This window comes from Salvelinus namaycush, unplaced genomic scaffold, assembly GCF_016432855.1.
Source record: "Salvelinus namaycush isolate Seneca unplaced genomic scaffold, SaNama_1.0 Scaffold325, whole genome shotgun sequence".
In the NCBI taxonomy this organism is placed as follows: Eukaryota; Metazoa; Chordata; class Actinopteri; order Salmoniformes; family Salmonidae; genus Salvelinus; species Salvelinus namaycush.
In genome coordinates this window covers 154,518-226,606 of record NW_024060175.1, presented here as the reverse complement: position 1 = coordinate 226,606, position 72,089 = coordinate 154,518, and the positions used below count along the sequence as shown (strand labels likewise).

Genomic DNA, 72,089 nt, shown 5'->3' with positions numbered 1-72,089 from the left:
TTCTTCTTAGTGATAAAACAGCAAACATTAACAGTGTTTACTTATCAGACCCACATATATAATAAATATACTATAATATACTATATTCATATGTTTTTAGTACTCACACATGAATCATATCATGTATGCAGGTCATGTGTTGTTTTGAGCCAGCAGTAAAAACACACTGACAGGACAGTTCCTCTTATGGCCACTAGGTGGTAATCCCCCCTCTCCTCCTCTCCTCTTCTCCCCCTCACTTCTCTCCTCTTCTCCCCATCTTCTCCTTCTCTCCCTTTCCTCTTCTCTCCTCCCCCTCTCCTCTCCTCCCCCTCTCCTCTTCCACCCCTCTCCTCTCCCCTTCCCCCCTCTCATCTCCTTTTCTCCCGCTTTTCTCTTCTCCCCCCTCTCCTCTTCACCCCCCTTCTAATCTCCTCTTCTCCCCTCTCTCCTATCCCTCTCCTCTTCTCCCCCTCTCTTCTCTCATCTTCTCTCCCTCTCCTCTTCTCCGCTTTCTTCTCCTATTCTCCCTTTTTTTTGGTAGTGTTGCAAACAAGGACAGACGATTTTTATGCGCTAGTCGCTTCACCACTCTGTGGTCCCGTTCTGTGTGACCTACCACTTCACAGATGAGCCATAAGATGAGCCAAGTTAAATAGTTCCTTAATGGATACCTGGACTGTCTGCACTGACACTACAAACACTCACAAGACTACACATACACACTATATAAACACTCACTAGACTACACATACACACTATATAAACACTCACCAGACTACACATACACACTATATAAACACTCACTAGACTACACATACACACTATATAAACACTCACCATAAACACTATATAGCCTCACTTCTGTATATAGCCTCAATACTGTTATAGCCTCGCTAATGTTTTAGCCTCGCTACTGTTATAGCCCCTCTACTGTATATAGCCTCGTTATTGTATATAGTCTCACTTCTGTTTATAGCCTCTCTACTGTATATAACCTCTCTACTGTATATAGCCTCTCTACTGTAAATGGCCATGTGACTGTATATAGCCTATCTACTGTATATTGACTCGCTACTGTATATAGCCTCTCTACTGTATATAACCTCTCTACTGTATATAGTCTCGCTACTGTATATAACCTCTCTACTGTATATAGGCCCTCTACTGCATCTAGCCTCGCTACTGTATATAACCTCGCTACTTTATTTAACCTACCTACCATCTATAGACCCTCTACTGTATATAGCCTCGCTACTGTATATAGCCTCGCTACTGTATATAGCCTCGCTACTGTATATAGCCTCGCTACTGTATATAGCCTTGCAACTGTTTATAGCCTCGCTACTGTATATAGCCTCGCTACTGTTTATAGCCTCGCTACTGTATATAGCCTCGCTACTGTATATAGCCTCGCTACTGTTATAGCCTCGCTACTATATATAGACTATATATAGCCTCGCTACTGTTATAGCCTCGCTACTGTATACAGCCTCTACTGTATATAGCCTCGCTACTGTATATAGCCTCGCTACTATATATAGACTATATATAGCCTCGCTACTGTTTTAGCCCCACTACTGTATATATCCTCAAAACTGTATATAGCCTCTCTACCGTATAAAGACTCACTTCTGTATATAGCCTCACTACCGTATAAAGACTCACTTCTGTATATAGCCTCACTACTGTATAAAGACTCACTTCTGTATATAGCCTCACTACTGTATAAAGCCTCACTTCTGTATATAGCCTCACTACCGTATAAAGACTCACTTCTGTATATAGCCTCTCTACTGCATATAACCTCTCTACTGTATATAGCCTCACTACTGTATATAGCCTCACTACTGTATAAAGACTCACTTCTGTATATAGCCTCACTACTGTATAAAGCCTCACTTCTGTATATAGCCTCACTACTGTATAAAGCCCCTCTACTGTATATAGCCTCACTACTGTATATAGCCCCTCTACTGTATATAGCCTCACTACTGTATATAGCCTCACTACTGTTATAGCCTCGCTACTGTATATAGCATCACTTTTGTATAAAGCCTCACTACTGTATATAGCCTCGAAACTGTATATAGCCTCATTAGTGTTATAGCCTCATTACCGTATATAGCCTCACTACTGTATATAGCCTCACTACTGTATATGGCCATGCTACTGTATATGGCCATGCTACTGTATATAGCCTCGCTACTGTATATAACCTCTCTACCTCATATAGCCTCACTACTGTATATAACCTCACTACTCTATATAGCCTTACTACTTTTATTTTCAATCTTTTAACTGTTGTTTGTTTTTCTTTACATATCTATTGTTCACCTAATATCCTATTTTTTTACCTAAAATTGCACTGTTGGTTAGGGCCTGTAAGTAAGCATTTCACTGTAAGATCTACACCTGTTGTATTCGGTGCACGTGACACATAACCTTTGATTTGATGTAGGTAGAGTTATTAAAGTGACTATGCACAGATAATAAGAGAGTAGCAGCAGCGTGTGGGGGGGGGGGGGGGGGGGGGGGAAGCAAAAAGTCTGGGTAGCCATTTTACTAGATATTCAGGAGTCTTATGGCTTGGGGGTAGAAGCTTTTTAGAAGCCTTTTGGACCTAGACTCTGGTACCGGTTGCCGTGCGGAAGCAGAGAGAACACTCTATGACTACGGTGGCTGGAGTCGGACAATTTTTATGGCCTTCCTCTGACACCGCCTGGTATAGAGGTCCTGGATGGCAGGAAGCTTGGCCCCGGTGATGTACTGGGCCGAACACACTACCCTCTGTAGTGCCTTGCGGTCAGAGGCCGAGCAGTTGCCATACCAGGCAGTGTTGCAACCCGTCGATACCGACAGTGTTGGAGTTGTGCCTGGCCATGCAGTCATGAGTAAACAGGGAGTACAGGAGGGGACTTAGCACGCACCCCTGAGGGGCCCCTGTGTTGAGGATCAGCGTGGCGGATGTGTTGTTACCTAACCTTACCACCTGGGGGCGGCCCGTCAGGAAGTCCAGGATCTAGTTGCAGAGGGAGGTGTTTTGTCCCAAGATCCTTAGTTTAGTGATGAGCTTTGAGGGCACTATGGTGTTGAACGCTGAGCTGTAGTCAATGAACAGCATTCTCACATAGGTGTTCCTTTTGTCCAGGTGGGAAAGGGCCATGTGGAGTGCAGTAGAGATTGCATCATCTGTGGATCTGTTGGGGCGGTATGGAAATTGGAGTGGGTCTAGGGTTTCTGGGATAATGGTGTTGATGTGAGCCATGACCAGCCTTTCAACCAAAGAATTAAGAAAATTATGATATTCAAAAGGAAAATCTACTCATTAAAGTAAAAATCCACTCGCAACCACTCATTGTTTTTAATTTACTGTGTAAAATAACACTAATGTGTGAGAACAATCATTTTTGTTAACAGATCTTTCCTTTCTGCGTTATAATAAGGTTGGTAGAAATATGGAAAATCATTGAGGAAATCTGTTGCAGCTCAAATGGAGTACAAAATCCACAATGCAATGATCTCACCTAAACAAACTGCACTATCAATGTAGGTCTCCAATCTCACCATATTCAACCTGCAGATCGATGTGTCTCACAGAGTGGAGTTTAAATCACAACGGCAGATATACTTTTGAGGAGATGGGAAACGTTGACGATGAAACGTCATTGGCCCACGCGGTGCATTCTGGGCGATTCTGGGACAGGGATCGCTCTTCTTCGCGAAATGAATGGGAGTCTACTGAGCGCTAGCTCAAAAACCCAACATTAACACGAATTTAGTCAACAAGAAGTACAACATTACTAATATTTTCCGAGATGTGAGGTAATTAACTTGCTATCTGTAGTATCGTATAGCTTTGGAATCGTGGCACTACGTACTTTTCGAAGAAAATAGGCACATTTCTCGACACAAAGTATACTGACTATGAGAAGGGATTGCGTGACGATTACCGCGTGACGATATTATTGTGTTGCCTACGCGTGACGCAGCATGACAACCTGAACGTGATTGGTCAACAGTCTGCTGGGAAGGACGTTATACATTGGACCATTAAATTGGATCCCTATCTCCTTTCTATAATATCTCTGGCAAAGGCACCAGGCAATGCATCCTGGACTAAAGAGGCCGACAAATAGGAGAAACGTGTTAGACCCTCCGTTTACCAGTTTCTCAAGGTAGGAATATCACAAAAATATGATCAATGGCTCATTCAAGAGAAGACCTCCCGAATTATATCGTCCAGTATTGAAATCTGACGTGTATGAATAACGTTTTGGCGATCTAAAAGTAATATTCCTATTAACTTCCAGTGTAGTGAGACTTTATCACGGTGCTACGTCATACCAGAAATAAGTCATATTCCTATTAACTTACAGTGTAGTGAGAGACTTTATCACGGTGTCACGTCATACCGGACATATTTCTGCCTGCTTGAAGGCAAATAACTCAGATACACATGGAAACAGGAAATGACGCAGGGAATCGACAGAACATCACTCAGAAATGAACAAAAACGATACAATATTTAACCTGCACCGCTGATTGGACAGCGCCTCCATACAGGAAGGCAATGCATAGTGGGGCTCCGTGGCCTGTGGTTGAATGAACAACTTTTCTGTCCAGTAGCCAGATAGAAATATTCAGTTTGTGGGCAGTTAAACATTTTTTGGGCACAGTTGAGTAGCATGAAATGCTTATATGGAAATAATTACAGTCACGCAGATCTTTAGAAATTGTAGGATCAATTGTAGAGTGGCACTCATGAAAAACGTCGTCGACCCCCTGCTATAATGTATATGAAGTCACCCTTGTGGAGCGGTTCGTATTGTGTACTATGACAGTGTCATTGTCTCATGTGCTTCCGAACAAAATTGTTGCTTTGCATTCAGAGATGTTCCTTATGATGTGTGCACCCAGCTCATTTTGTATTTGCCTGTCTGCATTATTCACCAGGGAAAGGAAACATTCTGTGAATACTGAAGCATTGCATCAACAAGGTGGCTCTGATAATATTGAAACATTGTATAAATGAACGAGGCGGCTCGGAGAAACTGAAACATTTAGTATCAACAAGACAACTCTGAGAATATTCATATTGCAACATAGTAGTCAACACGGAGGCAGCAGGGCCAGTTTGTCTGTCTGATATTATTGTGTTGCCTACGCAGCATCTGGGTGCTCATTATATACTAAAACCAGCCCTACATCCACACTATAGATAAATAACTTAGCAATATTTAATGACGTTATGCAGCAATATTGATCTGTTCATCTTTTAATTCAGGAAGATGGACAAGCAACACTGATGGAGTGAGAGGTGGAAATGCATTATACCAGAGGTAGGTAGACTACAGGTAGGGATTAGGATGCAGACAGAGCAACACTGATGGAGTGAGAGGTGGAAATACATTATACCAGAGGTAGGTAGACTACAGGTAGGGATTAGGATGCAGACAGAGTAACACTGATGGAGTGAGAGGTGGAAATGCATTATACCAGAGGTAGGTAGACTACAGGTAGGGATTAGGATGCAGACAGAGCAACACTGATGGAGTGAGAGGTGGAAATGCATTATACCAGAGGTAGGTAGACTACAGGTAGGGATTAGGATGCAGACAGAGCAACACTGATGGAGTGAGAGGTGGAAATGCATTATACCAGAGGTAGGTAGACTACAGGTAGGGATTAGGATGCAGACAGAGGATGATGATGTAGTCCTATTGTTTTATTTAACTAGGCAAGTCAGTTAAGAACAAATTCATATTTACAATGACGGACTAGGAACAGTGGGTTAACTACCTTATTCATGGGCAGATCAACCGATTTTTACCTTGTCAGCTCAGGGATTCGATCTAGCAACCTTTCAGTTACTGGCCCAACGCTTTAACCACTAGGCTACCTGCCGCCCCTATAAGCAAAAAGGTGTATTTTTGGCTCCCTACAGAAGGCTATATCAAACCACTGATACAGTACTGGACTACTAGGGTGAAAAAATGTTCCTGGAAGTTTACAAAAAATTATAAATTACATATTTTTATTTTTGTGGGGGCGCTGCAGCACCCTTATCATGCCTACTTCCCTCAGCTATACTCTGTGTCCTCCCCTCCTATCTCTCTCTCCTCTGCCCTCCCCACCCCCTCCTTCCCTCAGCTATACTCTCTCTCCTCTGCCCTCCCCACACCCTCCTTCCCTCAGCTATACTCTGTCTCCTCCCCTCCTCTCCTCTGCCCTCCCCACCCCCTACTTCCCTCAGCTATACTCTGTCTCCTCCCCTCCTCTCCCTCCCCACCCTCTCTTTCCTCTCTCTCTCGTTCTCTCTCTCTTCCTGACATGTAGCATCAGGCCTGTTGAGCTTGACTGAGGTTACAGAACTCTGGCGTCGACACGCCCCCTTCTCCTACTCTAACATAAGACCAATATTAATTATAATACATCAAATATACTCTCATTCATTTACGTAGAGAAAGATACAATCAATCATTGACACACTGACTATACAACAGTCTGACACCATCACAACTTAACTGACATTAGTGCCTGTCCCCAGATGGACAGTTAGGCTACAGTAAAGTACATTTGCAGGTGATCACATCAGTGTCCTGCTTTGAGACAGATTTTTACTGTCTGCTTCCAGTTGCATGTTCTTTTACCAGCCCTGAAAATTATGATATATCTTACAATATCAAAACATATCTCAGTAACTGTCACAAGTGTATATTAGTATAACAGCATCCTACCTGTGCTCCAGAATAAGATCATGAATATCATTGCAGGTATCATATCTGTCTCTAACTGGGGCTCCACTGACATATACAGTCTACTGTCATGTAGAGAGGACTGAAGAATGTAAAATACTGCGAGGCTATATGACTTCTCTCTCATTACTTCCTTATTTCAATGGTGTGAAAACTTCTTTTAGATCAGTGGTTGAACTCAGCTAAGTAGAGGAAACTGATCTGTCTGAAAAACCCCACAGGAAACTGCTGACAGAGCAGCAAAGTTACACATACAGTTGAAGTTGGAAGTTTACATACACTTAGGTTGAAGTCATTAAAACACATTTTTCAACCTCTCCACACATTTCTTGTTAACAAACTACAGTTTTGGCAAGTAGGTAAGGACATCTACTTTGTGCATGACACTGGTAATGTTTCCAACAATTGTTTACAGACAGATTATTTCACTTACAATTCATTGTATCACAGTTCCAGTGGGTCAGAAGATTACATACACTAAGTTGACTGTGCCTTTAAACAGCTTGGAAAATTCCAGTAAATTATGTCATGGCTTTAGAAGCTTCTGATAGGCTAATTGACATCATTTGAGTCAATTGGAGGTGTACCTGTGGATGTATTTCAAGGCCTATCTTCAAACGCAGTGCTTCTTTGCTTGACATCATGGGAAAATCAAAAGAAATCAGCCAAGTCTCTGCTTTGCTGCAGGAGTGACTGTTGCACATTCTTGTGTTGAGAATAACTTGTTCTTTTAGCTGCACATGCAGGGTTTGACACCATAAGGTGTGATCTATATAAGATGCTGTCTTTCTTTTGTTCACAACTCAGAGACATCAGTTGTATGTTGATCTTTGACTTCTGTCTACGGCTGTATTCTAATTAAAATATCTTAATTTTATATATTCACATTTTAAGTATTCCTTATTTGTTAAGTAAATAACGGAGACAGAAAAGTGGAACCAACACGTTGTCAACTTAGAGAAAAAGCACACATAATTTCCTCAACTGTAAACAATAAGCCGTAGTCTTTTACAATATTATCAATCACCCTTTGATAGATATGGAGAGTAATTATGTAGATATTGAGAATGGATATGAAGGAGTAGATCTCTCCAATCCTCAAATAAAATGCAGCAAAACATTAAATAAACAATAATTACAACGTATTTACATTGTGGATAATGTGTGTTGTGTTTTATTTTCCCTTGTCAGCCACCCATCTCTGCTTGGTCAGTCTGGATAGGCCCAGTGTCTTCTGGGTGAGGCTGTCAGCCACCCATCTCTGCTTGGTCAGTCTGGATAGGCCCAGTGTCTTCTGGGTGAGGCTGTCAGGCACATCTGAAAGACACACAAAGTGACAGTAAGTATACAGGTCAACAACATGTCTGTGTACATCTGTTGTTGTGACTGAGCATATGCAGTATAATTCTGAATGACCTGTATCCATCTGGGTCTCCTCAAAGTGTCTCCCTTCACGGCCAGTGTAGTAGGAACTGGTGCAGCCGGTAAATGAAATACCACAGCAGAGGACTGCTGTGAATGCAGCTGAACTGCTGGGGCTGGCAGATCTAAAAGAGAGAGGCATAATTTTCTGACCTGACAATAATCCTAAACTAAACAGAGTGAATGAGTGTAAGGCCTAGATCCAATCAGATCAAGTGTTAACCGGTGATATCTGACACCACACAGCTGATGTTTTGGCCGGGTCAGAGGTGTAACTGTGTTGGATCTGTCCAATCAGTGAGCAGCAGCTCTTGATCAAAGTCACAAAACTACAGCCGTCCTACAAACATTACAAGTTCAGAAGGAGAACGTGTCATATAGAAATAATGACGCTCAAATTCTAAATCATGAAACTAAATCATGAGGATGTCTATCAGCCTAATGGAGGTGTAGATTACATCTCACATTCTAAATCATGAGGATTTCTATCAGCCTAACGGAGGTGTAGATTACATCTCACATTCTAAATCATGAGGATTTCTATCAGCCTAACGGAGGTGTAGATTACATCTCACATTCTAAATCATGAGGATTTCTATCAGCCTAACGGAGGTGTAGATTACATCTCACATTCTAAATCATGAGGATTTCTATCAGCCTAACGGAGGTGTAGATTACATCTCACATTCTAAATCATGACACTAAACTGCACCCCATATCAACCAACTACTAGCTGGTCACAAGGCTACGTTGTTATCATTTAGTAATGTTGTACTGTAGTCTACTGCACCCCATATCAACCAACTACTAGCTGGTCACAAGGCTACGTTGTTATAATTTAGTAATGTTGTACTGTAGTCTACTGCACCCCATATCAACCAACTACTAGCTGGTCACAAGGCTACGTTGTTATCATTTAGTAATGTTGTACTGTAGCCTACTGCACCCCATATCAACCAACTACTAGCTGGTCACAAGGCTACGTTGTTATCATTTAGTAATGTTGTACTGTAGTCTACTGCACCCCATATCAACCAACTACTAGCTGGTCACAAGGCTACGTTGTTATCATTTAGTAATGTTGTACTGTAGTCTACTGCACCCCATATCAACTAGTAGTGACAAGGCTATATTGTTGTCATTCGGTAATACTGTAACGTTACTGTACATCACATTATCCACCTAGCTAGCTAGTGATAGCTTAGCTAGCGCCAAAGAAACAAACAATGAATGACAACAGGCTGTTTAACAATATATATCTACCTGATTGCATGTAAAACAACTTTACAGGTGATTAAAGTTTGAAAGCAAAGTTGACTTACCAGTATGCTGCTCTCTGGGGAACTAGAGCGAGGCATCCAGATATGAGGTTAGCTAGCGCCGTTAGCATTAGCTAGCTAGCAGCGCAGGCATGTTAGCTATGAAAGTATCTATCCAGCAACAATGTCGAGGTCACAAACGAAAGGAACTATGTTAAGCCATGCTGACTTCGTAAGACATGTCAACTCGGACTGAAATAATGAACAGGCTGAACTTACATTTCTGTGACTAACTAGATAACTTTAGCTTGTCATTCCTGTTTACAGAGTGTACCGCCCTCCCGCATGGAGAAGCGCCACTGTGTCAACATTATAGAATTATATTACATCCGGGTTGGTTTACAAACCCCACTGACAATGCATGGGACACTGTTTAGGGCCGTTCAGCAAAAGAATCCTCAGCTGCGAAAAATATATATGTAAACTTTCTTGTTAAATAGTGTGGTCTACAGCTTATCATGATACTCTACCTCAAGCGAGCAAAACATTGAGACTTCCTTAGATTTTGTGCACCACCTGTTGTTTACAAATAAGCATCGGCCACCGCCTCTCGTCTTACCAGAGGCAGCTGTTCTATCCTGCCGAAAAAGCTTAAAACCCGCCAGCTGTATGTTAATCATGTCGTCGTTCAGCCACGACTCGGTGAAACATAAGATATTACAGTTTTTAATGTCCCGTTGGTAGGATATACGTGCTCGTAGTTTGTCTATTTTATTATCGATTGATTATAACTTGGCTTATAGGACCGATGGTAAAGGTAGATTACCATCTCTGCGACGGATCCTTACAAGGCACCCGGACTGTTGTCCACGATACCGACGACTTTTCCTCCGGCCACTGACGGGGATGAGGGCTTTGCCGGGTGTCTGGAGTAAATCCTTCCCTTCCGACTCGTTGAAGAAGAAGAATTCCTCCAGTACGGGGTGAGTAATCGCTGCCCTAATATCAAGAAGCTATTTTCGGGTCATAAGACACAGTGGCAGAAACATTATGTACAAAACAAGTTACAAATAACATGAAAAAAACATACAGAATAGCACAATTGGTTACGGGATGGTAAAACGGCGGCCGTCTCCTTCGATGCCTTTAGATAATCATAATTAGACATCCAACCCCTAGGGGGCAGCAGGAGACAGGTGTCTGGAGTACCAGCATGGTTTAACGCTCTGGTGAAGTTTAACCTAAGGACTTGGGTAGTGGTGCGCTTTATAGTGAATAGGGTTCCATTTGGGGCGCAATCTATGGGATAATCACAATTGCATTTCCTTGATTACTCGAGTCCTTGCTCCTCGCCTCCAACTCAAAACCCAAAGGAGGCAAGGAGAGGACACAAGGAATTGAGGAAATGCAATCTAACTAGCTGACAGGATGATGAAATACTGTACTAGGCCTGGGTAATATGATGGTGATGATATTTCATGTTTCATACTCACACCAAACTACAGTGAAGTCTGTAGGCTCCAGGGTGAACTTTCCCTTAGATACATGTAACCCTCTCTTCTGAGGGAACTGAGTTCCTATCAGTGTGGACCTAGTATCTAGGTGTGTGGCAGTACTATTAGACTAGGTGGTCTGTAAGTAGTCAACATGTGAAGGTTAATGTGTGTAAACATAATGTAAACATAATGTCTGACCAATCGGAGTCCAAGTTTCAAGATTGTTTCGGTCACGTGGACTGGGAAATGTTCCGTAAAGCCTCAGACAATAACATCGATTTATATGCTGACTCGGTGAGTGAGTTTATTAGTTAGGGCATTGGAGATGTTGTACCCACTGTGACTATTAAAACCAACCCTAACAGGAAACCATTCGTGCAAAACTGAAAGCGCAAACCACCACATTCAACCATGGAAAGAGGTCAAGGAATATGGATGAATATAAACAGTATAGTAATTCCCTCCACAAGGCAATTAAACAAGCGAAATGTCGGTATAGGGACAAATTAAGTTGCAATTCAACGGCCCAGACACGAGACGTATGTGGCAGGATCTACAGGCCATCACGGATTACAAAAAGAAAACCAGCCACGTCTTGCGACACCGACGTCTTGATCCTAGACAAGCTAAACACCTTCTTTGCCCGCTTTGAGGATATACAATGCCACCGACACGGCTCGCTACCAAGGACTGCGGGCCCCCCCTCTCCTTCACCTTGGCCGACGTGAGTAAGACATTTAAACGTGTTAACCCTCACAAGGCTGCCGGCCCAGACGGCATCCCTAGCCGCGTCCTCAGAGCATGCACAGACCAGCTGGCTGGGGAGTTTATGGACATATTCAATCAATCCCTATCCCAGTCTGCTGTCCCCACATGCTTCAAGATGGCCACCATTGTTCCTGTTCGCAAGAAAGATAAGGTAACGGAACTAAATTACTTCTGTCATCATGAAGTGCTTTGAGAAACTAGTTAAGGATCATATCACCTCCACCTTACCTGCCACCCTAGACCCACTTCAGTTTCGATATCGCCCCAACAGGTACACAGATGATGCAATCGCCATCACACTGCACACTGCCCTATCCCATCTGGACAAGCCGAATACCTATGTAAGAATGCTGTTCATTGACTACAGCTCAGCATTCAACACCATAGTACCCTCCAAGCTCATCATTAAGCTTAAGGCCCTGGGTCTCAACCTCGCCCTGTGCAATTGGGTCCTGGACTTTCTGACGGGCCGCCCCAAGGTGGTGAAGGTAGGAAACAACATCTCCTCTTCGCTGATCCTCAACACTGTGGCTCCACAAGGGTGCGTGCTCAGCCCCCTCCTGTACTCCCTGTTCACTCATGACTGCGTGGCCATGCACGCTTCCAACTCGATCATCAAGTTTGCAGACGATACAACAGTAGTGGGCTTGATTACAAACAACGACAAGACAGCCTACAGAGAGGAGGTGAGATCACTCGGAGTGTGGTGTCAGGAAAACAACCTCACACTCAACGTCAACAAAACAAAAGAGATGATCGTGGACCTCAGGAAACAGCAGAGAGCACCCCACTATCCACATCGATGGGACAGTAGCGGAGAAAGTTCCTCAGCGAACACATCACGGACAAACTGAAATGGTCCACCCACACAGACAGCGTGGTGAAGAAGGCGCAACAGCGCCTCTTCAACCTCAGGAGACTGAAGAAATTTGGCTTGTCACCTAAAACCCTCACAAACTTTTACAGGCGCACAATCGAGAGCATCCTGTCGGGCTGTATCACCGCCTGGTACGGCAACTGCACCACCCTCAACAGCAAGGCTCACCAGAGGGTATTGCGGTCTGCACAACCCATCATCGGGGGAAAACTACCTGCCCTCCAGGACACCTACAGCACCCGATGTCACAGGAAGGCCAAAAAGATCATCAAGGACAACAACCACTCGAGCCACTGCCTGTTCAACCCACTATCATTCAGATGGCGAGGTCAGTACATGTGCATCCAAGCGGGGACCGAGAGACTGAAAAACAGCTTCTATCTCAAGGCCATCAGACTGTTAAACAGCGATCACTAACATAGAGAGGCTGCTGCCAACATACAGGCTCAAATCACAAGGCCATCAGACTGTTAAACAGCGATCACTAACATAGAGAGGCTGCTGCCAACATACAGGCTCAAATCACAAGACCATCAGACTGTTAAACAGCGATCACTAACATAGAGAGGCTGCTGCCAACATACAGGCTCAAATCACTGGCCACTTTAATAAATGGATTCAATAAAGGTATCACTAGTCAATTTAAATAATGTCACTTTAATAATGTTTACATATCCTACATTACTCATCTCATATGTATATACTGTATTTTATACAATCTATTGCATCTTGCCTATGCAGCACGACCACTGCTCATCTATATACTTATATGTACATATTCTTATTCCATCCCTCTACATTTGTATGTTAGGTAGTTGCTGTGAAATTGTTAGATTACTTGTCAGATATTACTGCACTGTCGGAACTAGAAGCACAAGCATTTCGCTACACTCGCATTAACATCTGCTAACCATGTGTATGTGACCATTAACATCTGCTAACCATGTGTATGTGACCATTAACATCTGCTAACCAGGTGTATGTGACCATTAACATCTGCTAACCATGTGTATGTGACCATTAACATCTGCTAACCATGTGTATGTGACCATTAACATCTGCTAACCATGTGTATGTGACCATTAACATCTGCTAACCATGTGTATGTGACCATTAACATCTGCTAACCATGTGTATGTTACCATTAACATCTGCTAACCATGTGTATGTGACCATTAACATCTGCTAACCATGTGTATGTGACCATTAACATCTGCTAACCAGGTGTATGTGACCATTAACATCTGCTAACCAGGTGTATGTGACCATTAACATCTGCTAACCAGGTGTATGTGACCATTAACATGTGATTTGATGTAGTGCAGTGCCTCCACCTAATAAGTAAAGATATGTATTTACTGTAATTTCCAGACTATAAGCCACTACTTTTTTCCGCTATGAACCTCGCGGTTTATACAATGACGCGGCTAATTTATGTTTTGTTTTTTTTCACAAGTAGCACCGTCACAAAATGTGACGTAAATCGAGCGCGCTCAAACTTCCCATCATTCTGATTACGGTAGTCATTTTGTCACCCTCATCATGGCAAAGACACGGAGAAATGCATATGATGCAGCTTTCAAGTTGAAGGCGATCGATCTGGCTGTTGGAAAAGGAAATAGAGCTGCTGCACTGGAGCCTTAATGAGTCGATGATAAGACGTTGGAAACAGCAGCGTGAGGAACTGACTCAGTGCAAAAAGACAACAAAAGCTTTCAGAGGGAAGAAAAGCAGATGGCCCGAACTAGAAAATGAGCTTGAAGACTGGGTCAACACAGAGAGCAGACGGCCGAGGTGTTTCAACAGATCCGACTGAAAGCCAAAACAATCGCCACCGCAATGAAGTTTGACTTTCTTGGTTTACTGCTATTTTTTTAATTTTTGTTACAAGCCGTGTTTCGTTTAAAGGCTGTGTAAGTTCATTTATTTCAATGTACCGGTAGGCACTTGCGGATTATAGACATGTGCGGTTTATTTATGTACAAAATACACATTTTTTTTTAAAATTCAGTGGGTACGGCTTATATTCAGGTGCGCTTAATAGTCCAGAAATTACGGTACTGACTTGGGTCTGTGGTGGCAAAATTGCTGTTATGTTTATCTAGTGTATCTATGTATTTAATTAGTCTGTAATAATGTTTATCTAGTGTATCTCTGTATTTAATTAGTCTGTAATAATGTTTATCTAGTGTATCTCTGTATTTAATTAGTCTGTAATAATGTTTATCTAGTGTATCTCTGTATTTAATTAGTCTGTAATAATGTTTATCTAGTGTATCTATGTATTTAATTAGTCTGTTATAATGTTTATCCAGTGTATCTATGTATTTAATTAGTCTGTAATAATGTTTATCTAGTGTATCTATGTATTTAATTAGTCTGTAATAATGTTTATCTAGTGTATCTATGTATTTAATTAGTCTGTTATTATGTTTATCCAGTGTATCTATGTATTTAATTAGTCTGTAATAATGTTTATCTAGTGTATTTATGTATTTAATTAGTCTGTTCTAATGTTTATCCAGTGTATCTCTGTATTTAACTAAAGTCACATGATGTACTGATGAGACTTGCTCCCTCTCCTAGAACACTTCCCCTTTGTCTACATGACTGACTCATGGTTCTGGACTCACAGCCAAATGCTGTTTCTCCATATCCTGTTATTTAGCAGTAGACTGAACTAAACTGTGAGAGACGAACAGGACAAATGGTTGAGGTTCCTTTGAGAAACAGTGTTGAGACAATGAGCACTGAGAAATGGTGTGACATTTCTCAACAAGACCTCACCACAAAAGTCACAATGTGGAAAGGTGAACATCTCTCTGCAGAGGAGATTATATATAACTTAATACATTTGATTTCATCTGTTTTTGTTTTCTCAATCATTCAGTTCCATAGGTCAGAGGTCAAGCTGAGCTGAGCCAATAGTGGAAGAGCTTACTGGTTGACTATATTCAGTTGACTGTATGTTACTATGTCAGCCCTCTGTCTTTTGACACCTCCCTCCCTTTCTCTCACCCTCCCCACCCCCTCGTCTCTCTCGTTCTCTCTCTCTTCCTGACATATAGCATCAGGCCTGTTGATCTTGACTCAAGTAACAGACCTCTAGCATCTACACCCCTCCCTTGTCTAACATAAGACCAATATTAAATATAATATATACTCTCATTCAGTTCCATAGGTCAGGGTCAAGTTGTGCTGAGCCAATAGTGGAAGAGTGGAAAAGGTTACTGGTTATGATGACATCACTACTGGTTATGATGACATCACTGGTGAGAAGTCTGTAATGAAAATATATTCAGTTGTCTGCATGTTAGTCTGTCAGCCTTATCTCCTTCAAACCTCCCTCCCTCTCCTCCCCTTATCTGTCCCCCCTCCCTCTCTCTGATCTTATCTCCTTCAAACCTCCCTCCCTCTCCTCCCCTTATCCCCCCCCTCTCTCTCTGATCTTATCTCCTTCAAACCTCCCTCCCTCTATCTGTCCCCCCTCCCTCTCTCTGATCTTATCTCTCATTCTCAATTCAATTCAATTGAAGGGCTTTTTTGGCATGGGAAACACAAGTTAACTAGTTAATATACAAAAGTGAACTAAACAATGAAAATGAACAGTAAACATTACACTCACAGAAGTTCCCAAAGAATAAAGACATTTCAAATGTCATATTATGTATATATACAGTGTTGTAATGATGTGCAAATGGTTAAAGTACAAAAGGAAAATAAATAAACAAATATGGGTTATATTTACAATGGTGTTTGTTCTTCACTGGTTGCCCTTTTCTTGTGGCAACAGGTCACAAATCTTGCTGGCTATGCTCACTGTGTCTGTACATAGTCAAAGCTTTCCTTAAGTTTGGGTCAGTCACAGTGGTCAGGTATTCTGCCACTGTGTACTCTCTGTTTAGGGCCAAATAGCATTCTAGTTTGCTCAGTTTTTTTGTTAAATCTTTCCAATGTGTCAAGTAATTATATTTTTGTTTCCTCATGATTTGGTTGTGTCTAATTGTGTTGCTGTCCTGTTCTCTCTCTCTTCCTGACATATAGAATCAGGCCTGTAGAGCTTGACTCAGATGACAGACTTCTAGCTTCTACACCCCCCCTCCTCCTCTCTCACCCCTCCTCTCTCCTCCCCCCCTCCTCCTCTCTCACCCTTCCTCTCTCCTCCCCATCCCCTCCTCTCTCTACTCCTCTCTCTCTCTCTCTTCCTGACATATAGAATCAGGCCTGTTGACCTTGACTCAAGTAACAGAACTCTAGCATCTACACCCCTCCCTTCTCTAACATAAGACCAATATTAAATATAATATATACTCTCATTCATTTCCATAGAGACAGATACAATCAATCATTGACACACTGAATATACAACAGTCAGATGCATGACACCATCACCAATGTTCCTCTAACTTTCTCCGTCACTGAGCAGATTTCAGGTCTGCTGAACGCAAACTTTAATGTTGTGAAAATTCTGTACAACTTCCAGTATGTGTTTACTGTGAACACAGAGGCTGTACCCCCTTTAAGTTACAGTTAACAGTGGCCAAGTAGGCTACTGTGGCTATTTGATCATAATGTGGATCTACCAGAGTGACCTACCATCAAAAACAATGGAGAAAATACATCCCATAACATTTTAACATGGAAACAGCTGTTCTATCATTCAGCCTACAGTAGCAGCCAATGTGTGGTGTTCAACGTAGACCTACATTCCATGAGACTTTTGAAAGAAACATGCAGGGCTTGACATTAACCTGTTTATCCACTTATCCAACTGGGAGAATAACTCACTAACGAGCAGAGGAGATGAACAAAATGTCCAGCAAGCAGGCCAACAGCCCGAGACCCCCCAAAAAATAGGAACACAAGGCTTTATCGTGGGTTTTTACAGAAATGTTTGGCGATCCACTAGGAATGCCATGGAGATCAACCAGTTGATCGCGATCAACCGATTGGTGACCAGCTGCTCTAGAAAACGTAGTGAATTTCAATCTCGTGCTTCTCGCTATTGGCTGATTTATCTGCAGTTTAGGGGGAACATTGTGTCACACCCTGATCTGTTTCACCTGTCTTTGTGATTATCTCCTCCCCCTTCCAGGTGTAGCCCATCTTCCCCATTATCCCCTGTGTATTAATGCCTGTGTTTTATGTTTGTCTGAAGCCAGTTTGTACTGTTTGTTCAAGTCAACCAGTGGTTTGTGTCTGCGCCTGCTTTTTCCCAGTCTCTGTTTTCTTGTCCTCCCGGTTTTGACCCTTGCCTGTCCTGACCCTGAGACGGCCTGCCTGACCACTCTGCCTGTCCTGACTCTGAGCCCGCCTGTCTGACCACTCTGCCTGTCCTGACTCTGAGCCTTCCTGCCTGACCACTCTGCCTGTCCTGACTCTGAGCCTGCCTGACCACTCTGCCTGTCCTGACTCTGAGCCCGCCTGCCTGACCACTCTGCCTGTCCTGACTCTGAGCCTGCCTGACCACTCTGCCTGTCCTGACTCTGAGCCTGCCTGACCACTCTGCCTGTCCTGACTCTGAGCCCGCCTGCCTGACCACTCTGCCTGTCCTGACTGAGCCCACCTGCCTGACCACTCTGCCTGAGCCTGCTTGCTGATCTGTACCTCAGCCCTCCTCTGGATTACCGATCTCTGCCTACCCTGAGCATACCTGCCGTCCTGTACCTTTGCCCCCTTACTCTGGACTATCGACCCCTGCCTGCCTTGACCTGTCTTTGCCTGAACCCTGTTGTCTGCATTTGGGTCTTACCTAGGTTCTAATAACACTGACCATCACACCTTAACTGACATTAGTGCCTGTCCCCAGATGGACATTTATGCTACATTAAAGTACATTTACAGGTGATCACATCATTGTCCTGCTTTGAGACAGATTTTTACTGTCTGCTTCCAGCTGCATGTTCTTTTACTAGCCCTGAAAATGGTAATATATCAAAACATATCTCAGTAACTGTCACAAGTGTATAGCACAGCATCCTACCTGTGCTCCAGAATAGGCTCATCAATATCACTGCAGGTATCATATCTGTCTCTAACTGGGGCTCCACTGAGCGAAACAAGTCTACTGTCATGAAGAGAGGACTGAAGAGTGAGAAATACTGCTGGGCTATATGACTTCTAACTCATTACTTCCTTACTTCAATTATGTGGCAAACTGTTAAGCAAATCAGACCAGTTAAACCCACCTACCTACAGGAAACATTGACATTAGAAAAACTCCACAGGAAACTGCTGACAGAGCAGCAGTTACACATAGTGTGTCCTGTAATATCTTACCTAATTGTCAGTGATTGACCTGGGAAAGTCACCTCTAACTTTCTGTGGTGTAGAAGCTAGAGGTCTGTTACCCAAGTCAACTCAACAGGTGTGGTAGTAAACTACAAATTTGACGCTGTTTTTTCACTTAGAGAATTGTCTTAAATGCTATTGTTTTTTCACTGATACAAACTTGTCTTGTGTAACTTAGTGATAAGCCTGGGCGTACAGCCAAGAGCTGTTTGGGTGTGACCGCAGTGTGTGACATCCTGATTTTCACAATGTGCAGGAACTCCGCTGTGTGGAAACATGCAGAATGGATCAGAGAATAGTGTGAGCTGTGGTAACGCTCGACGGCTGAGCCCTGGTGCTGTCAACGTCAGCTATCTTCATCTGCACAGACAAGTTAGTCACCTTTTACACACTATGTTCCTCACCCTCTCTCTCCCTCCTCCCCTGTCTCCTTCTACCAACCCAGTCTGTCATTAATCTCTATCTCTCTCACCCCTCTCTCTCCCCCATCTGTCTCCCCCATTCACTCATCCTCACCTTATCTCCCCCTCTCCACTCCTCTGTGTGTGAAGTGGGGTTGGTGTCAGGTTTCCCTTTTCAAAAATGAGTCTCCCAATCCTTGGTGTTGGAGAGAAAAGTGTTGAAAGATGAAAAGAGGACTGAACAGGTAACTTGATATGCTGACTTGTATTGATTCCCCCTATTCAGCACCAAGAGTCTCTCTCTCTCTCTGTCTCTGTCTCTGTCTCTCTCTCTCTGTCTCTCTGTCTCTCTGTCTTTCTCTTTCTCCTCTAATTTTCTTTTGAAGTGATGTTTCTTTGTCTTGCTGTGACAAGGTACTCACCACATCCTGGTTCTGTCATCACAACACGCCACATTCACAGAGTTGAACCTATTTCCTGTACATCTCTCTGACACACACACACACATCTTTTCTCTACATACTCTCTCACACACACATTCTCTCTCTCTACACACACTTTCTCCATCTCACACTCTCTACGTACACACTTCCTGTCTGCTAAATAACAGTGTCAGGAATATCATCTATCATGGTGGGCTACTGTCCCATCTGTGGGAAACCCGTCTACTTTGGTGAGTGCAGTGTGTGTGTGTGTGTGTGTGTGTGTGTGTGTGTGTGTTTGCAGTGTCACACAGTGGGTCAGAGATGCCATAGAATTATGGAATAGTTGCTAGATTGTTAGGGCAGGTTTTTTGAGAGGCATCGTTTGCTCGCAAATCTTTTCTAAACTCAGTCGTTATACCTTTCCTAGTGTGTGTGTGTGTGTGTGTGTGTGTCTCCATACTCTGAACAGTCTGTCATGACTCACACACAGACAACAGGAAGTGTCTTCTCTGAGGAAGCAGACTGTTCTCTAACACACCGACTCCTCTCCAATACTCTAACCTGGTGTCCTTTCCTTTCTAACCAGCCTTCTTTTCATCCTGGGATAAGTTCCAACACCCTAAACTGGTCTCTTTTCCTTCACTGGCTGGGTTCCTATAGTCTAACCTGGCTTCCTTTCCTTCAGAGGCTGGGTTCCTATAGTCTAACCTGGCTTCCTTTCCTTCAGAAGCTGGGTTCCAATAGTCTAACCTGGCTTCCTTTCCTTCACATGCTGGGATCCAATAGTCTAACCTGGCTTCCTTTCCTTCAGAGGCTGGGTTCCAATAGTCTAACCTGGCTTCCTTTCCTTCACAGGCTGGGTTCCAATAGTCTAACCTGGCTTCCTTTCCTTCAGAGGCTGGGTTCCTATAGTCTAACCTGGCTTCCTTTCCTTCACAGGCTGGGTTCCAATAGTCTAACCTGGCTTCCTTTTCTTCAGAGGCTGGGTTCCAATAGTCTAACCTGGCTTTCTTTCCTTCAGAGGCTGGGTTCCAATAGTCTAACCTGGCTTCCTTTCCTTCACAGGCTGGGTTCCAATAGTCTAACCTGGCTTCCTTTCCTTAAGAGGCTGGGTTCCAATAGTCTAACCTGGCTTCCTTTCCTTAAGAGGCTGGGTTCCAATAGTCTAACATGGCTTCCTTTCCTTAAGAGGCTGGGTTCCAATAGTCTAACCTGGCTTCCTTTCCTTCAGAGGCTGGGTTCCAATAGTCTAACCTGGCTTCCTTTCCTTCAGAGGCTGGGTTCCAATAGTCTAACCTGGCTTCCTTTCCTTAAGAGGCTGGGTTCCAATAGTCTAACCTGGCTTCCTTTCCTTCACAGGCTGGGTTCCAATAGTCTAACCTGGCTTCCTTTCCTTAAGAGGCTGGGTTCCAATAGTCTAACCTGGCTTCCTTTCCTTAAGAGGCTGGGTTCCTATAGTCTAACCTGGTTTAGTGGCCTTTTTGGGTACTTCAGATTATCACATGAGTCTGTAATTATCTCTGGTCCTCTGTGTGGCCTTATCACATGAGTCTGTAATTATCTCTGGCCCTCTGTGTGGCCTTATCACATGAGTCTGTAATTATCTCTGTCCCTCTGTGTGGTCTTATCACATGAGTCTGTAATTATCTCTGGCCCTCTGTGTGGTCTTATCACATGAGTCTGTAATTATCTCTGGCCCTCTGTGTGGTCTTATCACATGAGTCTGTAATTATCTCTGGCCTTCTGTGTGGTCTTATCACATGAGTCTGTAATTATCTCTGGTCCTCTGTCTGGTCTTATCACATGAGTCTGTAATTATCTCTGGCCCTCTGTGTGGTCTTATCACATGAGTCTGTAATTATCTCTGGTCCTCTGTCTGGTCTTATCACATGAGTCTGTAATTATCTCTGTCCCTCTGTGTGGCCTTATCACATGAGTCTGTAATTATCTCTGGCCCTCTGTGTGGTCTTATCACATGAGTCTGTAATTATCTCTGGTCCTCTGTGTGGTATTATCACATGAGTCTGTAATTATCTCTGGCCCTCTGTGTGGCCTTATCACATGAGTCTGTAATTATCATGTCAAATAGACAATAATTAAATAAGATTGTTTAAAAATATATATAATATAAAGCTGTAAATCATTAACCTTAATATAAACCATGAACTCAGTAAATATCATTGGTGTTTTTACCTCTAACGAGTCACCATCCCGGATCCGGGATCCTCCTCATCAAAAAAGCTGACTAGCATAGCCTAGCCTAACGCGACAGGGATATCATATAATATAATTTCATGAAATCACAAGTCCAATACAGCAAATGAAAGATAAACATCTTGTGAATCCAGCCATCATTTCCGATTTTTTTTAATGTTTTACAGCGAAAACACAATATATATTTCTATTAGCTAACCACAATAGCCAAAGACTCAACCGCATATTTTCACCATGTTTCTACCGCATAGGTAGCTATCACAAAACCGACCAAATAGAGATATAATTAGTCACTAACCAAGAAACAACTTCATCAGATGACAGTCTTATAACATGTTATACAATACATTTATGTTTTGTTCGAAAATGTGCATATTTAAGGTATAAATCATAGTTTTACATTGCAGCTACCATCAAAAATATCACCAAAGCAGCCAGAATAATTACAGAGAGCAACGTGAAATACCTAAATACTCATCATAAAACATTTATGAAAAATACATGGTGTACAGCAAATGAAAGATAAACATCTTGTGAATCCAGCCAATATTTCCGATTTTTTAAGTGTTTTACAGCGAAAACACAATATAGCATTATATTAGCTTACCACAACAGCCAAACACACAACCGCATTTCTCCACCGCAAAGATAGCATTCGCAAAAACCAGCAAAAGATATAAAATGAATCACTAACCTTGACCAACTTCATCAGATGACAGTCTTATAACATCAGGTTATACAATACACTTGTGTTTTGTTCGAAAATGTGCATATTTAGAGCTGCAAACCGTGGTTATACATTGTGAATACGTAGCATCGATTCACCAGAATGTCCGGAGCTATCTTGGACACTCACCTTATCTGACCAAATAACTCATCATAAACTTTACATAAAAATACTTGTGGTATGGCAAATGAAAGATACACTGGTTCTTAATGTAACCGCTGTGTTAGATTTAAAAAAATAACTTTACCATAACAAACAGCTTGCGTTATTGCGAGACAGCGCCCGCCAAAACGGCGGAGAATAGAAATAACATTTTCCACAGAAATACGAAATAACATCATAAATTGTTCTTACTTTTGCTGAGCTTCCATCAGAATCTTGTACAAGGAGTCCTAGGTCCAGAATAAATCGTTGTTTGGTTTTAGAATGTCCTTTTCTCCTGTCGAATTAGCAACCTTAGCTAGCCATGTGGCGCGAACATGCCCATTTTCTCTTGACGCAAAGAACGGAAAATTCCAAAACTCCCAATAAACGTTGAATAAACTGATAAAACTCGGTTGAAAAAAACTACTTTACGACGTTATTATCACATGTATCAAATAAAATCAGAGCCGGAGATATTCGTTGTCTAAGGTTGCTAACGCTTTTCAGAAGACAATGTCGAGGTACTTCGCGCGCCAGAGAAGAGAAAGACATTTCCAGACCAGTCACTCCAAAAGCTCTTGTTCGGCCTCAGATCAAGCTAGACACCCCATTCCACCTTCCACTGCGTGTTGACATCTAGTGGAAGGCGTATGAAGTGCATGCATATCGATAAATATTAGGCAATTGAATAGGCAGACCCTGGAACAGAGCATCGTTTTCAGATTTTTCACTTCCTGTCTGGAAGTTTGCTGCCAAATGAGTTTTGTTTTACTCACAGATATAATTCAAACAGTTTTAGAAACTTGAGAGTGTTTTCTATCCAATAGTAATAATAATATGCATATTGTATGATCTAGAATAGAGTACGAGGCAGTTTAATTTGGGCACGATGTTTTCCAAAGTGGAAACAGCGCCACCCTATTGACAAGAAGTTTTAATATGAGGGTTTCAGCATGAAATATTCTGAATGTTTTTTTAAACACTTGTATTTATTTTACTGTCAAAATGTCTTTGTTGTAAATGTGTTGGAGCCAAACTGATGTCAGTTGTTAAATAAGTCAATAGAGTTCATCAAAATAATGGCGTTGTTGATTAGATGCTTTTTCATTAATTAGTCTGTTGGACAATATGGACACAGACACCCTATAGAGGAATACATTTTTTGAAAGTTATTCAAGTATAAATTCCCAAAGTTACTTTGGTAAATTACCAGTAGCTTAGCAACTCTCAGGTCATAGTGCAGAGCTCTCTCTGAATGGCAGACAACATTTGACCTCTAACCCCTGGTATCTTCCAACCCCACTGGTCCATGACCTGCAATCTCTATTGCACTCAACACTGCCCTTTCCCACCTGGACAAAAGGAACACCTATGTGAGAATGCTATTCATTGACTACAGCTCAGCGTTCAACACCATAGTGCCCTCAAAGCTCATCACTAAGCTAAGGACCCTGGGACTGAACACCTCCCTCTGCAACTGGATCCTGGACTTCCTGACGGGCCGCCCCCAGGAGGTAAGGGTAGGTAACAACACATCCGCCAAGCTGATCCTCAACACGGGGGCCCCTCAGGGGATCGTCCTCAGACCCCTCCTGTACTCCCTGATCACTCATGACTGTCGAGCAAGGCACGACTCCAACACCATCATCAAGTTTGCCGATGACACAACAGTGGTAGACCTGATCACCGTCAACGATGAGACAGCATACAGGGAGGAGGTCAGAGACCTGGCCGTGTGGTGCCAGGACAACAACCTCACCCTCAACGTGAAAAAAACAAAGGAGATGACTGTGGACTACAGGAAAAGGAGGACAAAGAACGCCCCCATTCTCATTGACGGGGCTGTAGTGGAGCAGGTTGAGAGCTTCAAGTTCCTTGGTGTCCACGTCACCAACAAACTAGCATGGTCCAAGCTACCAAGAGAGTCGTGAAGAGGGCATGACAAAGCCTATTCCCCCTCAGGAGACTGAAAAGATTTGGCATGGGTCCTTAGAACCTCAAAAGCTTCTACAGCTGCACCATCGAGAACATCCTGACGGGTTGCATCATTGCCTGGTATGGCAACTGCTCAGCCTTCGACTTCAAGACACTACAGAGGGTAGTGCGTACGGCCCAGTACATCACCGGGGCCAAGCTTCCTGCCATCCAGGGCCTCTATACCAGGCGGTGTCAGAGGAAGGCCCTACAAATTGTGAAAGACACCAGTCACCCTAGTCATAGACTGTTCTCTCTTTTACCGCACGGCAAGTGGTACCGGATCACCAAATCTCGGACCAAAAGGCTCCTTATCAGCTTCTACCCCCAAACCATCAGACTCCTGAACATCTAATCAAAAGGCTCCTTATCAGCTTCTACCCCCAAACCATCAGACTCCTGAACATCTGATCACATGACCACCAGACCCCTCTTTTACACTGCTGCTACTCTCTGTTTACTATCTATACATAGTCACTTTAACTCTACCTACATATTACCTCAATTACCTGGATTAACCGCTGCCCCCTCACATTGACTCTGTAACGGAACCCCAATATAGCCTCGCTATTGTTATTTTACTGCTGCTGTTTAATTATTTATTACTGAAAAAATATATATGTTTACTGAACACATTTTTTCTTAACTTTTTAAAGCAATGTTGGTTAAGAGCTTGTAAGTAAGAATTTCACTGTAAGGTCTACACCTGTTGTATTCAGCATTTCACTGTGAGGTCTACACCTGTTGTATTCAGCATTTCACTGTAAGGTCTACACCTGTTGTATTCAGCATTTCACTGTGAGGTCTACACCTGTTGTATTCAGCATTTCACTGTAAGGTCTACACCTGTTGTATTCAGCATTTCACTGTGAGGACCACACCTGTTGTATTCAGCATTTCACTGTGAGGTCCACACCTGTTGTATTCACCATTTCACTGTGAGGTCCACACCTGTTGTATTCAGCATTTCACTGTGAGGTCTACACCTGTTGTATTCAGCATTTCACTGTTGTATTCAGCATTTCACTGTGAGGTCTACACCTGTTGTATTCAGCATTTCACTGTGAGGTCTACACCTGTTGTATTCAGCATTTCACTGTTGTATTCGGCGCATGTGACAAATACAATTTGAGTATCCTCTAACCAGATTGGTCCATGACAGACATTTGACCTCTAACCCTTGGTATCCTCTCTCCCCATTGGTCCAGGTGAGAAGAAGAGGTCATTGGGGCGGGACTACCACCCTCTGTGTCTGAAGTGTCAACAGTGTCAGAGACAGTTGACCCCGGGACAACATGCTGAGGTATGGAGAGAGAGGGAGGGAGGGAAGAGGAGGAGGGAGAGAAGGGGGAGGGAGGAACAGGAGCTGAGAGGGAGGGAAGAGGAGGTAGATACTGCTTGGTGATGAGTTACCCTACTACACTAACTGTTACATGTAGATGTTTGGTACCAGAGGTAGATACTGCTTGGTGATGAGAAACCCTACTACACTGTTACATGTAGATGTTGGGTACCAGAGGTAGATACTGCTTGGTGATGAGTTACCCTACTACACTAACTGTTACATGTAGATGTTTGGTACCAGAGGTAGATACTGCTTGGTGATGAGAAACCCTACTACACTGTTACATGTAGATGTTGGGTACCAGAGGTAGATACTGCTTGGTGATGAGTAACCCTACTACACTAACTGTTACATGTAGATGTTTGGTACCAGAGGTAGATACTGCTTGGTGATGAGAAACCCTACTACACTAACTGTTACATGTAGATGTTGGGTACCAGAGGTAGATACTGCTTGGTGATGAGTAACCCTACTACACTAACTGTTACATGTAGATGTTGGGTACCAGAGGTAGATACTGCTTGGTGATGAGAAACCCTACTACACTAACTGTTACATGTAGATGTTTGGTACCAGAGGTAGATACTGCTTGGTGATGAGTAACCCTACTACACTAACTGTTACATGTAGATGTTGGGTACCAGAGGTAGATACTGCTTGGTGATGAGTAACCCTACTACACTAACTGTTACATGTAGATGTTTGGTACCAGAGGTAGATACTGCTTGGTGATGAGTAACCCTACTACACTAACTGTTACATGTAGATGTTTGGTACCAGAGGTAGATACTGCTTGGTGATGAGTAACCCTACTACACTAACTGTTACATGTAGATGTTTGGTACCAGAGGTAGATACTGCTTGGTGATGAGAAACCCTACTACACTAACTGTTACATGTAGATGTATGGTACCAGAGGTAGATACTGCTTGGTGATGAGTAACCCTACTACACTCACTGTTACATGTAGATGTTTGGTACCAGAGGTAGATACTGCTTGGTGATGAGTAACCCTACTACACTAACTGTTACATGTAGATGTTTGGTACCAGAGGTAGATACTGCTTGGTGATGAGAAACCCTACTACACTAACTGTTACATGTAGATGTTTGGTACCAGAGGTAGATACTGCTTGGTGATGAGTAACCCTACTACACTAACTGTTACATATAGATGTTTGGTACCAGAGGTAGATACTGCTTGGTGATGAGTAACCCTACTACACTGTTACATGGAGATGTTTGTACCAGAGGTAGATACTGCTTGGTGATGAGTAACCCTACTACACTAACTGTTACATGTAGATGTTTGGTACCAGAGGTAGATACTGCTTGGTGATGAGAAACCCTACTACACTAACTGTTAAATGTAGATGTTTGGTACCAGAGGTAGATACTGCTTGGTGATGAGTAACCCTACTACACTAACTGTTACATGTAGATGTTTGGTACCAGAGGTAGATACTGCTTGGTGATGAGAAACCCTACTACACTAACTGTTACATGTAGATGTTGGGTACCAGAGGTAGATACTGCTTGGTGATGAGTAACCCTACTACACTAACTGTTACATGTAGATGTTTGGTACCAGAGGTAGATACTGCTTGGTGATGAGAAACCCTACTACACTGTTACATGTAGATGTTGGGTACCAGAGGTAGATACTGCTTGGTGATGAGTAACCCTACTACACTAACTGTTACATGTAGATGTTTGGTACCAGAGGTAGATACTGCTTGGTGATGAGAAACCCTACTACACTAACTGTTACATGTAGATGTTTGGTACCAGAGGTAGATACTGCTTGGTGATGAGTAACCCTACTACACTAACTGTTACATGTAGATGTTTGGTACCAGAGGTAGATACTGCTTGGTGATGAGAAACCCTACTACACTAACTGTTACATGTAGATGTTGGGTACCAGAGGTAGATACTGCTTGGTGATGAGTAACCCTACTACACTAACTGTTACATGTAGATGTTTGGTACCAGAGGTAGATACTGCTTGGTGATGAGAAACCCTACTACACTAACTGTTACATGTAGATGTTTGGTACCAGAGGTAGATACTGCTTGGTGATGAGTAACCCTACTACACTGTTACATGTAGATGTGTGGTACCAGAGGTAGATACTGCTTGGTGATGAGAAACCCTACTACACTAACTGTTACATGACTTGGTCAAAAGTAGTACACTAAATAGGGAATAGTGTGTGTCTTAGGATGGTATGTACAGCAAATAACCTCTCTCTCGCTCTCGCTCTCCTCTCTCTCTCAGCAGGTAACAGGAGACTGATGTCAAACTGTTACAGCTCAGCCTCCTCTTCCTCCTCCTAGGAACCAGTCTAACTAACCAAAAACCAACCAAAATACAACCTAATGAGAACTAACAGGCTATCAACAAGGATCTATATTCAACAAAACTGACATTCAGCCATCAAGCCAACGACCAACCAACTAGACCCAACATTCAGCCAACCAACATTTGACCAATCAAGAAATCCTCTGAAAGTCCCCCTCTTTCAGTCAATCATAAAACAACTACCTGGACCACAACGTTGTGTTCAATGGAGACAACGGTTGTTCTTCAATAAAACAGAAGCTGCTACAGTCGTCTGGTTGAAGTGTGTTAAATACAGAGTCCCTTTAGGCACCAACACACATCCTACACTACACATGTACTGGAGTACACAGACACACATCCTACACTACACATGTACTGGAGTACACAGACACACATCCTACACTACACATGTACTGGAGTACACAGACACACATCCTACACTACACATGTACTGGAGTACACAGACACACATCCTACACTACACATGTACTGGAGTACACAGACACACATCCTACACTACACATGTACTGGAGTACACAGACACACATCCTACACTACACATGTACTGGAGTACACAGCCTCACATCCTACACTACACATGTACTGGAGTACACATACACACATCCTACACTACACATGTACTCGAGTACACAGACACACATCCTACACTACACATGTACTGGAGTACACAGACACACATCCTACACTACACATGTACTGGAGTACACAGACACACATCCTACACTACACATGTACTGGAGTACACAGACACACATCCTACACTACACATGTACTGGAGTGGACACACATCCTACACTACACATGTACTGGAGTACACAGACACACATCCTACACTACACATGTACTGGAGTACACAGACACACATCCTACACTACACATGTACTGGAGTACACAGACACACATCCTACACTACACATGTACTGGAGTACACAGACACACATCCTACACTACACATGTACTGGAGTACACAGACACACATCCTACACTACACATGTACTGGAGTACACAGACACACATCCTACACTACACATGTACTGGAGTACACAGCCTCACATCCTACACTACACATGTACTGGAGTACACATACACACATCCTACACTACACATGTACTCGAGTACACAGACACACATCCTACACTACACATGTACTGGAGTACACAGACACACATCCTACACTACACATGTACTGGAGTACACAGACACACATCCTACACTACACATGTACTGGAGTACACAGACACACATCCTACACTACACATGTACTGGAGTGGACACACATCCTACACTACACATGTACTGGAGTACACAGACACACATCCTACACTACACATGTACTGGAGTACACAGACACACATCCTACACTACACATGTACTGGAGTACACAGACACACATCCTACACTACACATGTACTGGAGTACACAGACACACATCCTACACTACACATGTACTGGAGTACACAGACACACATCCTACACTACACATGTACTGGAGTACACAGACACACATCCTACACTACACATGTACTGGAGTACACAGACACACATCCTACACTACACATGTACTGGAGTACACAGACACACATCCTACACTACACATGTACTGGAGTACACAGACACACATCCTCCACTACACATGTACTGGAGTACACAGACACACATCCTCCACTACACATGTACTGGAGTACACAGACACACATCCTCCACTACACATGTACTGGAGTACACAGACACACATCCTACACTACACATGTACTGGAGTACACAGACACACATCCTACACTACACATGTACTGGAGTACACAGACACACATCCTACACTACACATGTACTGGAGTACACAGACACACATCCTACACTACACATGTACTGGAGTACACAGACACACATCCTACACTACACATGTACTGGAGTACACAGACACACATCCTACACTACACATGTACTGGAGTACACAGACACACATCCTACACTACACATGTACTGGAGTACACAGACACACATCCTACACTACACATGTACTGGAGTACACAGACACACATCCTACACTACACATGTACTGGAGTACACAGACACACATCCTACACTACACATGTACTGGAGTACACAGACACACATCCTACACTACACATGTACTGGAGTACACAGACACACATCCTACACTACACATGTACTGGAGTACACAGACACACATCCTACACTACACATGTACTGGAGTACACAGACACACATCCTACACTACACATGTACTGGAGTACACAGACACACATCCTACACTACACATGTACTGGAGTACACAGACACACACCCTACACTACACATGTACTGGAGTACACAGACACACATCCTACACTACACATGTACTGGAGTACACAGACACACATGTACTGGAGTACACAGCCTCACATCCTACACTACACATGTACTGGAGTACACAGACACACATGTACTGGAGTACACAGCCTCACATCCTACACTACACATGTACTGGAGTACACAGACACACATCCTACACTACACATGTACTGGAGTACACAGACACACATCCTACACTACACATGTACTGGAGTACACAGACACACATCCTACACTACACATGTACTGGAGTACACAGACACACATCCTACACTACACATGTACTGGAGTACACAGACACACATCCTACACTACACATGTACTGGAGTACACAGACACACATCCTACACTACACATGTACTGGAGTACACAGACACACATCCTACACTACACATGTACTGGAGTACACAGACACACATCCTACACTACACATGTACTGGAGTACACAGACACACATCCTACACTACACATGTACTGGAGTACATAGCCTCAAATCCTACACTACACATGTACTGGAGTACACAGACACACATCCTACACTACACATGTACTGGAGTACACATACACACATCCTACACTACACATGTACTCGAGTACACAGACACACATCCTACACTACACATGTACTGGAGTACACAGACACACATCCTACACTACACATGTACTGGAGTACACAGACACACATCCTACACTACACATGTACTGGAGTACACAGACACACATCCTACACTACACATGTACTGGAGTGGACACACATCCTACACTACACATGTACTGGAGTACACAGACACACATCCTACACTACACATGTACTGTAGTACACAGACACACATCCTATACTACACATGTACTGGAGTACACAGACACACATCCTACACTACACATGTACTGGAGTACACAGACACACATCCTACACTACACATGTACTGGAGTACACAGACACACATCCTACACTACACATGTACTGGAGTGGACACACATCCTACACTACACATGTACTGGAGTACACAGACACACATCCTACACTACACATGTACTGGAGTACACAGACACACATCCTACACTACACATGTACTGGAGTACACAGACACACATCCTACACTACACATGTACTGGAGTACACAGACACACATCCTACACTACACATGTACTGGAGTACACAGACACACATCCTACACTACACATGTACTGGAGTACACAGACACACATCCTACACTACACATGTACTGGAGTACACAGACACACATCCTATACTACACATGTACTGGAGTACACAGACACACATCCTACACTACACATGTACTGGAGTACACAGACACACATCCTACACTACACATGTACTGGAGTACACAGACACACATCCTACACTACACATGTACTGGAGTACACAGACACACATCCTACACTACACTTGTACTGGAGTACACAGACACACATCCTACACTACACATGTACTGGAGTACACAGACACACATCCTACACTACACATGTACTGGAGTACACAGACACACATCCTACACTACACATGTACTGGAGTACACAGACACACATCCTACACTACACATGTACTGGAGTACACAGACACACATCCTACACTACACATGTACTGGAGTACACAGACACACATCCAACACTACACATGTACTGGAGTACACAGACACACATCCTACACTACACATGTACTGGAGTACACAGACACACATCCAACACTACACATGTACTGGAGTGGACACTACCTAGTAAGATCATGGTTTAATACCACCAGAGTTCTGAACACACACATACACACACACACACACACACACACACACACTTACGGACTTTTCTATGAGCGTTTCAGCATGACAGTTAACTGAGCCTCTGTCCAAGAGGGGAATCACACAGACTGATCTCAGTTAATTCATACTGTATGTTGTAGTCTGTCCAAGAGGGGAATCACACAGACTGATCTCAGTTAATTCATACTGTATGTTGTAGTCTGTCCAAGAGGGGAATCACACAGACTGATCTCAGTTAATTCATACTGTATGTTGTAGTCTGTCCAAGAGGGGAATCACACAGAATGATCTCAGTTAATTCATACTGTATGCTGTAGTCTGTCCAAGAGGGGAATCACACAGAATGATCTCAGTTAATTCATACTGTATGCTGTAGTCTGTCCAAGAGGGGAATCACACAGACTGATCTCAGTTAATTCATACTGTATGTTGTAGTCTGTCCAAGAGGGGAATCACACAGACTGATCTCAGTTAATTCATACTATATGTTGTAGTCTGTCCAAGAGGGGAATCACACAGACTGATCTCAGTTAATTCATACTGTATGTTGTAGTCTGTCCAAGAGGGGAATCACACAGACTGATCTCAGTTAATTCATACTGTATGTTGTAGTCTGTCCAAGAGGGGAATCACACAGACTGATCTCAGTTAATTCATACTGTATGTTGTAGTCTGTCCAAGAGGGGAATCACACAAGACTGATCTCAGTTAATTCATACTGTATGTTGTAGTCTGTCCAAAGAGGGAAATCAAAAAAGACTGACAGACAGTGATTTTATTAAAAGCATAAAGTTGATTACATGGCAGTTTAGAGAGCAACTTAACAAAAATCTACATAATAATAAATCTCATTACAATTATAATCAATAACATAATTATCTCTATACTACTAACAACATCATAACAATAATCTACATCATAATCCATATCATAACATTTATAATCAATATCATAACATTTATAATCAATAACATCATGAGAGGTAAACAACAACAACAAACCCCTTTATTAAAAAATGTTTCAAAATACAAAGAATGAACAGATGATTATAATAATACATTAACTAATAATGGAGACACTTCAAGATAAAGAATCTAAGAGACACTAAATAAGATAAAGAATCTAAGAGACACTTCAAGATAAAGAATCTAAGAGACACTAAATAAGATAAAGATTCTAAGAGACACTAAATAAGATAAAGAATCTAAGAGACACTAAATAAGATAAAGAATCTAAGAGACACTAAATAAGATAAAGAATCTAAGAGACACTAAATAAGATAAAGAATCTAAGAGACACTAAATAAGATAAAGAATCTAAGAGACACTTAATAAGATAAAGAATCTAAGAGACACTAAATAAGATAAAGAATCTAAGAGACACTAAATAAGATAAAGAATCTAAGAGACACTAAATAAGATAAAGAATCTAAGAGACACTAAATAAGATAAAGAACCTAAGAGACACTTAATAAGATAAAGAATCTAAGAGACACTAAATAAGATAAAGAATCTAAGAGACACTAAATAAGATAAAGAATCTAAGAGACACTAAATAAGATAAAGAATCTAAGAGACACTAAATAAGACAAAGACTTGAAGACAAAAGCAGAATTCAAAAAGCAATACATTCTGGAACACCAAACAGACGTAATTGAGCTACCCTCTTAAAATAACCAAACCCCCATGTTACCCTAAACCCCATGTTACCAAAACCCCATGTTACCCAAAACCCCATGTTACCCAAACCCCATGTTACCCAAAACCCCATGTTACCCAAACCCCATGTTTCCCAAAACCCCACGTTACCCAGAACCCCATGTTACCCAGAACCCCACGTTACCCAGAACCCCATGTTACCCAGAACCCCATGTAGCCTGGTGGTAAAAACCAAACTAAAAGGAATAATGGTGGTTGCAGTCACTCCTTTTAGATTCCTTCCAAGGTTCTAGAAAGATAAACCCCATGTTACCCAAACCCCACGTTACCCAGAACCCCATGTTACCCAGAACCCCATGTTACCCAAAACCCCATGTTACCCAAAACCCCATGTTACCCAAACACCATGTTACCCAAACCCCATGTTACCCAGAACCCCATGTTACCCAGAACCCCATGTTACCAAAACCCCATGTTACCCAAAACCCCATGTTACCCAGAACCCCATGTTATCCAAAACACCATGTTACCCAAAACCCCATGTTACCCAAAACCCATGTTACCAAAACCCCATGTTACCCAAAACCCCATGTTACCCAAAACCCCATGTTACCCAAAACTCCATGTTACCCAAAACCTCATGTTACCCAAACCCCATATTACCCAGAACCCCATGTTACCCTGGTGGTAAAAACCAAACTAAAAGGAATAATGGTGGTTGCAGTCACTCCTTTTAGATTTCTTCCAAGGTTCTAGAAAGATAAACTAATTCTGAACTGGTTATTAAAATTAGAACCACTTCAGGTTTGTCACCACATTTTAAACACCAGTCCACTGCTGACCATCGATTTAAAACACAAAACTGACCTAAGATCAGCATGTAGGGTCAGCTTCATTCTACTCCTACTCCGTCCCCTGGGCTGCTCTCTCCTCTCCCGGTCCAGTTTCAGCTCTGGAGCTCAGAGAGACCATCTCCATGGCATTGACATCAAGATCCATGCTGCTCACCCTGTTCACTCTCTTCTGCCTCCTGGTGGGCTAGGGAGACACAGCACCAACAGTCAGACATTTACTCTCTAGTATCTCCATTCTCTCTCTCTCCCTCTCCCCCTCACCTACTCCCTCCCTCTCACCCTCTCCCTCTAGTTTAAATGACTTGTAACGTCTGAGTAAATGTCTTTACCTTGTAGTACAGGTAGGAGGTGGTGATGGCTGTCAGTAGGAGCAGCAGCAATACAACGTGTCTGATGATGAAGGCTGGTAGAGGAGAGGCTGCAAACAGAAACACCTTTGATGAGGGGACTGATCATCGTCACATAGATCTGTGGGAAATCTGTCAATGACAAAGTTATAAATCTGGTTCATGTTCAGTTACCTGTGATGGTGAGGGAGAGGAGCTCACTCTCAGAGGAGAAGTTATGAGAGAAAACATAAACACAGCTGTAGGTCCCTTGGTGGGAGTCATCTGCAGCAGGGAAGAGGAAGGCAGCAGAGTGATTGACAGCTGGCTGGGTCTGGGTTCTGTTGGAGCCGGTGAACGTGAGGAGGAAGGAGCCTCCTGGGTACTGTGGCTGAGTGGAGCAGGTGATGGTGAAGCTGTAGACCCTGAACACCTCGGGCCCCTGGTGGCCCCTGGAGACCCCTCCCATTGAGTCAGTCAGGGAGATATCAGGCTGGACCAAGAGATCTGTAACAATAAAAGAGAAGAAGAAAAACCTCTTCAACTAGTTTCCTATAGATATGACAATAACATCAGCATGTAACAGTGCTAGCCACCCTCCCTCACAGGGCAACATGAGTAGTGGGCCTACAGTCACTGAGACAACATATGTTGATATCAGGCTTAAGCAGGACATCTGGAACAAGAGGAGAGAAAAAGAAAACGTAGCTCCTCAACTACTTTCCTCATTTAGATATGACAATAACATGACATGTGACAGTGGTAGTGAGTAGAGACGTTCACTGAGATAACACTCAAATACAAAAGCATTCTGGGATATTTAAGTTGTATTTGATTCCTACTTGACTGAGTGATCTATTTTGCAAAGCAGACTGACAAGCTAAACAGTCATCATGAGAGGTGCAGAGGAAGTTGTATGAATGAAGGAAATCAGTTGAATATAATTATAATATGTTTATATTTCCTGAGCAGATCACTGTGAGTCCAGGAAGGAGATATAATACATGGACAAAAGTATGTGGAACTCAGCAGTGAGTTTTACAACAGAGGATTATTTTTACGCTCTACGTGGTTCAACACTCGGCGGTCCGTTCTGTGAGCTTGTGTTGTCTACCACTTCACGGCTGAGCCGTTGTTGCTCCTAGACTTGCCACGTTAAGTCACTGAGATCTTCAGTAAGGCCATTCTACTGACAATGTTTGTCTATGGAGATTGCATGACTATGTGCTCTTTTTATACACCTGTCAGGAAGGGGTGTGCTGAAATAGCCGAATCCACTATTGTCCACATACCTTTGGCCATATAGTGTATCTTGTTATTACCTGAGCAGATCACTGTGAGTCCAGGAAGGAGATCATAGCTTCTTCTGTAACACTCCCTCAGTGAAGACTCAGACCCAGAACAGTGAACTAAAAACCCTCTAGTGGTGTTTCCAGGTAGTACTGAAACAGTGGAGCCACAACCCAGCTGTCTACACACTACTGCAGCTACAGCCTTCACGTCAGAGAAAGATCCCACAATCCTCCACTCTCCCTGGTCGTACCGCTCCACTCCACCAGCACAGCGACTGCCTCCTCCCACCAGCCTCACATCATCAGGCTCTGAGAAAAGAAAAGAGAGAGACAGTAATCTTACTATTTTCTCACTAAAACACACCTATATTGTCTCTCATATTCTTCACTCCAGGTGAGAAACAATGTTGATTGAGTGACAAACTGTTTCTTACCTGAGCAGGTGAGTCCAACAGCATTACCAGGTAGGCAGGTGTTGTGTTTCCTGTCTGAGGTGTCACAGTCCAGGAGAAGGGACTCTTTGCCTTTACACTGGAACTCTTTATCCCAGGTCTGACCCTCACCTCCTCCATAGAGCCCCCCCTGTAGAGCTGCAGGAGCCCCACAGCCAAGCTCCCCACAGACTACCTCTGCATCCTGCCGGTCAAAGTCAGCTTCACACACTGAGGCCCAGGACTGATTGGACTTCACCTCCACTCTCCCAGAGCAGAGACCAGCTCCATCCACAAGCCGCACAGACTCTGGAGAAAAAGAGTTGGTTGAACATTCAATCAGTTTTGTTGATGACACTGTCAAGTACTAAACACAAATATGTTGGATAAAAGATTGTAGTTTGCTATGTTTGATACTGTAAGAGGTAGAAATGGGTTCTTAGTCACTCAGGATCGGGTTGGGAATAATGCAGGCAGGAGACAGGAATAAGTTCACTTCACTTTATAGAAAATAAACAGCTGGACATCCATCAGGCAGCTTCACTTCAGTACCATCTGAACTACAATGATCTGCCCGTGAACATCTCCCATAAACCAATATGACAAACACAAATATAATGTTTAAATACATCTGACATCTCTCCCTCTATTTAAATGAAATAAAAACACATAAAACATGATACATGCTAATATTGTATAATGTACAAATAAATCTCTCAATATGACCAGTCTCTTACCTGAACAGATCACATGACGATAATATCTACCATCACAGACACCACGTCTTCCTCTGATGATACACTGTCTAATAGAAGACTCATGTCTACTGCATCTACTTAGTGCGACTCCTCTTCCATCTTCAATCAGAGGTCCTCTAGATGCAGCTACAGGATTCCCACAGTCCAGCTGTCTACACACAACCTTAGTCTCTATCATCATGCTCCACCCAAAAGCACATAGACCTGACCACTCTCCTCTGTAGAAGACTTCCACTGTCCCAGAACAGGAAGTGGTCCCATTCACCAATCTGACTGAGAGTTCAGCTGTAAACAGCAGAGAGGAAAACACAGTGGTGAGGACAGATGATGACAGTGATTCTGTTATTCTAACAGCAGTAATGCTTTGTGGTTGACAAGTATTAGTAGTTCCATAAAACACTACTTGTTATTGGGTTTTAGAATGGTTTGTATGGACACATGAATTTCTCCATGTGGGATAATAAAGTTGACTAATATTGAACTGCTATAATCACTGTAGATTTATACTCTACCTACCTGGTGGACTGACGCTTTGAGCCTGGAGATCTGAGGAGAAAGAGAGAGACAGAGGAGAAAGGGAGGAGTCAGAGGAAGAGAGAGGCAGAGGAGAAAGGGAGGAGTCAGAGGAAGAGAGAGGCAGAGGAGAAAGAGAGACAGAGACAGAGAGACAGAGAGAAACAAAGGAGAAAGGGAGGAGTCAGAGGAAGAGAGAGACAAAGGAGAAAGGGAGGAGGCAGAGGAAAAGAGAGGCAGAGGAGAAAGGGAGGAGTCAGAGGGAGACAGAGGAGAAAGGGAGGAGTCAGAGGAAGAGAGAGGCAGAGGAGAAGGGAGGAGTCAGAGGAAGAGAGAGACAGAGGAGAAAGGGAGGAGTCAGAGGAAGAGAGAGACAGAGGAGAAAGGGAGGAGTCAGAGGAAGAGAGAGACAGAGGAGAAAGGGAGGAGTCAGAGGAAGAGAGAGACAGAGGAGAAAGGGAGGAGTCAAGAGGAGAAATGGAGGAGTCAGAGGAAGAGAGAGACAGAGGAGAAAGGGAGGAGTCAGAGGAAGAGAGAAACAGAGGAGAAAGGGAGGAGTCAGAGGAAGAGAGAGACAGAGGAGAAAGGGAGGAGTCAGAGGAAGAGAAAGACAGAGGAGAAAGGGAGGAGTCAGAGGAAGAGAGAGACAGAGGAGAAAGGGAGGAGTCAGAGGAAGAGAGAGACAGAGGAGAAAGGGAGGAGTCAAGAGGAGAAAGGGAGGAGGCAGAGGAAGAGAGAGACAGAGGAGAAAGGGAGGAGTCAGAGGAAGAGAGAGACAGAGGAGAAAGGGAGGAGTCAGAGGAAAAGAGAAACAGAGGAGAAAGGGATGAGTCAGAGGAAGAGAGAGACAGAGGAGAAAGGGAGGAGTCAGAGGAAGAGAGAAACAGAGGAGAAATGGAGGAGTCAGAGGAAGAGAGAGACAGAGGAGAAAGGGAGGAGTCAGAGGAAGAGAGAGACAGAGGAGAAAGGGAGGGGTCAGAGGAAGAGAGAAACAGAGGAGAAAGGGAGGAGTCAGAGGAAGAGAGAGACAGAGGAGAAAGGGAGGAGTCAAGAGGAGAAAGGGAGGAGTCAGAGGAAGAGAGAGACAGAGGAGAAAGGGAGGAGTCAGAGGAAGAGAGAGACAGAGGAGAAAGGGAGGAGTCAGAGGAAGAGAGAGACAGAGGAGAAAGGGAGGAGTCAGAGGAAGAGAGAGACAGAGGAGAAAGGGAGGAGTCAAGAGGAGAAAGGGAGGAGTCAGAGGAAGAGAGAGACAGAGGAGAAAGGGAGGAGTCAGAGGAAGAGAGAGACAGAGGAGAAAGGGAGGAGTCAGAGGAAGAGAGAAACAGAGGAGAAAGGGAGGAGTCAGAGGAAGAGAGAGACAGAGGAGAAAGGGAGGAGTCAGAGGAAGAGAGAAACAGAGGAGAAATGGAGGAGTCAGAGGAAGAGAGAGACAGAGGAGAAAGGGAGGAGTCAGAGGGAGACAGAGGAGAAAGGGAGGAGTCAGAGGAAGAGAGAGGCAGAGGAGAAGGGAGGAGTCAGAGGAAGAGAGAGACAGAGGAGAAAGAGAGACAGAGAGACAGAGAGAAACAAAGGAGAAAGGGAGGAGTCAGAGGAAGAGAGAGACAAAGGAGAAAGGGAGGAGGCAGAGGAAAAGAGAGGCAGAGGAGAAAGGGAGGAGTCAGAGGGAGACAGAGGAGAAAGGGAGGAGTCAGAGGAAGAGAGAGGCAGAGGAGAAGGGAGGAGTCAGAGGAAGAGAGAGACAGAGGAGAAAGGGAGGAGTCAGAGGAAGAGAGAGACAGAGGAGAAAGGGAGGAGTCAGAGGAAGAGAGAGACAGAGGAGAAAGGGAGGAGTCAGAGGAAGAGAGAGACAGAGGAGAAAGGGAGGAGTCAAGAGGAAGAGAAAGACAGAGGAGAAAGGGAGGAGTCAGAGGAAGAGAGAGACAGAGGAGAAAGGGAGGAGTCAGAGGAAGAGAGAGACAGAGGAGAAAGGGAGGAGTCAAGAGGAGAAAGGGAGGAGTCAGAGGAAGAGAGAGACAGAGGAGAAAGGGAGGAGTCAGAGGAAGAGAGAGACAGAGGAGAAAGGGAGGAGTCAGAGGAAAAGAGAAACAGAGGAGAAAGGGATGAGTCAGAGGAAGAGAGAGACAGAGGAGAAAGGGAGGAGTCAGAGGAAGAGAGAAACAGAGGAGAAATGGAGGAGTCAGAGGAAGAGAGAGACAGAGGAGAAAGGGAGGAGTCAGAGGAAGAGAGAGACAGAGGAGAAAGGGAGGGGTCAGAGGAAGAGAGAAACAGAGGAGAAAGGGAGGAGTCAGAGGAAGAGAGAGACAGAGGAGAAAGGGAGGAGTCAAGAGGAGAAAGGGAGGAGTCAGAGGAAGAGAGAGACAGAGGAGAAAGGGAGGAGTCAGAGGAAGAGAGAGACAGAGGAGAAAGGGAGGAGTCAGAGGAAGAGAGAGACAGAGGAGAAAGGGAGGAGTCAAGAGGAGAAAGGGAGGAGTCAGAGGAAGAGAGAGACAGAGGAGAAAGGGAGGAGTCAGAGGAAGAGAGAGACAGAGGAGAAAGGGAGGAGTCAGAGGAAGAGAGAGACAGAGGAGAAAGGGAGGAGTCAGAGGAAGAGAGAAACAGAGGAGAAAGGGAGGAGTCAGAGGAAGAGAGAGACAGAGGAGAAAGGGAGGAGTCAGAGGAAGAGAGAAACAGAGGAGAAATGGAGGAGTCAGAGGAAGAGAGAGACAGAGGAGAAAGGGAGGAGTCAGAGGAAGAGAGAGACAGAGGAGAAAGGGAGGGGTCAGAGGAAGAGAGAAACAGAGGAGAAAGGGAGGAGTCAGAGGAAGAGAGAGACAGAGGAGAAAGGGAGGAGTCAGAGGAAGAGAGAAACAGAGGAGAAAGGGAGGAGTCAGAGGAAGAGAGAGACAGAGGAGAAAGGGAGGGGTCAGAGGAAGAGAGAGACAGAGGAGAAAGGGAGGAGTCAGAGGAAGAGAGAGACAGAGGAGAAAGGGAGGAGTCAGAGGAAGAGAGAGACAGAGGAGAAAGGGAGGAGTCAGAGGAAGAGAGAGACAGAGGAGAAAGGGAGGAGTCAGAGGAAGAGAGAGACAGAGGAGAAAGGGAGGAGTCAGAGGAAGAGAGAGACAGAGGAGAAAGGGAGGAGTCAGAGGAAGAGAGAGACAGAGGAGAAAGGGAGGAGTCAGAGGAAGAGAGAGACAGAGGAGAAAGGGAGGAGTCAAGAGGAGAAAGGGAGGAGTCAGAGGAAGAGAGAGACAGAGGAGAAAGGGAGGAGTCAGAGGAAGAGAGAGACAGAGGAGAAAGGGAGGAGTCAGAGGAAGAGAGAGACAGAGGAGAAAGGGAGGAGTCAGAGGAAGAGAGAGACAGAGGAGAAAGGGAGGAGTCAGAGGAAGAGAGAGACAGAGGTTAAATGAACATCAACATGACCTTTCATGATGTGATGGGAAGACAGGCTTATCGTTGGTATGGTGCAACAACACACATGTGTACATACACTATATATACAAAAGTATGTGGACACCCCTTCAAATTAGTGGATTCTATTTCAGCCACACCAACAACCACGTGTACACACACTCTCTCGTATACCCTTTCTCTCCCCTACCTTCCCTTTCTCTCTACCTTAGCCTCTCTCCCCTCCCCTCCTCTCTCCTCTCCACTTCTCTCTCCTCTACCCTCCTCTCTCCCCTCCCCTCCTCTCTCCTCTCCACTTCTCTCTCCTCTCCACTTCTCTCTCCTCTACCCTCCTCTCTCCCCTCCCCTACTCTCTCCTCTCCACTTCTCTCTCCTCTAACCTCCTCTCTCCCCTACCCTACTCTCTCCTCTCCACTTCTCTCTCATCTACCCTCCTCTCTCCTCTACCCTCCTCTCTCCCCTACCCTCCTCTCTCCTCTCCACTTCTCTCTCCTCTACCCTACTCTCTCCTCTCCACTTCTCTCTCCTCTACCCTCCTCTCTCCTCTACCCTCCTCTCTCCTCTCCACTTCTCTCTCCTCTACCCTACTCTCTCCTCTTCCCTTTCTCTCTCCTCTACCCTCCTCTCTCCTCTATCCTCCTCTCTCCTCTTCCCTTTCTCTCTCCTCTACCCTCCTCTCTCCTCTATCCTCCTCTCTCCTCTACCCTCCTCTCTCCTCCACCCTCCTCTACCCTCCTCTCTCCCCCACCCTCCTCTCTCCTCTCCACTTCTCTCTTCCCTACCCTACTCTCTCCCCTACCCTACTCTCTCCTCTCCACTTCTCTCTCCCCAACCCTCCATTCTCCCCTCCCTTTCTCTCTCCTCTTCCCTTTCTCTCTCCCCTACCCTCCTCTCTCCCTACCCTCCTCTCTCTTTCTCCTCCTCCTCAAATTTCTCTCCCCACCCCTCCTCTCTCTTCCATCTCTCTCTCTCTCCCTCTCTCTCTCTCTTTCTCTCTCCCTCTCTCTCTTCTTGACGTATAGTGTTGGACCTGTTGATCTTGACTCAGCTCATAGACCTCTATCATCTACGCCCCTCCCTTCTCCTACTCTAACATAACACCAATATAATATATACTCTCATTCATTTACATAGAGACAGATACAATCAATCATTGACACACTGAATATACAACAGTCAGATGCAGGACACCATCACAACTTAACTGACATTAGTGCCTGTCCCCAGATGGACAGTTAGGCTACAGTAAAGTACATTTACAGGTGATCACATCATTGTCCTGCTTTGAGCCACATTTTTACTGTCTGCTTCCAGTTGTATGTTATTTTACTAGCCCTGCAAATGGTAATATATCTTACAACATCAGAACATATCTCAGTAACTGTCACAAGTGTATATCAACGTAACAGCCTCCTACCTGTGCTCCACAACAGGATGGTCAGTACCACTGCAGGTATCATATCTGTCTCTAACTGGGGCTCCGCTGAGCGAAACAAGACTACTGTCATGAAGAGTCGACTGAAGAGTGGAAATACTGCTAGGCTAAATGACTTCTCTCTCATTACGTCCTAACTTCAATGATGTGAGATAAACTTCTTAGCAACTTATCTTGGATCAGTGGTTGAACACACTACAGCAAACTGAAAAACTCCACAGGAAACTGCTGACAGGGCAGCAACGTTTCACACAGTGTGTCCTATAATATCAGCTCTAACTTTCTACTGCTTGAGTTCACCTCTTATAGAATATTGGCTTAATGTTCCAGCACCTCAATATAAACAGTACCAGCACCCAAAATGAGTACTGATGAGGTCTCATGTTAGAGCAGGAGAAGGGGGGATGTGGTGTAGAAGCTAGAGGTCTGTTACACAAGTCAACTCAACAGGCCTGATGCTATATGTCAGGGTCAGGCTGGGCTGGGACAAGAGAGGAACAGGTTACTGGTTATGATGACATCACTGGTGAGAAGTCAGTGATAAAAAGATGAAGGGGAGAGGAAGGAGGAGAGGAGAGGGGGGAGAGGTGGAGAAAAGAGGAGAGAGAGAGAAGAGGAGGATGGGAGAAAGGGAGAGGAGAGGGAGGAGAGGTGGAGAAAAGAGGAGAGAGAGAAGAGGAGGATGGGAGAAAGGGGAGAGGAGAGGAGAGGAGAGGAGAGGAGAGGATCAAATGTATTTATAAAGCCCTTCTTACATCAGCTGATATCTCAAAGTGCTGTACAGAAACGCAGCATAAAACCTCAAACAGTAAGCAATGCAGGTGTAGAAGCACGGTGGCTAGGAAAAACTCCCTAGAATAGCCAGAACCTAGGAAGAAACCTAGAGAGGAACCAGGCTATGAGGGGTGGCTAGTCCTCTTCTGGCTGTGCCGGGTGGAGATTATAACAGAACATGGCCAAGATGTTCAAATGTTCATAGATGACCAGCAGGGTCAAATAATAATAATCACAGTGGATGTCGAGGGTGCAACAGGTCAGCACCTCATGAGAAAATGTCAGTTGGCTTTTCGTAGCCGATCATTCAGAGTTTCTCTACCGCTCCTGCTGTCTCTAGAGAGTTGAAAACAGCAGGTCTGGGACAGGTAGCACGTCCGGTGAACAGGTCAGGGTTCCATAGCCGCAGGCAGAACAGTTGAAACTGGAGCAGCAGCACGGCCAGGTGGACTGGGGACAGCAAGGAGTCATCAGACCAGGTAGTCCTGTGGCATGATCCTAGGGCTCAGGTCCTCCAAGAGAGAGAAAAAAAGAGAAAGAAAGAGAGAATTAGAGAGAGCATACTTAAATTCACACAGGACACCGGATAAGACAGCAGAAATACTACAGATATAACAGACTGAACCTAGCCCCTCGACACAAAAACTACTGCAGCATAAATACTGGAGGCTGAGACAGGAGCGGTCGGGAGACACTGTGGCCCCATCCGACGATACCCCCGTACAGGGCAAAACAGGCAGGATATAACTGCCAATGTTCTGTCTGTCTCTGTCTGCCAGCCAGCCAGCCATCTGCAGAATATACACTAAATCACCAAAAGTATGTGGACACCTGCTGTTCAAACATCTCAATCCAAAATCATGGGCATTTGCATGGAGTTGGTCCCCTCGTTGCTGCTATAACAGCCTCCACTCTTCTGGGAAGGTTTTCCACTATATGTTGAAACATTGCTGCGGGGACTTGCTTCCATTCAGCCACAAGAGCATTAGTGAGGTCGGGCACTGATGTTGGGCGATTAGACCTGGCTCACAGTCGGCGTTCCAATTCATCCCAAAGGCGTTCGACGTTGTTGAGGTAAGGGATTTGTGAAATTCTTCCACACCAATCTCGACTAACCATTCATGTCGCTTTATGTACAGGGGCATTGTCATGCTGAAACAGGAAAGGGCCTTCCCCAAACTGTTGCCACAAAGTTGGAAGCCTAGATTCCTCTAGAATGTCATTCTATGCTGTAGCATTGAGATGTCCCTTCACTGGATCTAAGGGGCATAGCCCGAACCATGAAAAACAACCCCAGACCATTATTCCTCCTCCACCAAACTTTACAGTGGGCACAATGCATTGGGGCAGGTAGCATTCTCCTGGCATCCGCCAAACCCAGATTAGTCCGTCGGATTGCTAGAAGGTGAAGCATAATTCCTCACTCCAGAGAATACGTTTCCACTGCTCCAGAGTCCAATGGCAGCTAGCTTTACACCACTTAAGCCTACACTTGGCATTGCACATGGTGATCTTAGGCTTGTATGCAGCTGCTCGGCCCTGGAAACCCATTTCATGAAGCTCCTGACAAACAGTTTCTGGCGCTGATGTTGCTTCCAGAGGCAGTTTGGAACTTGTTAGTGAGTGTTGCAACCAAGTACAGATGATTTTTACACGTTACACGCTTCAGCACTCGGCGGTCCCGTTCTGTGAACTTGTGTGGCCCACTACTTCTTGGCTGAGCCGTTGTTGGTCCTAGATGTTTCCACTTCTCAGTAACAGCACTTACAGTTGACCGGGGAAGCTCTAGCAGGTCAGAAACTTGACAAACTGACTTGTTGGAAAGGTGCCATCTTATGACGGTGCCACGTTGAAAGTTACTGAGATCTTCAGTAAAGCCATTCTACTGCCAATGTTTGTCTACGGAGATTGCATGGCTGTGTGCTTAATTTTAAACACCTGTCAGCAACTGGTGTGGCTGAAATGGCCCAATCTACTAATTTGAAGGGGTGTCCACATACTATTGTATATATAGTGTATTCCCCAGCTGTCTGGTCCAGGAGAATATCACCTGTGATGCTGTCTGATCCAGGAGAATATCACCTGTGATGCTGTCTGATCCAGGAGAATATCACCTGTGATGCTGTCTGGTCCAGGAGAATATCACCTGTGATGCTGTCTGGTCCAGGAGAATATCACCTGTGATGCTGTCTGGTCCAGTAGAATATCACCTATGATGCTGTCTGGTCCAGGAGAATATCACCTGTGATGCTGTCTGGTCCAGGATAATATCACCTGTGATGCTGTCTGGTCCAGGAGAATATCACCTGTGATGCTGTCTGGTCCAGGAGAATATCACCTGTGATGCTGTCTGGTCCAGGAGAATATCACCTGTTATGGTTTTGGTCCAGGAGAATATCACCTGTGATGCTGACTGGTCCAGGAGAATATCACCTGTGATGCTGTCTGGTCCAGAAGAATATCACCTGTGATGCTGTCTGGTCCAGGAGAATATCACCTGTTATGGTTTTGGTCCAGGAGAAAATCACCTGTGATGCTGTCTGGTCCAGGAGAATATCACCTGTGATGCTGTCTGGTCCAGGAGAATATCACTTGTGATGCTGTCTGGTCCAGGAGAATATCACCTGTGATGCTGTCTGGTCCAGGATAATATCACCTGTGATGCTGTCTGGTCCAGGAGAATATCACCTGTGATGCTGTCTGGTCCAGGAGAATATCACCTGTGATGCTGTCTGGTCCAGGAGAATATCACCTGTTATGGTTTTGGTCCAGGAGAATATCACCTGTGATGCTGACTGGTCCAGGAGAATATCACCTGTGATGCTGTCGGGTCCAGGAGAATATCACCTGTGATGCTGTCTGGTCCAGAAGAATATCACCTGTGATGCTGTCTGGTCCAGGAGAATATCACCTGTTATGGTTTTGGTCCAGGAGAAAATCACCTGTGATGCTGTCTGGTCCAGGAGAATATCACCTGTGATGCTGTCTGGTCCAGGAGAATATCACCTGTGATGCTGTCTGGTCCAGGAGAATATCACTTGTGATGCTGTCTGGTCCAGGAGAATATCACCTGTGATGCTGTCTGGTCCAGGAGAATATCGCCTGTGAGGCGGCAGGGTAGTGGTTAGAATGTTATGTAAGGATCAGACTGTATAGACTATATTACATGTATTTAGTGTATTATTGGGGCGGCAGGGTAGTGGTTAGAATGTTATGTAAGGATCAGACTGTATAGACTATATTACATGTATTTAGTGTATTATTGGGGCGGCAGGGTAGCCTAGTGGTTAGAATGTTATGTAAGGATCAGACTGTATAGGCTATATTACATGTATTTAGTGTATTATTGGGGCGGCAGGGTAGTGGTTAGAATGTTATGTAAGGATCAGACTGTATAGGCTATATTACATGTATTTAGTGTATTATTGGGGCGGCAGGGTAGCCTAGTGGTTAGAATGTTATGTAAGGATCAGACTGTATAGGCTATATTACATGTATTTAGTGTATTATTGGGGCGGCAGGGTAGTGGTTAGAATGTTATGTAAGGATCAGACTGTATAAAAGCCAAGTACTAAGAATGAAGAGTCAGTTCTTCCATGGAATTGTTCGGCTTTGTTACTGTTTGTAATAAAGTCTAAATGAATTCACAGGTTCCGGTATTGGTGAAATATTTGATTCAATATTTTCACAACAGTTCATGTGTATAGACTGCAAGAACTTTGAAATTAAGTTGTTTTCAAGTCATCTTAACAACAACCCGAAAATAAATATTTTAAACTTTCAACTAAAACCAAACGTATATTTGACGTCGGGTATAGTCTTCTTTTCAACGTCTTTTCAATTACATTTAGCTAGGTGGTATAGCCCAATGTCAAAACACAGTTTTAAAGTGTCCAAATCAATAACCAATATGCAGAAACAGTTTGTGATATTGAAAACCTAAACATAAAATATACTATCTGCACAAACATCTGCAACAATAATCATATTACTTGTATTTTTTAAAACAAGCACCTTTTAAAATGCACAAGCACCAGAAACACTGTTGTTTTGACAAGTAGCAATAAATCACTGATATCAATTAGGGGGAAATCAGGTTGTACGTGCTGTTGAAACTAACACAACTAAACAAACACATGGAAATGGGAGATATATTTTACCTCACTGGTTAGAGGACAACCTGCAGAAGACAGTCAGCTACATTTTGGAGTGATGCCTTTCAATTTAGAGGTCGCTAAACAAAGGAACGCAACAGTTATTTTTCATCACTCATCGATATCATGTTGAAATCATTTGCGTGAGAGTGGGGAGATGAGGTTGCATGTCATGTTAAAACTAACAGCTCAAAAACCAGATGGAATCTGGGAATAATGTGAACATCACTGGTTAGAGGACAACTTGTAGAAAACATCTAGGTACATTTTGATTCAAGTGGGTCACCAATGCTGTAAGTGTAACACAGCTCTTTTTTTGTTAGTCACTTTTTGTTACATCACACAAATAGTACTGGATTAATAGCCTGGATTTTCCCCCTGAGGTTAATATCCATATCATGCTGAAATCAATAGAACAGGGGGCAAACGTTTAGTGTTCTACATTATGACATTATTAAAATACTCCTTCTACAATGTTAAAACATTCTACATAGTGACATCATTAAAATACTCCTACTACAATGTTAAAACATTCTACATTGTGACATCATTAAAATACTCCTACTACAATGTTAAAACATTCTACATTGTGACATCATTAAAATACTCCTACTACAATGTGAAAACAAGTTACATTGTGACATCATTAAAATACTCCTACTACAATGTGAAAACAATCTACATTGTGACATCATTAAAATACTCCTACTACAATGTGAAAACATTCTACATTGTGACATCATTAAAATACTCCTACTACAATGTTAAAACATTCTACATTGTGACATAATTTCATTGATATCATGAAACAACTCCTTCATGTATGTATTTTCTGATGTTTGATCAGAGATCTTTTATCAGAGTATCGCTTGTCACATTGATCACAGCTATGAGGTTTCTCTCCTGGGTGTGTTCTCTGGTGTATAGTCATATAGCTAGATGTAGTAAAACTCTTCCCACATTGATCACAGCTATAAGGTTTCTCTCCTGTGTGTGTTCTCTGGTGTATAGTCATATAGCTAGATGTAGTAAAGCTCTCCCCACATTGACCACAGCTATAAGATTTCTCTCCTGTGTGTGTTCTCTGGTGTACAATCAGATGGCTAGATGTAGTAAAACTTTTCCCACATTGATCACAGCTATAAGGTTTCTCTCCTGTGTGTGTTCTCTGGTGTATAATCCGATGGCTGGATGTAGTAAAACTCTTCCCACATTAATCACAGCTATACGATTTCTCTCCTGTGTGTGTTCTCTGGTGTGATACCAGGTTGCTTGACTGAGTAAAACTCTTCCCACATTGATCACAGCTGTAAGGTTTCTCTCCTGAGTGTTTTCTCTGGTGCGATAAGAGGCTGCTTGACTGAGTAAAACTCTTCCCACATTGATCACAGCTATACGATTTGTCTCCTGTGTGTGTTCTCTGGTGTACAATCCGATGGCTAGATGTAGTAAAAGTCTTTCCACATTGATCACAGCTATAAGGTTTCTCTCCTGTGTGAATTCTCATGTGTACTTTTAGTGAATTTGATCTTAAGTAACTCTTCCCACAGTCAGAGCAGCAGTGAGATTTCTTCCCTGTGGGTCTCCTCTGGTGTTTCTTGAGGTGTTCTGATCGGGAGGGACTCTTCTCTGCCTCATCAGTTTCATAATGTTGTTGAGGCTCCCCAGAGGATCCACGATAGTCACGTCTCTCTCCTGTGTGAACAACAAGTCAGACAGATGGTTAAAGGCCCACAACAGCAGAAATCCACTGTAAAAGGTGATGCCAACAGCATAGCCATGATATTGTACAACAATTGACGTCTGTAATGAATGTTAAAATTATTTTACAATTGTCTTAAGACAGTCAAGTGAGCAACAATAGTTATATTAAATCAAATGTATTTATATAGCCCTTCTTACATCAGCTGATATCTCAAAGTGCAGTACAGAAACCCAGCCTAAAACCCCAAACAGCAAGCAATGCAGGTGTAGAAGCAGGGTGGCTAGGAAAAACTCCCTAGAAAGGCCGAAACCTAGAGAGGAACCAGGCTATGAGGGGTGGCCAGTCCTCTTCTGGCTGTGCCGGGTGGAGATTATAACAGAACATGGCCAAGATGTTCAAATGTTCATAAATGACCAGCATGGTCAAATAATAATAACAGTAGTCGAGGGTGCAGCAAGTCAGCACCTCAGGAGTAAATGTCAGTTGGCTTTTCATAGAGAGTATCATTAAGAGTATCTCTACAGCTCCTGCGGTCTCTAGAGAGTTGAAAACAGCAGGTTTTAGTATTTGATTTTTTCCCGTCCTAGAACATATACAGCAACACCTCCCCCATTGGCATTCCTGTCTTTTATGTAGATGTTATATCCCTGTATTGCTCCTGCTGTATCAAAGGAATGATCTAAGTGAGTGTCAGAGGTGGCCAGTATATGAATGTTATCCGATGTTAACAAGGTATTGATTTCATGAACCTTATTTCTAAGGCCACATATATGAATAAGGGCCATTCCTTCCTCTTTCCTGGGCAGCTGACTGAGAAAACAAATACAAATGAAAACATTGTTTGGCTACTAGTCAGTCATTTTAAAGAGCTGATTGGGTCTCTACTTGACACCAACAAACACCCCATAATATCTGTCCCTCTGTCCTTCCTACATGGTGACAAACAGTTCAGCAGATGTTTAGTCCTCCATAACTGGCTAGGAGACTATTGCAGCTCTGAGGGTGTAACATTTATTGTCAGGAGGGAGAGAGATGACTCAAGGACTACCGCCCAGCACCAAGCCTAGTTTAAAACTATCATTTTGACCTTATGGATGGCCAGTCCTCGTATTCATAGTGTAGTGAATTCAGGGGGTAGCCCTGAGCTGAACTCAAACCTGGTCCAGCGAATGTCAAGCCAACACTTTATAACTGTTACGCCAAGATGTCTGAACTTCTTGATGAGGTCGCTAGGTTTTGGGTTAAGGTTGCTACAATAGCTTTCTCTATGAATGTGAGAGTGATTACATTTCTCCAGCCCCCATCCCTCAGCTGTTTACCAAACCAAGTCTCAGGCAGGCATTTTGTTGCTGTTTAAATCCCAGGTTGTCCCTTTAAAAAAGCCAAATCAATCAACCAACCAATCTGCAGTTCAAAACAATAACAAAGATGTCATTCCACCACTGTTTTGGTCATAAGATGTGGATGGGGCTGGAGAAATGTAACTACTCTCAAATTCATAGACAGACCTATGGATGCAAGGACTGACCATCGATGATATCAACATTATAGTTTTAACCACGTTGAAGCTATACAGTGTTGGTTTACTATGTTTCTAAACATTGGCGTAAAAAAAGCTTGTTTGGGGTTCTGATGGGGTACAACAGTTGAACTAAGCTCATGAGGCATGTGTTATATTCTTCAAGAATCAATGGCTATGAATAAATAATATAAATGTAGCAATTGCATATTTCCCCTTTAACACCACACATCAGTTCAACAACTGCAGAGTTTGTTCCTCTGTTTTTAAGACAGTACTTACTAGTGTTAATCACGGCCCGGTTTCTCAAAACCATCTTACGGAGAAGTTCACCGTTAGAACCATAGGAGGCCTTAAGATGCCTTTGGGAAACCGGGCCCAGATGTCCAGTTTCCTCCTCTTCGTCCTCCTCCTCCTTTTTCGATGTGACAGTCATCTCCCCCTCCTCTTTCACTCCAAAAACTGCATCCTCCTCTCTCTCCGCCTCCTCTTCTTTTACTGTAACATCCTCCCCCTCCTCTTTCACTCTGAACGCGTCTTCCTTTTCTTCCACAGAAACGTCTTTCTCTTCTTCTTTCACGGTAACAGCCTCACCCTCTACTTGTTTTTGTATTGTAACATCCTTCTCTTCCTCCTCCTCTTTCAGGAGAGCTTCTTTCTCCGTCCAGAAGACCTCTTTTTTAGCAGGAGGAGAGTAGCTTAGTGAACTCATGGTCGGGGATGTTCGCTAGCTAGCATTAGCGACTAGCCTAGTTCTAAGCTAATTTAGCAAACCAGCTAGCTGACAAACAACGTAATTATATAATTAAATGGGCCAACAAGCACATACGACAGAAGTGTGTTTAAAACACAGCGACTAATATACACCATAACAGTGTAAAGAGAGTGAATGTTGTAGCTATGTTTGCTAGAAAGCTACCGAGGTGTCTGACGAACTGTTGTTGTTGAAGGAGCGTCCCGTCCACTAGATTATACGTCACACTGGCAGCATCGCCTGAACCTAAAAGACGCACATCGCCATCTGCTGCCTGGAGTGGGCAACGCAGTTGAGGAACCAAAAGTTTATTTTTCATGTATTTCATAAAAGTTGATTATTATATTAAGTCGTTCAAATAAAAGCATGTGTTGATTGAGTCGTTTTTAATGAGTGCTAATTTAAAACAAACTTTAGACCCACTACATATTTGCATTGAACCACACTTCTGACATGGATCATTTTGACCCCAGAGACATATATTTTATCAGAGCCGAAATGTGGTTAATTTAATTCTTCATGACTTTGTCAATCAACTTGTTCTTAATATATCTAAATCATGGTTTAGTGTTTCTGTATCAATATGGACTTTTAACAAACTCAAATCCTTTGGAGTAATTTTGACTCCAGCCAAAAGTACCTTTGATAAATAGGACGTTAATTTCAAAATCAAATCACATTTTATTGGTCACATACACGTGTTAAGCAAATGTTATTGCGGGTGTAGCAAAATGCTTGTGGTTCTAGCTCCGACAGTGCAGTAATATCTAACAATTTCACAACATATACCCAATACACACAAATCAAAGTATTTGAATGTAGGTTTCTCTGTAGACATGATCCATCCCACCAGAGGGTGGAGGGGCACCTGTATCAGTGGTTTTGACCAGATAGACACCTGCAGACACACAGTATAGTGCCTCCCATGTACTCTCCTAAGATTGGACTTTTCTATACCACGTATCACATGACTGTGTACAAAACTGTCAATGGTAGAAAACTCTGCCATCGGTAGAAAACACTGCCAGGGTAATACAGTGCATTCGTTAAGTATTCAGACCCCTTCACTTTTTCCACATTTAGTTACATTACAGCCTCATTCTAAAATTGAAGATTTTTTCCCCTCATCAATCTACACACAATACCCCAAAATTATAAACCAAAAACAGATTTGACATTTTTTCAAATGTATTTACTTAAGTATTCAGACCCTTTGCTTTGAGACTCGAAATTGAGCTCAGATGCATCCTGATGCCATTGATCATCCTTGAGATGTTTCTACAACTTGATTGGAGTCCACCTGTGGTAAATTCAATTGATTAGACATGATTTGGAAAGGCACACACCTGTCTATATAAGGTCCCACAGTTTACAGTGCATGTCAGAGCAAAAACCAAGCCATGAGGTCAAAGGAATTGTCCGTAGAGCTCTGAGACAGGATTGTGTCGAGGCAAAGATCTGGGGAAAGGTACCAAAAAATGTCTGCAGCATTGACGGTCCCCAAGAACACAATGGCCGCCATCATTCTTAAATGGAAGAAGTTTGGAACCACCAATACTCTTTCTAGAACTGGCCGCCCGGCCAAACTGATAAATCGGGGGAGAAGGTCCTTGGTCAGGGAGGTGAACAAGAACCCGATGTTCACTCTGACAGAGCTTCAGATTTCCTCTGTGGAGACGGGAGAACCTTCCAGAAGGACAACCATCTCTGCAGCACTCCACCAGTCAGGCCTTAATGTAGCAATGATTAAATTGTCAACATTTATTTCAATGGACAATTCTGTGAACTGTTCTGTGAAAGGTGTCGGCTAGAGATGACTTGCAGGAGCTTGCAGGGATTTGTAGTCTTGCATGTCGTCTACTTTGATGCTAATTAGCATTTTCAAATCCGAGAATAAAGAGAGACAAATATATTGATAAAAGTATTTGTATTTAGTATAGATCCCATTTAGTTCCTGCCAAGGCAGCAGCTACTCTTCCTGGGGTTTATTATGGATCCCCATTAGTTCCTGCCAAGGTAGCAGCTACTCTTCCTGGGGTTTATTATGGATCCCCGTTAGTTCCTGCCAAGGCAGCAGCTACTCTTCCTGGGGTTTATTATGGATCCCCATTAGTTCCTGCCAAGGCAGCAGCTCCTCTTCCTGGGGTCCAGCAAAATTAAAGGCAGTTATACAATTTTAAAAACATCACAATAAATTCACAAAAAATAGTGCACTAACATTACACAAAGTGAAGTCTGACAGCCCAAACAAAAACACAAATTCTCAGTCAGAAACACAAGTCAGAACACAGCCTCTCGATTCTCTCATGTGTTTTCAGGTTCTCTGACTGGGAAAAGGTCTTTCCACAATGAGAGCAGTGGTATGTCTTCTCCTCCTGTGTATTTGTATGTATTCTTTCATGCTCTTTCAGGTACCTTAACCGGGTAAATCTCTCTCCACACTGGGAGCAGCGGTACATCTTCTTACCTGTGTGTGTCCTCTCATGCTTGTTCAGGTTTCCTACCTGGCCAAAACTCTTTCCACAATGGGAACATTGGAAAAGCTTTTCCCCTGTGTGTCCCCTCTCATGCGTTTGCAGGCTCCCTAACTGGGTAAACGTCATTCCACATTGGGAACAGTGGTAAGGCTTCTCTCCAGTGTGTATTCTCTTATGTGTTCTCAGGCTCCCTAACTGAGTAAAACTCTTTCCACACTGGGAGCAGTGATGTCGTCCTGCTGGTTTGGACGTCTCGGGGTCTGGTTTCCCTGAAGGACTCTTCCTGCTGTCAGAAGGAGAGTCTGGTCTCTCTCCTGTCAAAGACAAACAGATGATTTAATTAAACAGAGACCTGAATGAAACCTCCACATGATAAAACTTCCTATGACGTATAATCTAGACTAGATCCCTCAATCACCTGAAGTCAGTTTTCACAAGTATTATTAAAGTGACTACAAAATGCAGGTCTCTGTGTGGTTCTTAGTCAGAGAGGCCTATAGTCAGTATGGTCAGGAGGAGTTGAGGAGTCTGGTTGCCTTTTACAAGGAGCTCTTGACTAAGGCATAATTACACCAGAGGAAGTCCTGTCAGAGTACTCCCAGTACAAGAGATTTAACCAGGGCCCATCAGCTGGCCTGTCAATGTCCTGCAGTCAGGTGTGTACTAGGATAATGTTACCAATGTCATAAACGTGAGCTGTATATTTTGGTAAAATTACACAACACATAATTGAAAGAAACAAAATTGCTCAAGGCACATTATACATAATTGAATGAAGCAAGAATAAATAATTTGTTAATGTTATGAAAGAACCTCCACTGAGGGAGGTCTCCTTGGTTCTTCCTGTCTCCACTGACAAAGGTCTCCTTGGTTCTTCCTGTCTCCACTGAGGGAGGTCTCCTTGGTTCTTCCTGTCTCCACTGAGGGAGGTCTCCTTGGTTCTTCCTGTCTCCACTGACAAAGGTCTCCTTGGTTCTTCCTGTCTCCACTGAGGGAGGTCTCCTTGGTGCTTCCTGTCTCCACTGACAAAGGTCTCCTTGGTTCTTCCTGTCTCCACTGACGGAGGCCTCTTTGGTGCTTCCTGTCTCCTCTGACGGACGTCTCCTTGGTGCTTCCTGTCTCCACTGACGGAGGTCTCCTTGGTGCTTCCTGTCTCCACTGAGGGAGGCCTCCTTGGTGCTTCCTGTCTCCAGTGACGGAGGCCTCCTTGGTGCTTCCTGTCTCCACTGACAGAGACCTCCTTGGTGCTTCCTGTCTCCACTGACAGAGGCCTCCTTGGTGCTTCCTGTCTCCACTGACGAAGGTCTCCTTGGTGCTTCCTGTCTCCACTGACGGATGCCTCCTTGGTTCTTCCTGTCTCCACTGACGGAGAGGTCTCCTCGGTGCTTCCTGTCTCCACTGACGGATGCCTCCTTGGTTCTTCCTGTCTCCACTGACGGAGGTCTCCTTGGTTCTTCCTGTCTCCACTGACGAAGGTCTACTTGATCACACAAACCCACACGTACAGTTGAAGTCGGAAGTTTACATACACTTAGGTGGAAGCCATTAAAACTCATTTTTCAACCACTCCACAAAATTCTTGTTAACAAACTATAGTTTTGGCAAGTCGGTTAGGACATCTACTTTGTGCATGACACAAGTCATTTTCCCAACAATTGTTTACAGACAGATTATTTCACTTATAATTCACTGTCTCACAATTCCAGTGGGTCAGAAGTTTACATACACTAAGTTGACTGTGCCTTTAAACAGCTTGGAAAATTCCAGAATATTATGTCATGGCTTTAGAAGCTTCTGATAGGCTAATTGACATCATTTGACATCATTTAAGTCAATTGGAGGTGTACCTGTGGATGTATTTCAAGGCCTACCTTCAAACTCAGTGTCTCTTCACTTGACATCACAGGAAAATCAAAAGAAAATCAGCCAAGATCTCAGAAAAAAAATTGTAGACCTCCACAAGTCTGGTTCATCCTTGGGAGCAATTTCCAAACACCTGAAGGTATCACGTTCATCTGTACAAACAATAGTACGCAGGTATAAACACCGTGGGACCACACAGCCATCATACCGCTCAGGAAGGAGACGCGTTCTGTCTCCTAGAGATTAATATACTTTGGTGCGAAAAGTGCAAATCAATCCCAGAACAACAACAAATGACCTTGTGATGATGCTGGAGGAAACAGGTACAAAAGTATCTATATCCACAGTAAAACGAGTCCTATATCGACATAACCTGAAAAGCCACTCAGCAAGGAGAAGCCACTGCTCCAAAACCGCCATAAAAAAGCCAGACTACGGTTTGCAACTGCACATGTGGACAAAGATTGTACTTTTTGGAGAAATGTCCTCTGGTCTGACGAAACATAAACAGAACTGTTTGACCATAATGACCATCGTTAACTTTGGAGGAAAAGGGGGGGGATGCTTGCAAGCCGAAGAACACCATCCCAACCTTGAAGCATGGGGGTGGCAGCATCATGTTGTGGGGGTGCTTTGCTGCAAGAGGGACTGGTGCACATCACAAAATAGATGGCATCATGAGGCAGGAAAATGATGTGGATATATTGAAGCAACATCTCAAGACATCAGTCAGGAAGTTAAAGCTTGGTCGCAAATGGGTCTTCCAAATGGACAAGGACCCCAAGCATACTTCCAAAGTTGTGGTAAAATGGCTTAAGGACAACAAAGTCAAGGTATTGGAGTGGCCATCACAAAGCCCTGACCTCAAGCCTCCAGCTCTGTCAGGAGGAATGGGCCAAAATTCACCCAATTTATAAGCTTGTGGAAGCCTACCCGAAACATTTGACCCAAGTTAAACAATTTAAAGGCTATGCTACCAAATACTAATTGAGTGTATGTAAACTTCTGACCCACTGGGAATGTGATGAAAGAAATTAAAGATGAAATAAATCATTCTCTCCACTATTATTTTATCATTTCACATTTTTAAAATAAAGTGGTGATCCTAACTGACCTAAGACAGGGAATTTTTACTAGGATTAAATGTCAGGAATTGTGAAAAACTGAGTTTAAACGTATTTGGCTAAGGTGTATGTAAACTTCCGACTTCAACTGTGTCTCTGTCCGCCTGCCTGCTAGGATGATATACAGGAAAGTGTCTGTCCGCCTGCCTGCTAGGATGATAAACAGGAAAGTGATCGTCATTTAAAGCATTAAGTAGGTATACACCATGTCTGACTTCCTTAATAAATCCTATAGATACTGTTCATAATCTAGTCATACACCATGTCTGACTTCCTTAATAAATCCTACAGATACTGTTCATAATCTAGTCATACACCATGTCTGACTTCCTTAATAAGTCCAATAGATACTGTTCATAATCTAGTCATACACCATGTCTGACTTCCTTAATAAGTCCTATAGATACTGTTCATAATCTAGTCATACACCATGTCTGACTTCCTTAATAAGTCCTATAGATACTGTTCATAATCTAGTCATACACCATGTCTGACATCCTTAATAAGTCCTATAGATACTGTTCATAATCTAGTCATACACCATGTCTGACTTCCTTAATAAGTCCTATAGATACTGTTCATAATCTAGTCATACACCATGTCTGACTTCCTTAATAAGTCCTATAGGTACTGTTCATAATCTAGTCATACACCATGTCTGACTTCCTTAATAAGTCCTATAGATACTGTTCATAATCTAGTCATACACCATGTCTGACTTCCTTAATAAGTCCTATAGATACTGTTCATAATCTAGTCATACACCATGTCTGACGTCCTTAATAAGTCCTATAGATACTGTTCATAATCTAGTCATACACCATGTCTGACTTCCTTAATAAGTCCTATAGATACTGTTCATAATCTAGTCATACACCATGTCTGACTTCCTTATTAAGTCCTATAGATACTGTTCATAATCTAGTCATACACCATGTCTGACTTCCTTAATAAGTCCTATAGATACTGTTCATAATCTAGTCATACACCATGTCTGACTTCCTTAATAAGTCCTATAGATACTGTTCATAATCTAGTCATACACCATGTCTGACTTCCTTATTAAGTCCTATAGATACTGTTCATAATCTAGTCATACACCATGTCTGACTTCCTTAATAAGTCCTATAGATACTGTTCATAATCTAGTCATACACCATGTCTGACTTCCTTAATAAATCCTATAGATACTGTTCATAATCTAGTCATACACCATGTCTGACGTCCTTAATAAATCCTATAGGTACTGTTCATAATCTAGTCATACACCATGTCTGACGTCCTTAATAAGTCCTATAGGTACTGTTCATAATCTAGTCATACACCATGTCTGACTTCCTTAATAAATCCTATAGATACTGTTCATAATCTAGTCATACACCATGTCTGACTTCCTTAATAAATCCTATAGATACTGTTCATAATCTAGTCATACACCATGTCTGACTTCCTTAATAAATCCTATAGATACTGTTCATAATCTAGTCATACACCATGTCTGACGTCCTTAATAAGTCCTATAGATACTGTTCATAATCTAGTCATACACCATGTCTGACTTCCTTAATAAGTCCTATAGATACTGTTCATAATCTAGTCATACACCATGTCTGACTTCCTTAATAAGTCCTATAGATACTGTTCATAATCTAGTCATACACCATGTCTGACGTCCTTAATAAGTCCTATAGATACTGTTCATAATCTAGTCATACACCATGTCTGACTTCCTTAATAAGTCCTATAGAAACTGTTCATAATCTAGTCATACACCATGTCTGACTTCCTTAATAAATCCTATAGATACTGTTCATAATCTAGTCATACACCATGTCTGACGTCCTTAATAAGTCCTACAGGTACTGTTCATAATCTAGTCATACACCATGTCTGACTTCCTTAATAAGTCCTATAGATACTGTTCATAATCTAGTCATACACCATGTCTGACTTCCTTAATAAGTCCTATAGATACTGTTCATAATCTAGTCATACACCATGTCTGACGTCCTTAATAAGTCCTACAGGTACTGTCCACTGTTTCAGAGTAGGAGTGGCCATGACCCTTCCAAATTCTAAGGACTACGCTAGCTGCTGTAACCACAGCAACATTTATTCCGGTGACAGAATTATAGAGTAACTTTGGAACACGCTAGAAACACTACATGACCAAAAGTACGTGAACACCTGCTCGTCAAACATCTTACTCCAAAATCATGTGAATTAAAAAGAGGATTGGTCCCCCCTTTGTTGCTATAACAGCCTCCAGTCTTCTGGGAAGGCTTTCCACTAGATGTTGGAACATTGCTGTGGGGGACTTGCTTCCATTCAGCCACAAGAGCATTAGTGAGATCGGGCACTGATGTTGGGCGATTAGGCCTGGCTCGCAGTTGGTGTTCCAATTCATCCCAAAGGTGTTCGATGGGGTTGAGGTCAGGGCTCTGTGCAGGCCAGTCAAGTTCTTCTACACCGATCTCGACAAACCATTTCTGTATGGACCTAGGTCCAGGGGCATTGTCATGCTGAAACAGCAAAGGGCCTGCCCTAAATTGTTGCCACAAAGTTGGAAGCACAGAATCGTCTAGAATGTCATTGTATGCTGTAGCGTTTACACCAGTCCAGCCTACGCTTGGCACTCTAGCAATGATAAAGTACTTTATGATAACGTGAAAATTAAATAAACGATTTGGTATAATTTTTATTATGGAAGATTGAATAAGTGTGCTTCAAACGGTTTGCTTGGAATGATTTGTAGCGTCTCGACTATCTGTGCATGAGAGTCCGTTCAACTCAGTTTCCCTGCCTGAAAAAAAGTGTATTCGCGCACGCAAACTCAGGAAGAAACTGACCACGTTTTGCGACTGTCGGCTCACTTGACGGCAGTCAACAGTGGGCTAGGAATCGCCTCCAGTTTAGCACAATGGAATTGCAGTATTGAATGAAGGCAAGTCCATTCCGTGAGACATTTAAGTTGTAAATTTGCGTGCAAATCCATTGTTGAAGTTTTGTAGTTGGCCAGCTTGTTGATGGTATTCACATCTTACAGTGTAGCTTCATCAATTCCTACATTAATAAACGGCATTTAAGCTCAGAACTAGAGTAGAATGCCGTTTTAAAACCACGCATCAGTTCAAAAAGTATTTTCAAGACAGGACTTACTGGTGTTACTCAGATATTCTGTCTCCTCCTCTTCTTCTTCCCTCTCCTCCTCCTTCAATATGACAGTTCTCTCTCCTTCATTCACTCCAGAAAAAGTATAATCGTTTTCTCCCTCTTCTTTCTCTGTAACAGCCTCACCCTCTACTTCTTCGTTTACTGTGACATCCTCCTCTTCTTCCTCTGTAACAGCCTCACCCTCTACTTCTTCGTTTACTGTGACATCCTCCTCTTCTTTCTCTGTAACAGCCTCACCCTCTACTTCTTCGTTTACTGTGACATCCTCCTCTTCTTTCTCTGTAACAGCCTCACCCTCTACTTCTTCGTTTACTGTGACATCCTCCACTTCATCCTCCTCTTCATCCTCCTCTTTCACCACAACGTTCAGCCAAACACCTTCTTTCTCCTTCCAGCAGACCTCTTTTTTAGCAGGAGGGCAGTAGCTTGCTGAGCTCATGGTCGGGGATGTTAGCCAGCTAACCTAGCTAGTTAGCGACTAGCATAGTGATAGGCTCATTTATCAAGCCAGCTACCGTTCCCTGACTAAACGGAAATATGACATGAAATGGGGAAACTAGTTAAAAGACAGAATTATGTTTCACATACAGAGGCAAATATACACCGAAGCAGTCCGAACAGCTTGAATGTTTCCGCTAGGAAGCTACCGAGGTGGCTGACTAGATGTTGTTGAAGAAGCGTCCCGTCCACTACATTATACGTCACTCTGATAGCATCGCCTGAAAAACGCATATCGCCATCTGTTGACTGGAGTGGTTAACGCAGATACATGTAATAGTCAGACAACTACAGATTTGTAATAAGTATGAATTTAAAACCTACTTCTACATTCTACTAACCCAACAGATGTTTCTACCACAGTGAATATTAACCAATGAGGTGGGTCTTTACACATTCTACCAACCAACAGATGTTACTACTACAGGGAATATTAACCAATGAGGTGGGTCTTTACACATTCTACCAACACAACAGATGTTTCTACTACAGGGAATATTAACCAATGAGATGGGTCTTTACACATTCTACCAACCAACAGATGTTTCTACTACAGGGAATATTAACCAATGAGGTGGGTCTTTACACATTCTACCAACCAACAGATGTTTCTACTACAGTGAATATTAACCAATGAGGTGGGTCTTTCCACATTCTACCAACACAACATATGTTTCTACTATGACTGCTTTCAGGTTAATTGAAGTTAAATTCCCAAAAAGCCTAAACAGGTTTGGTCATTATCAGGTATTGAGCGTTGAAAGATGCACAACAACGGTTTCTTCCAGGAAACCACGACTCCAATAACCACCGGGGTCTAAATAACTCCAATAACCACCGCGGTCTAAATAACTCCAATAACCACTGCGGTCTAAATGACTCCAATAACCACCGGGGTCTAAATAACTCCAATAACCACCGCGGTCTAAATAACTCCAATAACCACCGCGGTCTAAATGACTCCAATAACCACCGGGGTCTAAATAACTCCAATAACCACCGGGGTCTAAATAACTCCAATAACCACCGCGGTCTGAATAACTCCAATAACCACCGGGGTCTAAATACCTCCAATAACCACCGCGGTCTAAATACCTCCAATAACCACCGCGGTCTAAATAACTCCAATAACCACCGGGGTCTAAATAACTCCAATAACCACCGCGGTCTAAATAACTCCAATAACCACCGGGTGTCACGGTCGTGTGGAAGAGATTCGGACCAAAACGCAGCATGAGGAAAATAAGCCATCTTCTCTTTATTATTGAAGAAGGCAAAACGAAACAAAACACTTACAAACTACCAAAACAACAAACGATCGTGAAGCTAAATAACGTAGTGCACACACACAGGCTACAAACGTTCTACATAGACAATTCCCCACAACAAACTAAAGCCTATGGCTACCTTAAATATGGCTCCCAATCAGAGACAACAGAAACCAGCTGTCTCTAATTGGGAACCCATTCAGGCAACCATAGACTTTCCTAGACAACTACACACAACATAGACACAGCTAGACAACTATACTAAACATAAAGCCAACTACTCTAAATAAACCCCCTAAACCTTACAATCACCCTGGACACTACAAAACCCACATAAATACCCATGTCACACCCTGACCTAACTAAAATAATAAAGAAAACAAAGAATACTAAGGCCAGGGCGTGACATAGCCCCCCCCTTAAGGTGCGAACTCCGGGCGCACCAGCACAAAGTCTAGGGGAGGGCCTGGGTGGGCATCTGACCACGGTGGTGGCTCAGGCTCAGGGCGAGGTCCCCACCCCACCATAGTCAATCCCAGCTTATATCTCCCCCTACAAATGACCACCCTCATATTACCCCCACTTAATCTTTTGGGTAACATCGACACAAGGGGCAGCACCGGGATAAGGGGCAACACCGGGATGAGGGACGGCAACTCCGGGCTGAGGGACGGCAGCTCCGGGCTGAGGGACGGCAGCTCCGGGCTGAGGGACGGCAGCTCCGGACTGGCTGGCGGATCCTGGCTGGCTGACGGCTCTGGCTGGTCATGGCTGGCTGACGGCTCTGACTGGTCATGGCTGGCTGACGGCTCTGGCTGGTCATGGCTGGCTGACGGCTCTGGCTGGTCATGGCTGGCTGACGGCTCTGGCTGGTCATGGCTCGCTGACGGCTCTGGCTGGTCATGGCTCGCTGACGGCTCTGGCTGGTCATGGCTCGCTGACGGCTCTGGCTGGTCATGGCTCGCTGAAGGCTCTGGCTGGTCATGGCTCGCGGAAGGCTCTGGCTGATCCGGTCTGGCGGAAGGCTCTGGCTGATCCGGTCTGGCGGAAGGCTCTGGCTGATCCGGTCTGGCGGAAGGCTCTGGCTGATCCGGTCTGGCGGAAGGCTCTGGCTGATCCGGTCTGGCGGAAGGCTCTGGCTGATCCGGTCTGGCGGAAGGCTCTGGCTGATCCGGTCTGGCGGAAGGCTCTAGCGGCTCCTGTCTGGCGGAAGGCTCTAGCGGCTCCTGTCTGGCGGACGGCTCTGTAGGCTCATGGCAGACGGGCGGCTCTGCAGGCTCATGGCAGACGGGCGGCTTTGCAGGCTCATGGCAGACGGACAGTTCAGACGGCGTAGGGCAGACGGGCAGTTCAGGCGCCGCTGGGCAGACGGGCAGTTCAGGCGCCGCTGGGCAGACGGGCAGTTCAGGCGCCGCTGGGCAGACGGGCAGTTCAGGCGCCGCTGGGCAGACGGGCAGTTCAGGCGCCGCTGGGCAGACGGGCAGTTCAGGCGCCGCTGGGCAGACGGGCAGTTCAGGCGCCGCTGGGCAGACGGCAGACTCTGGCCGGCTGAGACGCACTGTAGGCCTGGTGCGTGGTACCGGAACTGGAGGTACCGGGCTAATGACACGCACCTTAAGGCTAGTGCGGGGAACAACAACAGGGCACACTGAGTTCTCAAAGCGCACTATATGCCTGGTGCGTGGTACCGGACTGAGGGCACGCACCTCAGGACGAGTGCGGGGAGAAATAACAGTGTGTACAGGACTCAGGAGACGCACAGGTGGCTTAGTGCGTGGTGCCGGAACTGGAGGCACTGGGCTGGAGACACGCACCATAGGGAGAGTGCGTGGAGGAGGAACAGGGCTCTGAAAACGCACTGAAAGCCTGGTGCGTGGTGTAGGCACTGGTGGTACTAGGCTGGGGCGGGAAGGTGGCGCCGGATATACCGGACCGTGAAGGAGGACACGTGCTCTTGAGCACCGAGCCTCCCCAACCTTACCAGGTTGAATGGTCCCCGTAGCCCTGCCAGTGCGGCGAGGTGGAATAGCCCGCACTGGGCTATGCAGGCGAACCGGGGACACCACCTGTAAGGCTGGTGCCATGTACGCCGGCCCGAGGAGACGTACTGGAGACCAGATACGTTGGGCCGGCTTCATGGCACTCGGCTCGATGCCCAACCTAGCCCTCCCAGTGCGGCAAGGTGGAATAGCCCGCACTGGGCTAAGCACGCGTACTGGGGACACCGTGCGCTTTACCGCATAACACGGTGTCTGACCAGTACGACGCCCTCTTACTCCACGGCAAGCCCGGGGAGTTGGCTCAGGTATCCAACCCGGCTTCGCCACACTCCCCTTTAGCCCCCCCCCAAGAAATTTTTGGGTGTTACTCACGGGCTTCCAGCCACTCTGCCTTGCCTTTGCCTCATAAAACCGCCTCTCCGCTTTCGCTGCCTCCAGCTCCGCTTTGGGACGGCGATATTCCCCTGGCTGAGTCCAGGGTCCTTTGCCGTCCAGGATCTCCTCCCATGTCCATGAGTCCTGTTTACTTTGCCGCTGTTGTTGGTTCCGATCATGCTGCTTGATCCTGTTGTGGTGGGGAATTCTGTCACGGTCGTGTGGAAGAGATTCGGACCAAAACGCAGCATGAGGAAAATAAGCCATCTTCTCTTTATTATTGAAGAAGGCAAAACGAAACAAAACACTTACAAACTACCAAAACAACAAACGATCGTGAAGCTAAATAACGTAGTGCACACACACAGGCTACAAACGTTCTACATAGACAATTCCCCACAACAAACTAAAGCCTATGGCTACCTTAAATATGGCTCCCAATCAGAGACAACAGAAACCAGCTGTCTCTAATTGGGAACCCATTCAGGCAACCATAGACTTTCCTAGACAACTACACACAACATAGACACAGCTAGACAACTATACTAAACATAAAGCCAACTACTCTAAATAAACCCCCTAAACCTTACAATCACCCTGGACACTACAAAACCCACATAAATACCCATGTCACACCCTGACCTAACTAAAATAATAAAGAAAACAAAGAATACTAAGGCCAGGGCGTGACACCGGGGTCTAAATGACTCCAATAACCACCGCGGTCTAAATAACTCCAATAACCACCACGGTCTAAATAACTCCAATAACCACCGCGGTCTAAATAACTCCAATAACCACCACGGTCTAAATAACTCCAATAACCACCGCGGTCTAAATAACTCCAATAACCACCGCGGTCTGAATAACTCCAATAACCACCGGGGTCTAAATGACTCCAATAACCACCGGGGTCTAAATGACTCCAATAACCACCGCGGTCTAAATAACTCCAATAACCACCGCGGTCTAAATAACTCCAATAACCACCGGGGTCTAAATAACTTCAATAACCACCGCGGTCTAAATAACTCTAATAACCACCGTGGTCTAAATAACTCCAATAACCACCGCGGTCTAAATAACTCTAATAACCACCGCGGTCTAAATAACTTCAATAACCACCGCGGTCTAAATAACTCCAATAACCACCGGGGTCTAAATAACTCCAATAACCACCGGGGTCTAAATAACTCCAATAACCACCGCGGTCTAAATAACTCCAATAACCACCGCGGTCTAAATAACTCCAATAACCACCGGGGTCTAAATAACTCCAATAACCACCGGGGTCTAAATAACTCCAATAACCACCGCGGTCTAAATAACTCCAATAACCACCGGGGTCTAAATAACTCCAATAACCACCGGGGTCTAAATAACTCAAATAACCACCGGGGTCTAAATAACTCCAATAACCACCGCGGTCTAAATAACTCCAATAACCACCGGGGTCTAAATAACTCCAATAACCACCGGGGTCTAAATAACTCCAATAACCACCGTGGTCTAAATAACTCCAATAACCACCGGGGTCTAAATAACTCCAATAACCACCGGGGTCTAAATAACTCCAATAACCACCGGGGTCTAAATAACTCAAATAACCACCGGGGTCTAAATAACTCCAATAACCACCGCGGTCTAAATAACTCCAATAACCACCGGGGTCTAAATAACTCCAATAACCACCGCGGTCTAAATAACTCCAATAACCACCGGGGTCTAAATAACTCCAATAACCACCGGGGTCTAAATAACTCCAATAACCACCGGGGTCTAAATAACTCCAATAACCACCGGGGTCTAAATAACTCCAATAACTACCGCGGTGGTTCAGTAAGCTATGTCTACATGGGTATTGGGATCTGACCTCATTGATCTATCAGTAAGCTATGTTTACATGGGTATTGGGATCTGACCTCATTGATCTATCAGTAAGCTATGTCTACATGGGTTTTGGGATCTGACCTCATTGATCTGTCAGTAAGCTATGTTTACATGGGTATTGGGATCTGACCTCATTGATCTGTCAGTAAGCTATGTTTACATGGGTATTGGGATCTGACCTCATTGATCTGTCAGTAAGCTATGTTTACATGGGTATTGGGATCTAACCTCATTGATCTATCAGTAAGCTATGTTTACATGGGTATTGGGATCTAACCTCATTGATCTGTCAGTAAGCTATGTTTACATGGGTATTGGGATCTGACCTCATTGATCTGTCAGTAAGCTATGTTTACATGGGTATTGGGGTCTGACCTCATTGATCTATCAGTAAGCTATGTTTACATGGGTATTGGGATCTAACCTCATTGATCTGTCAGTAAGCTATGTTTACATGGGATCTAACCTCATTGATCTATCAGTAAGCTATGTTTTGGGATCTCAGCTATAGTATAATCCAGCAAAGGAGTCCTACCAGCTAGCAGCGTAATGAACCTTGTCTGATAACCAATCAACTATGACTTGAGCCTGTCGCCTGCAGTCCGTGGAGAAAAGTTGCATTTTTTTCTCGTAAAGTTACACTGGGTACATGGGCCACATCAATATTTACAGTCCGGCACATTGTCTAGGAAAGTACTACGTGGCTCTGGTGGAAGATCAGACCTCACCACCATTTGACTGATGTTGGGGGCATGTCTGAAGACTACCTGTCGGGGTTCTTTAAACGTCTTCTCCAGTTGTGGATCAATGATCAAGACGTGCCAGTGTTTTAATGATGTGGTCGAACTGTTTACCAAGTGGGGAGTACTGAAGGAAGCATTGAAAGTGTTGGTCTGGAGGGAGGGGAGGTTTGGGGAGTACTGAAGGAAGCATTGAACGTGTTGGTCTGGAGGGAGGGGAGGTTTGGGGAGAACTGAAGGAAGCATTGAACGTGTTGGTCTGGAGGGAGGGGAGGTTTGGGGAGAACTGAAGGAAGCATTGAACCTGTTGGTCTGGAGGGAGGGGAGGTTTGGGTGTAAGGATGTCATCCTGGGTGATATTTTTATATGGACAGACATTCTTCTGGGTAACCCCGCTGTCTGAAACGCTCATCCAGACAGTCCTCTGGGTAACCCCGCTGTCTGAAACGCTCATCCAGACAGTCCTCTGGGTAACCCCGCTGTCTGAAACACTCATCCAGACAGTCCTCTGGGTAACCCCGCTGTCTGAAACGCTCATCCAGACAGTACTCTGGGTAACCCTGCTGTCTGAAACGCTCATCCAGACAGTCCTCTGGGTAACCCCGCTGTCTGAAACACTCATCCAGACAGTCCTCTGGGTAACCCCGCTGTCTGAAACGCTCATCCAGACAGTCCTCTGGGTAACCCCGCTGTCTGAAACACTCATCCAGACAGTCCTCTGGGTAACCCCGCTGTCTGAAACGCTCATCCAGACAGTCCTCTGGGTAACCCCGCTGTCTGAAACGCTCATCCAGACAGTCCTCTGGGTAACCCCGCTGTCTGAAACACTCATCCAGACAGTCCTCTGGGTAACCCCGCTGTCTGAAACACTCATCCAGACAGTCCTCTGGGTAACCCCGCTGTCTGAAACGCTCATCCAGACAGTCCTCTGGGTAACCCCGCTGTCTGAAACGCTCATCCAGACAGTCCTCTGGGTAACCCCGCTGTCTGAAACGCTCATCCAGACAGTCCTCTGGGTAACCCCGCTGTCTGAAACTCTCATCCAGACAGTCCTCTGGGTAACCCCGCTGTCTGAAACGCTCATCCAGACAGTCCTCTGGGTAACCCCGCTGTCTGAAACGCTCATCCAGACAGTCCTCTGGGTAACCCCGCTGTCTGAAACACTCATCCAGACAGTCCTCTGGGTAACCCCGCTGTCTGAAACACTCATCCAGACAGTCCTCTGGGTAAACCCGCTGTCTGAAACGCTCATCCAGACAGTCCTCTGGGTAACCCCTCTGTCTGAAACGCTCATCCAGACAGTCCTCTGGGTAACCCCTCTGTCTGAAACGCTCATCCAGACAGTCCTCTGGGTAACCCCGCTGTCTGAAACACTCATCCAGACAGTCCTCTGGGTAACCCCGCTGTCTGAAACGCTCATCCAGACAGTCCTCTGGGTAACCCCGCTGTCTGAAACGTTCATCCAGACAGTCCTCTGGGGAACCCAGCTGTCTGAAACGCTCATCCAGACAGTCCTCTGGGGAACCTAGCTGTCTGAAACGCTCATCCAGACAGTCCTCTGGGTAACCCCGCTGTCTGAAACGCTCATCCAGACAGTCCTCTGGGTAACCCCGCTGTCTGAAACACTCATCCAGACAGTCCTCTGGGTAACCCCGCTGTCTGAAACGCTCATCCAGACAGTCCTCTGGGTAACCCCGCTGTCTGAAACGCTCATCCAGACAGTCCTCTGGGTAACCCCGCTGTCTGAAACGCTCATCCAGACAGTCCTCTGGGTAACCCCGCTGTCTGAAACGCTCATCCAGACAGTCCTCTGGGTAACCCCGCTGTCTGAAACGCTCATCCAGACAGTCCTCTGGGTAACCCCGCTGTCTGAAACACTCATCCAGACAGTCCTCTGGGTAACCCCGCTGTCTGAAACGCTCATCCAGACAGTCCTCTGGGTAACCCCGCTGTCTGAAACGCTCATCCAGACAGTCCTCTGGGTAGCCCCGCTGTCTGAAACGCTCATCCAGACAGTCCTCTGGGTAACCCCGCTGTCTGAAACACTCATCCAGACAGTCCTCTGGGTAACCCCGCTGTCTGAAACGCTCATCCAGACAGTCCTCTGGGTAACCCCGCTGTCTGAAACGCTCATCCAGACAGTCCTCTGGGTAACCCCGCTGTCTGAAATGCTCATCCAGACAGTCCTCTGGGTAACCCCGCTGTCTGAAACGCTCATCCAGACAGTCCTCTGGGTAACCCCGCTGTCTGAAACACTCATCCAGACAGTCCTCTGGGTAACCCCGCTGTCTGAAACACTCATCCAGACAGTCATCTGGGTAACCCCGCTGTCTGAAACACTCATCCAGACAGTCCTCTGGGTAACCCCGCTGTCTGAAACACTCATCCAGACAGTCCTCTGGGTAACCCCGCTGTCTGAAACGCTCATCCAGACAGTCCTCTGGGTAACCCCGCTGTCTGAAACGCTCATCCAGACAGTCCTCTGGGTAACCCCGCTGTCTGAAACGCTCATCCAGACAGTCCTCTGGGTAACCCCGCTGTCTGAAACGCTCATCCAGACAGTCCTCTGGGTAACCCCGCTGTCTGAAACGCTCATCCAGACAGTCCTCTGGGTAACCCCGCTGTCTGAAACGCTCATCCAGACAGTCCTCTGGGTAACCCCGCTGTCTGAAACGCTCATCCAGACAGTCCTCTGGGTAACCCCGCTGTCTGAAACGCTCATCCAGACAGTCCTCTGGGTAACCCCGCTGTCTGAAATGCTCATCCAGACAGTCCTCTGGGTAACCCCGCTGTCTGAAACGCTCATCCAGACAGTCCTCTGGGTAACCCCGCTGTCTGAAACGCTCATCCAGACAGTCCTCTGGGTAACCCCGCTGTCTGAAACACTCATCCAGACAGTCATCTGGGTAACCCCGCTGTCTGAAACACTCATCCAGACAGTCCTCTGGGTAACCCCGCTGTCTGAAACACTCATCCAGACAGTCCTCTGGGTAACCCCGCTGTCTGAAACGCTCATCCAGACAGTCCTCTGGGTAACCCCGCTGTCTGAAACGCTCATCCAGACAGTCCTCTGGGTAACCCCGCTGTCTGAAACGCTCATCCAGACAGTCCTCTGGGTAACCCCGCTGTCTGAAACACTCATCCAGACAGTCCTCTGGGTAACCCCGCTGTCTGAAACACTCATCCAGACAGTCCTCTGGGTAACCCCGCTGTCTGAAACACTCATCCAGACAGTCCTCTGGGTAACCCCGCTGTCTGAAACACTCATCCAGACAGTCCTCTGGGTAACCCCGCTGTCTGAAACACTCATCCAGACAGTCCTCTGGGTAACCCCGCTGTCTGAAACGCTCATCCAGACAGTCCTCTGGGTAACCCCGCTGTCTGAAACGCTCATCCAGACAGTCCTCTGGGTAACCCCGCTGTCTGAAACGCTCATCCAGACAGTCCTCTGGGTAACCTCGCTGTCTGAAACGCTCATCCAGACAGTCCTCTGGGTAACCCCGCTGTCTGAAACGCTCATCCAGACAGTCCTCTGGGTAACCCCGCTGTCTGAAACGCTCATCCAGACAGTCCTCTGGGTAACCCCGCTGTCTGAAACGCTCATCCAGACAGTCCTCTGGGTAACCCCGCTGTCTGAAACGCTCATCCAGACAGTCCTCTGGGTAACCCCGCTGTCTGAAACGCTCATCCAGACAGTCCTCTGGGTAACCCCGCTGTCTGAAACGCTCATCCAGACAGTCCTCTGGGTAACCCCGCTGTCTGAAACGCTCATCCAGACAGTCCTCTGGGTAACCCTGCTGTCTGAAACACTCATCCAGACAGTCCTCTGGGTAACCCCGCTGTCTGAAACGCTCATCCAGACAGTCCTCTGGGTAACCCCGCTGTCTGAAACGCTCATCCAGACAGTCCTCTGGGTAACCCCGCTGTCTGAAACGCTCATCCAGACAGTCCTCTGGGTAACCCCGCTGTCTGAAACGCTCATCCAGACAGTCCTCTGGGTAACCCCGCTGTCTGAAACGCTCATCCAGACAGTCCTCTGGGTAACCCCGCTGTCTGAAACGCTCATCCAGACAGTCCTCTGGGTAACCCCGCTGTCTGAAACGCTCATCCAGACAGTGGGCTTGCTTGTCATAGTCACTCTGTGTACCACTAAACCTGCGTCTGCGACAGTATTGGCTGATGGAGAGGCTATTTTCTAGGGGTGTAGGATGGAAGCTAACAGGGAATTCCTGTTTAGGTCTGTGCTAAAGCCACCCCTCTCCCTCTTAATCAAAATCTCCAGATAACTTGTTTCATGTGCATCAAAGGTGAGGGTGAATTTCAGATGACAGAAGTCACATTTAGGTGCCAGGTGTAACTGAGGCTATAGATGCTCCATATCCATTTCTTTGAGTGTTTTATATAATACGACTAAATGTGTTTCTGTGTTGCAGGGGCAGTCAAGAAATGGAACGGCAAGGCCACAGAACATGATATAAGAGGAGCTGTGGGAGACCACCTCAAGCCCCTGGTAGAGCCGGGGGTGGTGTTTACCACTCCACC

General features: G+C 44.6%; 1 long non-coding RNA gene and 1 pseudogene across 1 annotated transcript; one reads left to right on the top strand and one right to left on the bottom strand.

Annotated features, from left to right (window-relative positions):
* Window positions 1–7,333: 7,333 nt before the first annotated feature.
* LOC120040122 lies at window positions 7,334–9,770 on the bottom strand. The gene is made up of 3 exons (XR_005475574.1): window positions 9,482–9,770; window positions 8,154–8,284; window positions 7,334–8,054 (listed from the first exon to the last, which is right to left on the bottom strand). It is a non-coding gene; the product is annotated as an uncharacterized LOC120040122 (long non-coding RNA).
* A 10,028-nt stretch (window positions 9,771–19,798) lies between these two features.
* LOC120040119 lies at window positions 19,799–28,623 on the top strand (annotated as a pseudogene).
* The last annotated feature ends 43,466 nt before the right edge of the window (window positions 28,624–72,089 follow it).